General features: G+C 40.3%; 1 protein-coding gene and 1 non-coding gene across 2 annotated transcripts; one reads left to right on the top strand and one right to left on the bottom strand.

Annotated features, from left to right (window-relative positions):
• Window positions 1-29,405: 29,405 nt before the first annotated feature.
• LOC130934019 (uncharacterized) lies at window positions 29,406-29,942 on the bottom strand. The gene has a single exon (XM_057863607.1). It carries the CDS (start codon window positions 29,940-29,942, stop codon window positions 29,406-29,408), a length of 537 nt encoding a protein of 178 aa, XP_057719590.1.
• A 30,415-nt stretch (window positions 29,943-60,357) lies between these two features.
• LOC130937234 (small nucleolar RNA R71) lies at window positions 60,358-60,465 on the top strand. Its single transcript, XR_009068461.1, has one exon. It is a non-coding gene; the product is annotated as a small nucleolar RNA R71 (small nucleolar RNA).
• Window positions 60,466-72,089: the final 11,624 nt, after the last annotated feature.

Raw genomic sequence — 72,089 nt, 5'->3', positions numbered from 1 at the left:
CAACAACTTACAAAACCGACCCCCATACCCCCAAAACCAATCATATGCCCAACAAAATCAAGGAAGAAATCACCAAACATACCAACCACCACATCAACGACCACCACCCAATCAATCACAAGCACCTCAAATCACATACCCCTCCACTTCCTCCAATCAAGATGATGCACTCCAGACTATCCTCCAAGGCCAAAAAGAGTTCCAAACCACACTTGCTTCCGGTCTTACCGGTCTTACATCTACACTACAAGCTCTTCTTGCACGCATGGATCCACCATCCAACCATACTCCTCACCCCCCAAATCCAAGTGCCATTCCCTCTCAACCTCAACCCAATCCCAAGGGAGGCATTAATGCCATCACCTTGAGATCCAGAACTCAATTAAAAGAGAAGAAGGCAAAGGACCCAAGTCCAATCATAATCACCCAAGAGGAAGAAGGAGTAGAGATAGAAGAGATAGAAGAAGAGGAGGCACCACAAGTCACAGTTGAGGATGAAGAAACTCAACCAACAAGTGAGGCCCCTAAGAATAAGAGAACCGTGGAGGAAGAAATTGCTCAACCAATCCCATTTCTGACAGTTGCAAAGAAAGCTAGGAAGCGCATGGAACTTGACCCCAAAATGATAGAAATGTTCAAGAAAGTTGAGGTAACCATTCCCCTCTTTGATGTTATCCATCAACTACCTAAATATGCAAAACTTCTTAAAGATTTATGCATGAATAAGGATAGAATTCTTGAATTAGAGACTATTCCATTGGGGAGTTCTATTTTCACTTTAATGGGAGCATTGCCCGAGAAGTGTGATGATCCGGGCCCATGCATGGTTACTTGCACCGTAAATGGAGTTCAATTTCTAGATTGTTGAGCTAAATCGAAATTAAGATTGGGATTTCATAAAGTAAAATTGGCAGGAAACATAAATTGCAAGAAATTAGATGATAGAAATTAAATTGCGGGAAATTAAATGAGAGAAGCTTAAATTGCAAGAAATTAAATAGGAATGGGGATTAAGCATGAAATTAAAGAAGCAGAATATAAAGAGAATGGGTAAGATCAGAGTAGGGGGATTCATTGGGTTTTAGAAGATATTGAATTCTCCGGATCAAATCATTTTCATCTCTTCCTCAATCAATGCATTCATTGACATTTCTTGGCAATCTTAGATGAATGGATCCCAATGTCTTGGCTCACCAATCTCTCTAAGCATGAACAATTGCCCAATGTCTTGATTTAACTGCTCATGGGAAGAGATGAAGTTCGGTCACTGATTATGCCACACAAATTCATAGATCAAAGTATTGGTAGGATTAAATGTCATAATATCCATCCAACCACCAATCTAATCCAATGTGAGAAAGAAATTCTAGCATGAATTCTTCATTCCTCTCTCAACGATCCGAAGAATTCCAATTATGGATAGCTTCTTGATGAGTCTATATTTTTCGACATATTTTAGCTTGATTTGGATAGATTTCATCACATAAACATACACTTAAGCACCCAAATAGCAAACTTTTGTGTTTGATCCCAATTTGATCCTAAATGTGAAAACATGCAATTTTGTGCTTGAAATGAGCAATTTAATTTCACTTTAATGTCCTTCAATGTCGTGATATGGTTTGTGAGTGATTTCAGGCCTTGAAAGCAAGAATGGATGGCCAAAAGTGGAAGAAAGCATGTATAAGGGAGAAAACATGAAGAAAACAAGGAAAAGCACACACAGCGAAGTGTGCGTGCGGACAAGCGAGTATTTCTATGTGTGCGTGCGCACAAGCACCTGTGCATACGCACAGGTCAAAGTGTGCAGACGCACACATCTGTGCGTCCACATAGGTCCCTGCACGTGACTACATTAATGAAACATGTGTTGCACGAATTTGGAGGTCTCTTGGCCCATTTTGGAAGGCTTGAAGGCTGAAATGAAAGGCTATATAAGGGGAACAACAACACATTTGAAGGCAATAGGTTTTAGCTCATTTAGATAGTTTAATTTCATAGTATTAGGAGTAGGAGTAGGAGTGGTGTAGCATTGCTCTCTTAGGGTTTTATTTTCATCTTCATTGTAGAATTTTATAGCAAGCTTTAATCTTGGATGTTGATCAACTCTTTTGTAAGTACTTGTTCTGAGGGTTAACTTGATGAATGAATTTTTGACGGGTTAGAATTTCACAAATGAAATCTCGTTGCAAGTATAGTTTCTAAACCAACAATCATCCTTTCATACAAAAGATTGTTTGTCACAAGTACAAACCCCTAAAATTAATAACCGAAGTATTCAAACCTCGGGTCGTTCTCCCTAAGAATTGTAATAAAGTGTTTTGTTATTGGTTATGAGGTATATTTTGGGGTTTTGAGATGAGAGACAAGAATTGTAAATGGCAAGAAAATTCAAGTAACAAAAAGGTCTAGGCAAGGGTTGGTGGTCAAAGATCTCTATCCTAGTCACTAACCACAACTTGAGAATTGGCAAGGATCAATCCCATTAAGTCATCCTATAACTAGTAGTAAAAGAAAGTCAAATGAGCTATATCAATCCTAGTCCATAAGTCCTAACTCTCCACTAATTCAATTAGTGAGAACTAGAGTCAGTGGATCCCAATCATCAATTACTTGGACATTAGTAACTCAAGAGTTCCTAAGTTACCTTTCCAAGCCAAGAGCACTAAAATCTACTCTAAAATCCAACCAAGCATTTTATCAAACACTTGGAAGGCACAAAAGGAAAGCATAGTAAATCAACAACAAGAATGAATTCTAACAACAACTAATTGCGAAGAATTAACAACAACAATTAAAGAAAACAATATCTACATGAATTACCTCAAATTGCATTAAAGAAAAATAGAAGAAGGAAGAGTGCATAAACAACAAAGTAAACAAGTACAAGAATGAAATACAAAATTAGAGAGAGGAAGAGTAGAGGAACAAGAAATTGCAAAGGAAAAGTAAATCTAAGCATGAATTAAACCTAGATCTAAGAAAAGATTAAGTCTAGAGAGAAGTGAGAGCTTCTCTCTATAAAAGCTAACTCTAACTACTTCTAAAACTAAACTATGACTAATGATCAAAAGTATGTTCATTCCCCTTCAATCCTTGGCTTAAATAGCATCATAAATGAGTTGGATTGGGCCCACAAGGCTTCTAAAATCGCTGGCCACGAGTTGCATTTTAAAAAGTCACGTGCAAAATCGGCGAATACATGTACAGTGCACGTACGCACCTCTATACATGATGAAACTATGGCAAATCTTATATCATTTTGAAGCCCCAGATGTTAGCTTTCTAACACAGCTGGAACCGACTCATTTGGATCTTTGTAGCTCAAGTTATGATCGAATAAGTGCAAAGAGGTCGGCTTGACAACTTTTGCGATTCCTTCATTTCTTCATGAGTTCTCCATTTTTACATGCTTTTTCTTCACTCCCTCAATTCCAATTTTTGCCTCCTAAACCTGAAATCACTTAACAAACATATCAAGGCATCTAATGGAAATCAAGGTGGATTAAATTTAGCTATTCTAAGACCCAAAAAGCATGTTTTCACTCTTAAGCACAATTAAAAGAGAATTTACAAAACCATGCTATTTTAGTGAATAAATGGGAGATAAGTTGACAAAACCCTCTAAATTCAACACAAGATAAACCCTAAAAATGGGTTTTATCAACCTCTCCACACTTAAACCATAGCATGTCCTCATGCTAAACTAAGAATGAAATAAGGGGTATGACATTTATTCAATGCAACCTATCTATATGCATCTTATCTAAATGAATGAATCTAAATGCAAAATGATTCTACCTACTTGCTTGAAGGTAAATCAATCTCCAAGAACATATATGCATAAGTAGGGCTAAGGTTATATGACGATTCATGAATCCTACTAATTCAAATATAAAAATGAAGTTTAAATAGACTTGCAAGAAGAACGCTCATGAAAGTCGGGAATCAAGGAATTGAGCATCGAACCCTCACCGGAAGTGTTTGCACTCTAGTCGCTCAAGTGTATAAGGTCGATTCTCTCAATTCTCCCCTAATCATGCTTTCCAATATTTGTTTTTCATCGAACAATCAACAATTATTTAATGCATGCATACATTCATCATGAGGTCTTTTCATAGGTTATAATGGAGCTAGGGTCAAGGTAGGATTGTATATGGTTAAGTGGACTAGAATTTGAATCTTTAATTAACCTAGACTTTCCCACCTAGCCTATACAACAAACTGTACAACTAAAAGCTAACCTAACTACCCATTCTTCACTTTTTCACATACTCATGTATTTCCTTTTCATTTCACAACACTTATGCATTGACTCTTATTGGATTTTACTTTGGGACATTTTATCCCCTTTTTATTGTTTTTCTTCTTTTTCTTTCTTTTTTATTTTTTTCTTTTCCATACTTACTTTTTTTTCTTTTTCCTTTGTTTTTCTCATTTGTTTTCTTTCAAGAATATCAATGCATATGGTTTTATATTTAATTAATACATGAGTATGTACCCAATTCCCAAATATAGAGATACAAAACAAAATCACACCCTTTTTCCCAACCAATGTCCCAAGTTTTTCCACTCTTGAATGATACTTACACACATTAGCCTAAACTGATCAAAGATCCAAATTAAGGACATTTATTATTTTTTGCTATAAGGCTTGTAATTTGCTAAATTAAAGAACAAGTGGGTTAAGCGTAGGCTCAAAGTTGGCTAACAATGGAAGATAAAAGGTAGGCTATTTGGGTAAGTGAGCTAATGAATTAATGGCCTCAATCATATATATAAGTGCATGAATACAAGGAATAATGGACATATAGAATTAAAGAAATCAAAGATCACAATCATAGAAAGAGAATAATACACACAAGAAGGAAAATAGGTGGTTATAAGATGTAACCACATCATTAGGCTCAAATCTCACAAGGCTGTGTGTTCTTAGCTCAAAAACCATGTTCCGAAATAAATTCTTTCAAGCAAGTTCAACAAAAAATTTTATTTAAATTGGTAGGGTGCCCTAAAACAGTTTCTCGGAAAAGAAATCATCACCCTTACCAAGTAGTCCTAATAAGAAAGAAGTGGGAAAAATGTGTACAAATTCTAACTAACATGCAACCTATCATGCAAATGCAACAACTAGCTAATGTTGGTGTTGAAAAAGGAAATTGTTACCCATGGAGATTGGTCGGACGACCTCCCCACACTTGAAGATTGCACCATCCTCGGTGCATGCAAAGGAGAGCAAGGTTGACGGGTTGCTACAATTGATGAGTTTCCTCAAAAGATTGTGCGGATGACTTGTTTGTCGCTCCATTAAGAAACTTTCCTTTTCTTCTTTCTTTCGGTGGCCAACCTAAACGGGAAGAAAATTAAGCCTACAATAAATATATCAAAGCAAATAAAATGTAGGAGAGGGCTAATGCCAAGTAAGAGTATGGTTCTCTACTACATGGTAGCTACAACATGTTAGTGAGAAAATAATATGAGAAAGGGTGGGTGACGAAAGACAATATGAGGTCATATCAATGCACAAAGAATGCAAGAATCATCAAAGGTTGAGCATTGACTTAAAAGTTTCATTACCCATCAATATCAAACAAGTCAAGAGGCACCAAAATAATGCAAGAAATTCTCAACAATTGAGTAGGAAAATGCAACACCATTATTAAAATGAGAAACTCAAAAAAAAATAAAGTAAAAACAAGCTACAAAAACAAAATTGAAATGGAAAGAATAGAAGTATGCAAATGCAATAAACAAAAGAAAATTTAAGATGAGGAAAAAACGTCTTTTTTTTACCGACGCGGACGCATCATGCACGCCTACGCATCGATGCGCTGATTGGCAGAAGGGTGCGCGGAAGAGCCAGGTGCGCCTTCGCGTAGATGGAGGTGTGGGCATGGGCGCGGGCGCGTACAGTGCACGTCCGCGTGCATGGTGTTGGGCTAAAGGCATAATGCTGGCCCGGAGTTAGCATAACTCTCGGGTAATTGGCCTGAAAACTGCGTCAGCGGACGCGTATGCGGCATGTGCGCGGGCGCACGCATTGCGGATTATGCCATTGGTGCGCATGCGCGTAGTGCGCATACACGTGCCTGAGGTTGTGCCAGGAGCTTAATGTTTGCGCAGGGGTGGCCCAACTCTCTGGGAAATGTATGGGGGTTGCATCTGCGTATGGACGCGCACGCGTACAGCATGCGTCCTTGCATCTTTTTTTTTTCAGAAATACTATAAATAGCTAAAAATCTCCTTAACACTACCTGCAACGCACAACCAACTACAAATGCAAAAATACAAAAATCTTTTTGGCCATGGAAGAGTTTTCAAATATGAGCAAGGAAAACTTGCATCACAAGCAACTACCTACAATGGTAACTCAAATCAGTTATTATTCAAGGCTACAAGAAAGTGGAAATAGTTTACCATGGTGGGGTGTCTCCCACCTAGCACTTTTATTTATTGTCCTTAAGTTAGACTTATGGGGAGCTCCTTTCAAGGTGGCTTGTGCATAAACTCTTTTTGGAACTCCCACCAATGCATGGTTCTCCAATAAGCTCCATCATTCAAAATTAATAGCTCCAAGCTTTGATGGAGTTCTTCACAAACCATGGGCTCCCAAAGTTGATCCTCGTGTATTCCCGGATCCCATATTTTGTTTCGACACCCATTTTCAAATTGATAATCGTCATTCCAATTGGGTGGCATGACCTTAGAATTCTCAAAGAAGCCTCCAAAGAACTTCCTAGACCCTTGCAATTTGGTTCTACACCAACTCTTGCTATGAAGCTTTGAACATGTCACCACAATTAACCTTGATTTACAATGCCAACCACTAACCATCTCCTTTTTTCTCTTAAAGCCACAAATTTGTCTATGTTGACCATCTGCCTCAAGCAAACCATATTCAAGGGGAATAATAAAGCTTAAGTATAAGGAATTTACCCACTTGAATGAATGAATGGATAGTAGTGGCTTGGGGAGAGGTATCTCCAAAGTGCTAGCAAGCTTTACTCCCTTGCATTCTTCCTTGGTTACCTCCACCTCTTGACAAACTTCTTCAATTTTAATCCTTTGTTCATCAATTTTATCTAACTCTTCTCCATTACTCAAGTCATAAATGGGAAGATGAGAGAAATCTACCTCCACGTCGTTTTCCATCTTGTCGAGAGGAGGTTCTTTAAGTTCAAAGGATTCACCACCAAGAAAGTTTGATGCATGATCTTCATCACCAAGGGGACTCAATTCATGCTTCATTCTTTCCAAGTCTTCATGTGGGATATGCCTTGGAGGTTGTGCACATTCCTCCTCAACATCAAATTCAATCTTCTGGAGGGGTTTTCTTCAACGTTAGATTTCCATGGCGATTCCGCATCTCCTAGGTCTTCAACCACTTCTTCATTTTCTTTAATAAGCATAGGTTCCTCCAATTGCTCTAATATAAAGTGACATTCCTCCTTCTCCACTGGAGTTTCCAATCTCTCCTTCATGCTGTGCTCTTTGTCGGGTTCTCCACATGAAGCCATGGGAGTTCCTTGAGTGTTCAAGCATTGGGAGGCTAATTGATTTGTTACCGCATCCAAGGCGACCATGAAATTTTGCACATCCCTTTTCATATCTTCTTGCCCTTGAACAATAACACCAAGGATGTCATCTATTGGAAGTTGGAGTGGATGGAATGGTTCATCATTTTGGGACAAGGGTTCATAATAGGAAGGTAGTTCATCATAGTGAGGATGTGGTGGTTCTATGTACTCCATTTGTTCTACTTGTTGCACAACACACTCCAATCTATTGTTCTCAAGTTGAGATTCTACAATCCCCTTCATATTTCCCTCTTTGGTTGCTCCTCCACAACCATTCTTAGACATATGGTATGAGTCCCATGCATCTAACTTTTCACGAACGGTTGCCTGAAGCCGATCCATTGCTTTCTTGAAAGATGGACATGGATATTCTTCCATGGAGGGTGGTGGTGGAAGGTAGAATTCATCTTGTGGTTGAAATTTTTCACACATTGGAAGTGGTTCATCTTGGTTATAGTATGGAGGAGGTGGTTCTTAGAAGTATTGAGGTTGCAATGATGGCGGTTCTATGTATGGCTCATACGGTTCAAAAGGTGGTTGGTATGGTGGATATGGATTAGAATCATATGGAGGTGTTTGGTGAGAGGGGGCTTGTGAGTATGGTTGAGGGCTATGTTGAAGACATGGCTCACAGGCATATGGTGGTGGTTCTTGAAAGTCACAAGGAGATTCACCATAGCCATCGGATTGACATGCATCATAAAATGGCTCTTCTTCATAGTGCATTGGTGGAAGTTGTTGCCAAGATGATTGGTCATATGCATGTGGCTCCTCCCACTTTTGAGTATCCCATCCTTAATGCATCTCTTCATTGTAACTTCCATTACCTACAACATAGTTGTAATCACACTCATAGCCAAAGTGAGAATTCATAATGGAAAGAAAAAATAAAAAAAAAAACAAAATCTAATGGAAAACAAGAGAAACAAAATTCTATAACTAGCAAATAAAGCAAAAGCAAGATATTCACACTATTCACATATATACAATAACAAATAACATAACACCATTGCAATTCCCCGGCAACGGTGCCATTTTGATGTTTGGATTTTTGACGGTCTAGAATTTCACAAATAAAATCTCGTTGCAATATAGTTTCTAAACCAACAATAATCCTTTCATACAAAAATTTGTTTGTCACAAGTAACAAACCCCTAAAATTAATAACTGAAGTATTCAAACCTCGGGTCGTTCCCCCTAGGAATTGCAATAAAGTGTCTTGTTATTGGTTATGGAGTATGTTTTGGGGTTTTGATAAGAGACATGAAAGATAATTGGCAAGGAAGTAAACTAATGGCTAAAAAGGTCTTGGCAAGGGTTGGTAGTCAAGGATCTCTATCCTAATCACTAACCACAACTTGAGAATTGGCAAGGATCAATCTCATTATATCATCCTCTAACTAGTAAAGGAAAGTCAAATGAGCTATATCAATCCTAGACCATAAGTCCTAACTCTCTACCAATTCAACTGATGAGAACTAGAGTCAATGGCTCCCAATCATCAATTACTTAGACATTAGTAAATCAAGAGTTCCTAAGTTACCTCTCCAAGCCAAGAGCATAAAATTCTACTATAACATCCTTCCAAGCATTTCATCAATCACTTGGAAGTCATAAAAGAAAAGCATAGTAAAATTGCAAGGAAAGTAAATCTATACTACTCAATTGCAAGTAATTAAACAACAACAAATCAAATGAACAATAAAAGGAACATGAAAACACAAATTGCATTAAAGAAAAATAGAAGAACAAAAGTGCCTCAACATAAAAGTAGAGAATTACAAGAATTAAATGCTAAACTAGAGACAAGAGATGTAGAAGAAGAAGAATTACAAAAGAAAAAGTGAATCAAAGCATGAAATTAACCTAGATATAAGAATTCCTAATCTAGATCTAACCTAATCCTAATTATAGAGAGAAGAGAGAGCTCTCTCCAGAAACTAACTTTCCCTCCAAAACTTAAACTAAAACTAACTATGACTAAAGATGCAAAAGCATGTTTATTCCCCTTCAATCCTTGGTTTAAATGGCATCATAAATGAGTTGAATTGGGTCCACAAGGCTTCTAAAGTCGCTGGCCACAAGTTGCATTTTAAAAAGTCACGTGCAGCATTGGCGTGTACGCATACAGTGCCCGTACGCACCCCTATACGTGATGCAACTATGGCAAATCTTATATCATTTTCGAAGCCCCGGATGTTAGCTTTCCAACGCAACTAGAACCGCGTAATTTAGATCTCTATAGCTCATGTTATGATCGATTAAGTGCGAAGAAGTCGGCTTGACAGCTTTTGCGATTCCTTCATTTCTTCATGAGTTCTCCATTTTTACATGCTTTTTCTTCATTCCCTCAATTCCAATCTTTGCCTCCTAAACCTGATATCACTTAACAAACATATCAAGGCATCTAATGGAAATTAAAGTGGATTAAATTTAGCTATTCTAAGACCCAAAAAGCATGTTTTCACTTTTAAGCACAATTAAAGGAGAATTTACAAAACCATGCTATTTTAGTGAATAAATGGGAGACAAGTTGACAACACCCTCTAAATTCAACACAAGATAAACCCTAAAAATGGGGTTTATCATACCTGAAACTGTAGGTCGATCTTGGACGAGATCTTCTGTACTAGTCGGAGCTGTTATGTCCGACTTGATGATGGTGGCCGGAGTCGCCTTGTCCGACTTGTTGGACTTGGTGGTGATGCTGATCCTTCATCACCGGAGTGTTGTGGTACCTGCAAGGGACTCCGATGCTTAAGTTAGCAAGGTTATTAAGCAGGTTTTAAGTAGAATTAGAGTATGAGTTATACTTGGGTGCTCCAGTGTATTTATAATATTGTAGAGTGATCTTTTGATGGAGATAAGATAATTATCTTATCTTATCTTTGAGTGAAGTCATCTTATTTTTAAGGGAACCGCCCTTATCTTTCAAGGCTTGGACTACCTTTAGATTTGGGTCATGTTCCTTTGTTTGGGCCTATGTAGCGGTTTGGCCGAGCACTTTTATGAAGAGGTCGGATAATCCTCGTCTGAACAGGTCAGTCGACTTGTCTTCAGTTAGCTCGGGTCGTACAGCTCGATCCAGGACATGAACAGTGCCCCTGCTTGAGCTCGATCTTTTTTAAGGTTGAGTCCTTTAGACTTCAATCCTTTTCGGAGAAGCCGAGCTCGAGCATTTTTGTTGGCTAAGTCTTCTTGAATGTGAAGCATTTTCCTTCCCCTTTTTTATTTTGAAATGTGAGTTTCTTGCCTTGGGAATGTGCGAGGGTTTTTAAAGCCCATTAACTCCTCTTTTGTCGTTTCCCTCTTTTCATTTTTGAATTGCAAAAAAGACTCTGCTTTTAATTTTTTCTCTTGTTTCCCGAAACTCCGTCTTTCATCCTTCTGTTTTTACATTTTTTGGTTCACGTGCGGTCCTTCACCTTTGCTTGCTATGGTCTTCCCTTCATATTTTCGTACTTCTCCTTGCATTCGGAGGTCATTGTTGGTGCTTCGTTCTTTTGTTCAAAAGGTTATTGTCTTGACACGGCCTTATTGTTGCTTCCATTTCTCTGCGTTCGTCGTCTCCTCCTCTTTGCAGGTTGGTTTTCTTTTTGTTTCTTTCTTTTATTTCTTTCATCGTTCTTCTTCATGCTTGTATTGTTCAGTTTTTGGCAAAGTTGTGATTTTGTTTGGAAGCTTTGAACCCTTTCGTATCGTCGTGGTTGATTGTTGCTGTAATGCATATTTTTCGGGGTTTCTTCGACTTATATATGCTCCTTGGTATATTCCCTATTTGATGCTTTTTAGGGTTTTTGCATGTTATCACTGCTTCTTGAAGGGACTTTTTATGGCTTATGAACTGCTTGATTCTCAAAAAGGACTGTGCCTTTGGTGATTTTTATCTGTTGTGATGTTGACAGTTTCCTTAGTAGTGTTGTTGAAAGATGGCTACTTTTGATGACTTTCTTCTCAGAGTGTTATTTGTGTGAAAAATAAGGTTATTTTTCTTGCTGAGATAGATAATGTCCTTATTCTGTTACTGCCCCCAAAGGATGCCCCTGGACATTGGGTTGTGTCCTGGGGTTTCCTTTTGCTATTGCTGCTGCCCTGTGTGCCTTAGGTCGAGTCATATCAGTTTTGTTATGCCCGAGCTGTTTATTTAGTAATCCCTCTCTCTTTTTCTTTGCTGTAGGACTAGTTGACCATGTCTTCTCGCAAAAATATTGTCCAGACGTCTTCCATGGTCCCCGAGGGTATGTCTGACTGGCTGGACTCCCTCGTCCTGATGTGTGTTTCCATAGTTAATTCTGAGTTCTGCATAGAGCTTAGAAAACATCACCGAATCTGTAGTAGCAGAGATCAGGAGAAGAACTACGAGTTGGTAGTGCCGAATTCTGACGAGAGGGTTTGCTTTCCTTCTCTCACCCGGGGGGAATGCCGCTTTTTTTATCCTTACGATTACTTTTTTAGCCAGATGAATATTACCCTGCCTTTTACCTCTTTCGAGACTGACTTGCTGTGGTCATGTAATGTAGCTCCATCCCAGCTCCATCCTAACTCATGGGGCTTTGTTAAGATTTTTCAATTGCTTTGCCAAGAGTTGGATGTCAAACCTTCTCAAACTCTTTTTCTTTATCTTTTCGTTTTGACTAAGCCCGGGAACTCCTCGAAAAAGAAAGCTTCCTGGATTTCCTTTCGATCTGCTCAGGGACATAAAGTGTTTGCTATGTATCATGAGTTCTTTAGAGACTTTAAGAATTACTTTTTTAAGGTCCAAGCTGTTGAGGGAGCTCGACCATTTTTCTTAGAGTCGAATAATGAACTTGCCTTCCCCTTCTGTTGGCAAAAGAATGTTGTGGTGTCTCGATACTCGTAGGAGATGCTTGATGGGGTTGAGCAGGTGGTGCACGAAATTGCAATCACACTTTTGCAACCCCGCACAACTAACCAGCAAGTGCACTGGGTCGTCCAAGTAATACCTTACGTGAGTAAGGGTCGATCCCACGGAGATTGTTGGCCTGAAGCAAGCTATGGTTATCTTGTAAATCTTAGTCAGGATGTCAGAAATTATCAGGGTTGATTGTGAAAAGCAAAAGAACATGAAATAAGTACTTGTTATGCAGTAATGGAGAATAGGTTGAGGTTTTGGAGATGCTCCATCTTCTGAATCTCTGCTTTCCTACTATCTTCTTCATCAAACACGCAAGGCTCCTTCCATGGCAAGCTGTATGTAGGGTTTCACCGTTGTTAATGGCTACCTCCCATCCTCTCAGTGGAAATGTTCAACGCACCCTATCACGGCACGGCTATCCATCTGTCGGTTCTCAATCAGGCCGGAATAGAATCCAATGATTCTTTTGCGTCTGTCACTAACGCCCTGCCCTCAGGAGTTTGAAGTTCGTCACAGTCATTCAATCATTGAATCCTACTCAGAATACCACAGACAAGGTTTAGACCTTCCGGATTCTCTTGAATGCCGCCATCAATTCTAGCTTATACCACGAAGATTCTGATTAAAGAATCCAAGAGATATCTACTCAATCTAAAGTAGAACGGAGGTGGTTGTCAGGCACGCGTTCATAGTTGAGAATATGATGAGTGTCACGGGTCATCACATTCATCCGGGTTAAGAGCAAGTGATATCTTAGAACGGAAGCAAGCATGATTGAATAAGAAACAGTAGTAATTGCATTAATCCATCAAGACACAGCAGAGCTCCTCACCCCCAACCATGGGGTTTAGAGACTCATGTTGTAAGAAGTACAAAAAGAAACGTGTAAAGTGTCATGAGGTACAGATACAATGTCAAAAGATCCTATTAATAGTGAACTAGTAACCTAGGGTATACAGGAATGAGTAAATGACGTAAAAATCCACTTCTGGGTCCACTTAGTGTGTGCTTGGGCTGAGCATTGAAGCTTTCATGTGTAGAGACCTTTTCTGGAGTTAAACGCCAGCTTTCATGCCAGTTTGGGCGTTTAACTCCAATTTTTGTGCCAGTTCCAGCGTTAAACGCTGGAAATTCTGAGGCTGATTTGCAACGCCGGTTTGGGCCATCAAACCTCGGACAAAGTATGGACTATTATACATTGCTGGAAAGCCCAGAATGTCTACTTTCCAACGCCATTGAGAGCGCGCCAATTGGGCTTCTGTAGCTCCAGAAAATCCACTTCGAGTGCAGGGAGGTCAGAATCCAACAACATCTGCAGTCCTTTTCAGCCTCTAAATCAGATTTTTGCTCAGATCCCTCAATTTCAGCCAGAAAATACCTGAAATCACAGAAAAACACACAAACTCATAGTAAAGTCCAGGAAAGTGAATTTTAACTAAAAACTAATAAAAATATACTAAAAACTAACTAAATCATACTAAAAACATATTAAAAACAATGCCAAAAAGCGTATAAATTATCCGCTCATCACAACACCAAACTTAAATTGTTGCTTGTCCCCAAGCAACTGAAAATCAAAATAGAATAAAAAGAAGAGAATGTACTATAGACTCCAAAATATCAAAGAAACATAGTTCCAATTAGATGAGCGGGACCAGTAGCTTTTTGCTTCCGAACAGTTTTGGCATCTCACTTTATCCTTTGAAGTTCAGAATGATTGGCATCTTTAGGAACTCAGAACTCAGATAGTGTTATTGATTCTCCTAGTTAAGTATAATGATTCTTGAACATAGCTAGTGTATGAGTCTTGGCTGTGGCCCAAAGCACTCTGTCTTCCAGTATTACCACCGGATACATACATGCCACAGACACATAATTGGGTGAACCTTTTCAGATTGTGACCCATCTTTGCTAGAGTCCCCAATTAGAGGTGTCCAAGGTTCTTAAGCACACTCTTTTTGCCTTGGTTCACAACTTTATTTCTTTCTTTTTTTTTTGTATTCACTGCTTTTTCTAGCTTCAAGAATCAATCTGATGATTTTTTAGATCCTCAATAACAGTTCTCTTTTTCCCTCATTCTTTCAAGAGCCAACAATTTTAACATTCTCAAAACAACAAATTTAAAAGACATATGCACTGTTCAAGCATTCATTCAGAAAACAAAAAGTATTGTCACCACATCAAACTCATTCAACTAGTTTCAAGGATAAATTCGAAATCCTGTACTTCTTGTTCTTCTGTGATTAAAGCATTTTTCATTTAAGAGAGGTGATGGATTCATAGGACATTCATAGCTTTAAGACATGAATTCTAAATTTTATTAATTATGAATTAAGAACAAGACTCAAAAATAGATATAAGATGAGACTAAAAATAGAAAACAAAAATTTAAATAGGCTCCTAATGATAGAGGTTTTTCACAGAGTTAGGACTCAACAACCTTGATTTTGAGAAGTGGATGCTCCCTCAAATTGAGGGGAGAACTTTTGGCGTTTCAGTTTTTGAAGTTCACGCCCCTGCTTCTCTTGTTCCTTCAGCAATTTGCAGAGCATGTAGTTCTGATTCTGCTGTTCTTCCTTAAGTTGCTCCATAGTCTCTTGCAACTTGGTGATAAATGCTTCTAGGCTGGCCCAGTAGCCAATTTCAGGAAATTCAAGGAGGAACTCCTGCGCCCTCCTTTTGATAGAGTTGTCTTGCATTTGTCCTTCCATTGACTTCTTGGTGATTGGATGTTCAATGGGTATGAATTCATCTACTCCCATCTTTACAGAGTGATGGTGCGGAAAACGATCCGACACAAAACTCACCGGCAAGTGCACCGGGTCGCATCAAGTAATAATAACTCACAGGAGTGAGGTCGATCCCACAGGGATTGAAGGATTGAGCAATTTTAGTTTAGTGGTTAATTTAGTCAAGCAAATCAAGATTTGGTTGAGTGATTTGTGATTTTCAGAATTTAAATTGCATGGAAAGTAAAGGGAATGTGTAAATTGCATGAAATTAAAGAGGGCAAGAATTTAAAGTGCTGACTCTTAAAGAACAAGAAATTAAATGGCGGAAACTTAGAACGCAAGAAATGTAAATTGCAAAATCTTAAAATGCAAGAATTGTAAATGGCGTGAATTGTAAAGGGAATTGGGAGTTGGATTTGCAGAAATTAAACAAGGAAAAGTAAATTGCAACAAATAGAGAAAGTAAAAGATGACTTGGATTCAATCGGATCTAAAACAGAAAAGTAAATGAGCATGGAAACATTAAACAGGAAGTGGTAAATGGGAAATCCGGATCTCAGGACCCAAGAGACTAGAAAACCAAGTCTAGATCTCAATGCCTTCCTAGATCCAACAAGAACAATTGCAAGGGAATTGTAAATTGCAAGGAAATTAGATGAAGAAGCAAGTAACAGAAATGGGAATTTAATTGCAGTGAAAATAAACAAGATCCAAGGTGAGATTGAAACAGAATTTCTTCAATTCTCCCCCTTAAGATCCGAAGCAAAGAAAGTAAAGAGTGCTTGGCAAGAACAAGGAAGAAGAGAGATCAATTCTCCTCCCCAATTCTCTTGAATTAAAACAACAATGCTAGAATGTAAAAGTGAGCTCCCAATATGCCTAACCGAAAAGAAAAACTCTAGGAAAACTAAAAAGGGAAGCTCCCTTTTAAGAACTTGAATTCTATCCTATTTATACACTTTCTTCAAATGATCTTCAAGCCTTGAGTTGGGCCTTTGCTCTTGGTGGAATTGGGTTGAAAGAGGCCTTGGTTGATTGCTCTTGGAGTTTGGAGAGGAACCAAAGTGAACCAATTGAACCGGGTTTGAGTTTTGTAAAAGTTGGAGTAAAAGTTTGAGCAAAAGTTAGGGGTCTAACTTTTGCTCCAACTTTTCATATCAGCTAGCATAATTTGCTGATACCAACGTTGGTGCAAAAGTTAGGGGTCTAACTTTTGCTCCAACGTTGGCCCTTCCTAGTGCACCTTATGGCGCCAACGTTAGCCCAAAAGTTAGGGGGCTAACGTTGGCGCAAACTTTTGCCCCTTCCTTGAATCTTCATGTGCCAACGTTAGCCCAAAAGTTAGGGGGCTAACGTTGGCGCAAACGTGGGTGGCCCTGGGAAGTTTTTTTCATGCCAACGTTAGCCCAAAAGTTAGGGGGCTAACGTTGGCGCAAACGTGAGTGGCCCTGCGAAGAATTTTCAATTTCTCACGTTAGCCTAAAAGTTAGGGGTCTAACTTTGAGGCTAACTTTTCACCCAAAAGTTTGTGCAAAAGTTTGAGGGCTAACTTCAAGTCCAACTTTTTGCTTCCTGGTTCAATTTTACTTATTTCATTGTCCTCTCTTTGCTCCTAGCCATTCCTTCTTGCTTCAACCTTTCTTCAAGCTTTCTTTGTAACAACCCCGATTTTCGAGTACGCGAGATCTTTTCTGAAGACACGGATTTCTCCGAAAGATCAGTAAAGGGAAGACATATTATATATCATCAAGCATCTCAATCCTCATTGTCATTATGACATCTTTAAGCCAAAACCTCTTTTGAGGCAAGCTCGACAACGCGGCCACGGAGAACCTAGTTTTTGAACCGTATCGGTTAGGAGTTTTGATTCTAGTTTTCGTAAATAGGCTCAGTTTGATGAACCGGACTCGATTCATGAGAGAAGAAAGATAATAGTATAATATTATCATTATATTAGTATTAGAAGTTGCTTGAAATATATTATAAGGTTACCTGGTCTGTTTTAGTTAAAAACAGGAAATCGGTTTAACCGGGTTCACAGTTTACTGGTGCAGCTTAGCACCAGCACTCTCTGATGAATTTAGCAATGCTAAGGGCTCATCATACATGTTTTATTCTCATAATAAATATGTTACTAGTGTCATTTATGCTAGTAGCTCATAAATAATTTTTAGAGATGTTTTTACAAGTGTTCCGATCCACCTAGTTTTAGTAGTTATACACCAGAGATATTTTAATATTATTTTAATCCACCTCTAAGCCAACCAATCACAACTCACCCTACACCCCCAAAACCCCCAAGGCTGCCTCATTTGCTCATTGTGGCCGAAAATCACCAAGAGAAAAAGGAGAGAAAGTTCTTGGTTCATAAATCTTCAAAGCTTGATTTCTTCTGAACTAAAACTCAAATCAAAACTCCGATTTCACCAAAATGATCCTCTCTTCTTCCTCTACATAACCATGTGACTTATCAAGGCTGGAAATAAGGTGAGATGGCTGTTCCTTTCCCTCTTCAATTCGGTTTTCAAGGAAAACCATGTAAACATGTGTTTTCTTGATGTTTTTCCTTAGGAATCATGCTTAACTTGACTTGAGGGCCAAGAAACGTTAATTTCCAGCAAGTCTAAGGTGAGATATCTCTTCCTAACGTGCTGAGGGAGATTTGGTCAGTTGAGAGTTTGTGGATTTAAAGTTGTTCTTGATGTGTTTTAGGAGGAAAAAGTGCTTTAAGAACACTTCAAAGAGTAACCGGATTTGGAGCAGCAAATCAAGGTAGGGTGTCACGAAATTAATCTTGATTATTTGTGTTTGATATGTGTGAATGTTTTATTATTTGGTTGTGCTAAAAATTGGTTGCATATATGATTGATTCTTGGTGAAAATTTGGTGAAATTCTGATGAAATTTGATGAAATTTAAGCTTTAAAGTTCATGTTCTTGGGCAGCTGGGAAAAACGAAACCCTAAGCTTAAATTGAGGTTCAATTTGTGTTGAAATCATGTAGAAAATATGGGGTTTTAGTGGCTGCTAATTTATTATGAATTATAGTAAAAATCGGTTGCTGAAAAGACTGAAAAACGGGTAAAAACAGAGAAAGAATCTGAAGAATTTATGAAGAACATGAAGAACACTTTGAGTGTGATGAAGAACAATGAAGAACAGGCCTTAGATCTTAAAAAGGGCAAGGAAGTAAAATTTTTTGTGTTTTAGGGGTTGTTTGGTAATTTCTGAAAGTTAGGGTGGTAAAAGTAGAAATATTAAAACTTACGGGTGGTAAAAAGTGAATTTTAAAGGTTAAAGGTTAAAGTAAAGTTAATTTTCGAAAATATATTAATAAAATAATAAATAATAATAAAATATTAAATAATAATATTTAATTAAAAATAATATTTTAATAAAAATAATAAAATAATGCAGAAAATGCAGTTTTCTGTAAAAGCTTTAGAAAGACAACTTTAAGAGCAGAATCTCATAATTACCTTCATAAAACACTTAGGGAGTGGTAATAACATGTTAGTGAGGAAAAGATAAAGAAAAGATAAAGGTTGAAGAAAAGATAAAAGTCAAAGAAAAAGTCTGTAAAGTTTTAATGACAGAAAACAGACAGAGATTAGTGAACGAATTAGGGCAACTTAGATAGTACTTGAGTTGCGACTAGGGTTAGGTATTATATGAAAAGTTAAACTGTTTCAGTATAGACTTAATGAACCTATACTTGGGACAGGCTAACTATTCATACCGAAATTTACATAAGCTTCAACTATATATGTTAAGCAGAGAAAATCAGAGCAGAGTAGGGAAACACAGAGAACAGAATAATCAGAGTTGAGGAAAGAGATAAAGAGAATAAGAGTAATATATATATAAAGGAAATAGTAATCAGAGAAAAATAAAGAGATACAGAAAACAGAGTAATTAGAGCAGAGTAAAGAGATAAAGAGAAAGTTAAGAAAGGTTTAGGAATATGTGTCAAGGATTCAAAGGGAAAGAGGAAATGAAGATTGATTTGTGGATTTGTTGAGGTTGAGAAAGGATAACGAAAAACGATAAAAGGCGGGAATACCCCACGAACTGTTAGTTGTTTAACTACGGAGGACACCCATGAACTGATAATTGGTTGAATTCGGGAAGTACCCACGAACTGAATGATCATTAAACTCGGGGAAACCTATAAATTGTTATTTGATTTATATGCGGGAAAAACCCACGGACTGATAATCATTGATTACGGGAATAACCCATGAATTGTTGTATGTTGATCTCGGGTATAACCCACGAACTGAAGATCATTGTTTGCTGTGTATTGATCTCGGATATAACCCACGGACTGAAGATCACTATGTTATTGTGTAATGATCTCGGGGAATAACCCACGAACTGAAGATCTCTGTTTTATTGTTGTGAATTGATCTCGGGGACGCCCACGAACTGAGGATCACTATTTCCCCTTGTGCGTATATTATGGGGTCGGGCTTTGCGCCGACTGCCGGTAGTCACGAAGGAGTGGTATTCTTACCACCGAGACATATGCACTAAGGACACAAAGGGAAGCCATATCTGGGACTTGTTCCTAGGTAATGTCGGGATGCAGGGTGTAAACCGACACGTGAGCTCATGGCCTGCATAGGACAGACATGCATCATACTTGGTTGTGCATTTCCTCTGTTATGATTGTTGAGTAAATGTATGCTTTGTTTGTTTGTATTCTATTCTTTGTATTTGTGTTGTATTTTCTTGTATTCTTTTGTTTGTGTCTTGCTTTCTGTTGTCTCTATTTTTTTTAATTTATCTATCTTCTGTTTACTGCTCATCTATATTCTGTTATTCATCTGCCAAACAATATAGAATTAATGAACTTAACTAATAACCCCGACCCTACTAAGAACTCCCCAGTTCTTACCCCTTCTCTCTCCCTTTCCCCTCCAGATGGAAGCATGAGTACCCTTCCGTAGTTCGCTGATGACCGTTCGTAAAGAGAATTCCGCTCTAGGTAGTCTTCTGAGTCTAGGGTGAATCTCTTTATCTATGTATATGTATATACTGTGAGACCAGCCAACGTCTGCACCCCGTTCGTATGCGCACTTTAACCTGAATCCTGTGTACGAGACTCCCGTTGAGTGGCTACTTGATGAGGTACCAAAGGGACGTCCTATGGCAATGTCTGATCGTGCAGAGGAATAGCAGATGTTGTCCTACCTTTGGTGACGTTCACTTGACTTGAGTTTTGAAGACTTAGAACGTACTTTCCCTCGCTTTAGTAGTTTAGAGGGACTAGGCGAGTATAGAGTCTAGGCTAGCCTAGGCGCCAGCTTAGGGACTTCTTGAACAGGTCAGGGCCTAGGATATTGTATGTATATATATGTATATAGTTATTATTTAGCTATATCTAGGGATGTTTTAACCAACAGTCTATGTTCTAATAAAGCTGGATCACGGAATGTTATCAACTTCTTGAGATGTATTTATGTGTGGTTGTTTATAACTGTTTTATCTATTATTATTTGTGAATTGCTTATGAATGATTCTGTTTATTAATCCAAATGTTTTTTTTAAAAAAAAAGTACCTCGTAAAATAACTACGCTTTTAACAACGAATCAGGCTCATATAATAAATAATAGATAATAATTAGGTAGACAAATTGGTAGCGCTCAGTTTCTAGTATGATCATGACGTACCAAAAATTGGGTCGTTACAATTTGGTATCAGAGCAGTTCGTTCCCAGTAGAGCCTGGGGAGTGGACTGACTATGCTTCAATGCATACTCTGCTTGTGTGTCTCATGCCGTTAGGGTATCTTTAAGATACATTTGGCATGAATGTCTATGAGTGCTCATTTTGGGAATGTTCGTACTTAACTTGAGATATTAAGACTGATCACCTTAATGTTGATTGTTTGGTGCGGATAAGACCTCAATGACTGTGAATAGGCATGGTTTAATTGAGCTCCGAACGATGAATCAACGTGAGCCACAGCTATCTTTATAGCTGTTATGATCTTAATGGCTATGGATGTGTGAGATTTGGATGCTATCAGCAATGGACCGATCTCTTCGTTAGGATGGCTTGAAAGAAATAGACCGCTTGAAGAAGGATTCTTGCACGTGGCTGAAATTTTGAGGGCAAAATTTTCTTTATGGAGGGTAGAATGTAACAACCCCGATTTTCGAGTACGCGAGATCTTTTCTGAAGACACGGATTTCTCCGGAAGATCAGTAAAGGGAAGACATATTATATATCATCAAGCATCTCAATCCTCATTGTCATTATGACATCTTTAAGCCAAAACCTCTTTTGAGGCAAGCTCGACAACGCGGCCACGGAGAACCTAGTTTTTGAACCGTATCGGTTAGGAGTTTTGATTCTAGTTTTCGTAAATAGGCTCAGTTTGATGAACTGGACTCGATTCATGAGAGAAGAAAGATAATAGTATAATATTATCATTATATTAGTATTAGAAGTTGCTTGAAATATATTATAAGGTTACCTGGTCTGTTTTAGTTAAAAACAGGAAATCGGTTTAACCGGGTTCACAGTTTACTGGTGCAGCTTAGCACCAGCACTCTCTGATGAATTTAGCAATGCTAAGGGCTCATCATACATGTTTTATTCTCATAATAAATATGTTACTAGTGTCATTTATGCTAGTAGCTCATAAAATAATTTTTAGAGATGTTTTTACAAGTGTTCCGATCCACCTAGTTTTAGTAGTTATACACCAGAGATATTTTAATATTATTTTAATCCACCTCTAAGCCAACCAATCACAACTCACCCTACACCCCCAAAACCCCCAAGGCTGCCTCATTTGCTCATTGTGGCCGAAAATCACCAAGAGAAAAAGGAGAGAAAGTTCTTGGTTCATAAATCTTCAAAGCTTGATTTCTTCTGAACTAAAACTCAAATCAAAACTCTGATTTCACCAAAATGATCCTCTCTTCTTCCTCTACATAACCATGTGACTTATCAAGGCTGGAAATAAGGTGAGATGGCTGTTCCTTTCCCTCTTCAATTCGGTTTTCAAGGAAAACCATGTAAACATGTGTTTTCTTGATGTTTTTCCTTAGGAATCATGCTTAACTTGACTTGAGGGCCAAGAAACGTTAATTTCCAGCAAGTCTAAGGTGAGATATCTCTTCCTAACGTGCTGAGGGAGATTTGGTCAGTTGAGAGTTTGTGGATTTAAAGTTGTTCTTGATGTGTTTTAGGAGGAAAAAGTGCTTTAAGAACACTTCAAAGAGTAACCGGATTTGGAGCAGCAAATCAAGGTAGGGTGTCACGAAATTAATCTTGATTATTTGTGTTTGATATGTGTGAATGTTTTATTATTTGGTTGTGCTAAAAATTGGTTGCATATATGATTGATTCTTGGTGAAAATTTGGTGAAATTCTGATGAAATTTGATGAAACCTAAGCTTAAATTGAGGTTCAATTTGTGTTGAAATCATGTAGAAAATATGGGGTTTTAGTGGCTGCTAATTTATTATGAATTATAGTAAAAATCGGTTGCTGAAAAGACTGAAAAACGGGTAAAAACAGAGAAAGAATCTGAAGAATTTATGAAGAACATGAAGAACACTTTGAGTGTGATGAAGAACAATGAAGAACAGGCCTTAGATCTTAAAAAGGGCAAGGAAGTAAAATTTTTTGTGTTTTAGGGGTTGTTTGGTAATTTCTGAAAGTTAGGGTGGTAAAAGTAGAAATATTAAAACTTACGGGTGGTAAAAAGTGAATTTTAAAGGTTAAAGGTTAAAGTAAAGTTAATTTTAGAAAATATTAATAAAAAATAATAATAATAAAATATTAAATAATAATATTTAATTAAAAATAATATTTTAATAAAATAATAAAATAATGCAGAAAATGCAGTTTTCTGTAAAAGCTTTAGAAAGACAACTTTAAGAGCAGAATCTCATAATTACCTTCATAAAACACTTAGGGAGTGGTAATAACATGTTAGTGAGGAAAAGATAAAGAAAAGATAAAGGTTGAAGAAAAGATAAAAGTCAAAGAAAAAGTCTGTAAAGTTTTAATGACAGAAAACAGACAGAGATTAGTGAACGAATTAGGGCAACTTAGATAGTACTTGAGTTGCGACTAGGGTTAGGTATTATATGAAAAGTTAAACTGTTTCAGTATAGACTTAATGAACCTATACTTGGGACAGGCTAACTATTCATACCGAAATTTACATAAGCTTCAACTATATATGTTAAGCAGAGAAAATCAGAGCAGAGTAGGGAAACACAGAGAACAGAATAATCAGAGTTGAGGAAAGAGATAAAGAGAATAAGAGTAATATATATATAAAGGAAATAGTAATCAGAGAAAAATAAAGAGATACAGAAAACAGAGTAATTAGAGCAGAGTAAAGAGATAAAGAGAAAGTTAAGAAAGGTTTAGGAATATGTGTCAAGGATTCAAAGGGAAAGAGGAAATGAAGATTGATTTGTGGATTTGTTGAGGTTGAGAAAGGATAACGAAAAACGATAAAAGGCGGGAATACCCCACGAACTGTTAGTTGTTTAACTACGGAGGACACCCATGAACTGATAATTGGTTGAATTCGGGAAGTACCCACGAACTGAATGATCATTAAACTCGGGGAAACCTATAAATTGTTATTTGATTTATATGCGGGAAAAACCCACGGACTGATAATCATTGATTATGGGAATAACCCATGAATTGTTGTATGTTGATCTCGGGTATAACCCACGAACTGAAGATCATTGTTTGCTGTGTATTGATCTCGGATATAACCCACGGACTGAAGATCACTATGTTATTGTGTAATGATCTCGGGGAATAACCCACGAACTGAAGATCTCTGTTTTATTGTTGTGAATTGATCTCGGGGACGCCCACGAACTGAGGATCACTGTTTCCCCTTGTGCGTATATTATGGGGTCGGGCTTTGCGCCGACTGCCGGTAGTCACGAAGGAGTGGTATTCTTACCACCGACACATATGCACTAAGGACACAAAGGGAAGCCATATCTGGGACTTGTTCCTAGGTAATGTCGGGATGCAGGGTGTAAACCGACACGTGAGCTCATGGCCTGCATAGGACAGACATGCATCATACTTGGTTGTGCATTTCCTCTGTTATGATTGTTGAGTAAATGTATGCTTTGTTTGTTTGTATTCTATTCTTTGTATTTGTGTTGTATTTTCTTGTATTCTTTTGTTTGTGTCTTGCTTTCTGTTGTCTCTATTTTTTTTAATTTATCTATCTTCTGTTTACTGCTCATCTATATTCTGTTATTCATCTGCCAAACAATATAGAATTAATGAACTTAACTAATAACCCCGACCCTACTAAGAACTCCCCAGTTCTTACCCCTTCTCTCTCCCTTTCCCCTCCAGATGGAAGCATGAGTACCCTTCCGTAGTTCGCTGATGACCGTTCGTAAAGAGAATTCCGCTCTAGGTAGTCTTCTGAGTCTAGGGTGAATCTCTTTATCTATGTATATGTATATACTGTGAGACCAGCCAACGTCTGCACCCCGTTCGTATGCGCACTTTAACCTGAATCCTGTGTACGAGACTCCCGTTGAGTGGCTACTTGATGAGGTACCAAAGGGACGTCCTATGGCAATGTCTGATCGTGTAGAGGAATAGCAGATGATGTCCTACCTTTGGTGACGTTCACTTGACTTGAGTTTTGAAGACTTAGAACGTACTTTCCCTCGCTTTAGTAGTTTAGAGGGACTAGGCGAGTATAGAGTCTAGGCTAGCCTAGGCGCCAGCTTAGGGACTTCTTGAACAGGTCAGGGCCTAGGATATTGTATGTATATATATGTATATAGTTATTATTTAGCTATATCAAGGGATGTTTTAACTAACAGTCTATGTTCTAATAAAGCTGGATCACGGAATGTTATCAACTTCTTGAGATGTATTTATGTGTGGTTGTTTATAACTGTTTTATCTATTATTATTTGTGAATTGCTTATGAATGATTCTGTTTATTAATCCAAATGTTTTTTTTTTAAAAAAAAAAAGTACCTCGTAAAATAACTACGCTTTTAACAACGAATCAGGCTCATATAATAAATAATAGATAATAATTAGGTAGACAAATTGGTAGTGCTCAGTTTCTAGTATGATCATGACGTACCAAAAATTGGGTCGTTACATTCTTCACCTATCATTAATCAACCAAACACATCAAAGCTATGCTCAAAATCATGAGATATTCAATCTATCATAATATGCAACAATTATAGCATAAAACCTCATGAATTTGCATTAATTTATCTATGGTTGATTCAATCAAAGGAAGCATGAAAATCTACCCAAATTGGCTTGCTTAGACCTCAAGAAAGTGCATAATTCAATTGAAAACAAAAGAAAAAGACTAGTGAAACTAGGCTAAGATGACTTGTCATCACAACACCAAACTTAAAGCTTGCTTGTCCCCAAGCAAGAAATGAATTATTAAGAAGAAAGAATGAAACGGAAGAGGATGTTCATGCTAGCAGAATATTATTGGTAGTTCATGGGGTTTTGTGTGGATATGCATCTACTCACTTCTTACTAACTCTTAGGCTTAGAAAGTCTCCTTCAAGCTTCAAGTACCATACTGCTATGACCTCTCATTATTTCCTTTATCCTTGGCTATTACTTTGTTCTGAGGCTTTATTTGAGTGTCATGTGTAGCAAGTTCATTTTCTTTTCTGTATACTTGACACATTATTCACCATGGACACTTGGCTCACATTCCTTCTTAAAATATTGATGCCCAGCACCTCTTTGGGTTACTAAATGCCTTGTAGTTAGGTTGCTCTTGATGGTGGATTTTCAGCTGATGATCCCGGATTAGTTAATCCAAGTCACCAAGTGTTGAAGCACTCCAAAGAGCTTACTAATCCAAGCAGATCCTAGTACAAAGACACCACAGGCATATATTTTAAAGTTCAAGCTATTGGTGTCCAGCCTTGTTTCTTTTTGTTTCTCTTTTTTTTCTGCCACTTTTCGGCTATTTCTCTTCTTCCTTTCGTTTTGTTTTTCTTTCTAACCAAGGATCTTTATTTAATTGAAATCCATAGACAGTAGGCCACTCTATTCTTAGAAGGAGACATCCTAGCTCTTTATTCACTAAAATTGAGCTTTTAACTATCACACACATACCACCACTTACTTTTATCATACTTCTATCTAACAGAGAACTATCTCACTTCCTTCAAACATTTCTTTTATTGAATTAAAGATGCAGGGGACATAACATGCTTTTAGTCAAGTGGAAGTACACACACAAGCACAAACTTAAACTAGCTTACTTATTTTAAGATAAACAAACATAATGCAAAGACTATTAATTAAAATAACTTCTTAAAGATGCAAAGACACTTCAAACAGATAGAATGCATGTTTTTTTTTTGTAGTGATGATTAAGGAGCAAGTCCACCTATCATTTGTCATGCTTTTTCTTTCTTCTTTCATATACTTGGTTGCTGGAATTCCCTGTGTCCATGTTTGTTGGCTGTTGACCCCGCCAGAACCCAGCTTTATTCATCGCTTCCTCTACTCTATCTTCAAGGCTCATAGCTTTGTTTACTTCTACCTCACTTTTATTTTTGAAAAACTCATCAAAGGTTGGGAATGCTGGATCCATGTTGTGCAGATGTTCTCCAATATAGTTCAGTTTGATTTGACTATTAATGTTGTAATCGGCTTGGACTTCATATCTTGCATCTTGGAGGGTTGTAAACTCATTGAGAGCCATCATGGTTTCGGCCTGCATTTGTGCTAACTTCCCAAATGCTTCATGAGATTGAAAGGCATGCTCTTCTTGCATCGCAAGGAATTTTGACTCAAACTCATTTTGTTGGTTCATCATTTTCAGCTGCCATTCTTTTTGCTCTTGTTGATGCTTCAAGTATTATGAATGGTACTCTTCTTGCCTTTCTTGAATTCTTGTGTATTGGTGTGACAATCTTCCAATTGCTTCTTGCATTTGAGTCATATCCATATTACCATGTGGGAAAAAGTGCGGCTGTTCCTCCTCTTCTTGTGGTTCTTCTTCTAGGTGTAGCTCATCTTCTTCCATTGGTTCTTCTCTTTGCCTTCTTCCATGTGGTCTTCGGCCTTGATGTGCTTCGGGAGTCATTGTCATTCTTTCAATGGTTATGGGCATGCCTTGGCTTAACCACATTGGATTCTCATCTTCCATTGGTACTTTAGCCTTCACACACAACCTCCAAATGGTACTTGGGTAGTATAACCAAGACCCGGCCGAATTCTTCTCAGCAAGCCGTTGGATATCTTTTGCAAGGATTTCATGAACTTTGATCTCTCCTCCCACAATGATGCAATGCAACATCACAGCTCTCTCCCTGTTAACTTCTGAGGTGTTCACTGTGCCCAGAATTGATCTTTTCATCAACTCATACCATCCTTTTGCTTCCGGGGTGAGGTTACATCTCTTCAAATACTTATATTTGTTCTTGCCATCTCCTTCCCACTCGGAGTTCTCCATACAAATATCTATAGCAATCTCATCATAATCCTGATCTTCATTCAATCTTTGTTGGTATCCCGGTTCACTAAAGCGGACTGACTTTAGCCCCAAGACTTTCTTGATTGCATCCGAACTAAAGTCTACTTCCACTCCCCGCACATAGCTCTTGTATGTTGGGGGCTCACGCATGACAAGCCTTGGGATATTAGCATAAAAGTCTCTTATAATATTGGCATTGATTCGGGTGGCTGGTGATGCAAGTTCCTCCCACCTCCTCTTTTGAATTTTATTCTTCATTTCTTGGCATCCATCATCCGGCAATAAGAATGGAATTTCAGGATAGATCTTTTTATCGTTCATCCACTCCATTTGCATTTGATGGTATGAAGATTTGAATCTCCATCGGTCATATTCAGGGGTGCTCTCCTCCACTATAGGCTCTTTTCCTTTTCTTCGTTTGGTTCTTGAAGAAGAGGCCATGATCACTTGATCGATTGAGCCTTTAGAAGGAGTGAAGAGTGTTGGAGATTTTGATGTGTGTATGGAGCAAGAGAAAGTTCGAGGCTGAGCTTATTATGTTGAGAAGTGATGAAGGGAATGAAGTTTAAAAGGTTTGAGTGCAAGGATTCGGTCATGTGCATGGCTTGAAGGTGGTATGTTATTTAAATGAACAATGAAAGGCTAGGATGCAATTAGATACTATGTGAATCAAAAGTGTGCATGTAAGGATGAATGAAGACAAAGCTTGCTTCCCCAAATTGTCTTTGCCGTGATCATCTCATGGAGTGGCAGATTCTCTTTTTGATGTGATGAGATTTTGTCCTCATGCTATGCTTTCCTTTGTCTTGTCTCTTTCATTGAAGATTCTTTGACTACCTAATCATCACAACAAGACAACATACATTAGCTTATCCAACCGTGGCTAGAGTGTTTCTTTAATTAACATTATACTAATCATCAATCCCTATATTCTATTAAACCGTGACTTTCCTTGGAGGACACCAAACTTAATGTTTGGTCAATAAGAAATTTGTGCCCCTTCCTCCAATTAGTGAAATCTCAATGTCACACTTAGTTAAATGTTTATAAGAATTGTTTTCATCATACTTTTTTTTTCCTTTTTTTTCATGAAGAATCAATTGCGTCCCTAAATCGGTGCATCAAAGTTTGATGAACACCAAACTTGTTTCTTGTCAAAGGGTACATCACAATTGATGCCTTCATTACCGAAAAAGAATTTTTTCATTTATAAGATTTTGGAGAATAACAATTGTATGATTATTGATGCATGAATTTCCAATTTTCATGAACCTATGTGTACACCAAACTTAGTGTTTGGCCATATGCTTTGTTAAGATACTTTAAGCATGTAAAACAGAATTATTTGTACATTGGTTTAGTGTGCTTGAAGGCACACCAAACTTAGAATTCCCAGCATATGTTTCAAAACAGTGCATGCAGTCAATGGACATGTTCATGAAAAGAGACAAGAATTCATGCTCAAATGATCATAACTTATTGAATTTAAAATGACATAAATCTTAAATCATGGGTTGCCTCCCATGGAGCGCTCTTTTATTGTCATTAGCTTGACATTGAAGCTTTCTTTTATGGTGGTTGGTGCTTGTAGAGCCTCAATTTGTCTCCCCTGACTGTGATCCTCTTCTTTGTTCTCTGGTGCTCAATTTCCGCATGCTCTAATGAGAGTATGTTGCTGACAGTGTAGTAGTCCTCAGTTTGTTGGTTTGTCCCCAACTGTTAATATATCAGTTGCACTTTGTCACCTTTGGAAAGCCCCTCTGTTGGGATCTTCCTGTTCTTCCAACCCCTTTTTGTTTTGTTTCTGCGTTTCATCTTTCCTTTTGTTGACCTTTCTTTTCTGGCCGTAGGTTTCCCTTGGGGACCTCTCTTCTCAGTGGCTAATACTCCAATATCCTCTTGGGCTCCTTCACCAGTCTGCACAACTCTTATCTTTGGGATGTTGCTGTGACTCTCCTTGTCATTTTCTTCCTTCAACTGTGATTCTCCCTTGTCACTTTTCATATAGTCTTTCTTCTCCTTGCTAAATTGTGCCTCTGGTAATACCTTTAAAGTGACACTCTGATCATGCATCTTGAGAGTTAATTCCCCTTCCTCTACATCTATGATAGCTCTAGCAGTGGCCAAGAATGGCCTTCCCAGTATAACCGAGTCACCATCATCCTCATTTGAATCCAGAACCACAAAATCAGCAGGGTATATAAAACTATCCACCTTGACCAAAAGATTTTCAATTACGCCCCTGGGGTATACCATTGACTTACCTACCAGCTCCAGAGATATTTGTATTGGTTTGACCTCCTCTATATGCAGCTTTGTCACCAGGGAAGATGGTATCAAATTAATACTTGCTCCGAGATCGCACATTGCTTTAGTGATGGTCAAATTCCCAATGGTGCAAGGCAACAAGAAGCTCCCTGGGTCCTCAAGCTTAGGAGGAAGCCCTTTTTGAATCGAGGCCTTGCATTCTTCAGTGAGTAATACGGTTTCCCTCTCAAGCCAACTTCTTTTCTTGTTGATAAGCTCCTTTAAAAATTTGGCATACAAAGGCATTTGCTCAAGTGCTTCAGCTAAGGGGATATTGATTTCCAGCTTCTTGAAGGTCTCAAGGAACTTGTGGAAATGCTGGTCCTTAACTTCCTTGTTGAACCTCTGGGGATAAGGCAGTCGAGTTGTGATGCTTTTCCCTACTTGCTGTTGACTTTGTTGGTTGCCCTTCTCTTTAAGTTTTTCAGTGCTTTTGTTTGGCATCACCTCTTGATCCTTGGCTTCATCTGCCTTTGTTTGCTTTTTGTCCTCTGTTGGTTCTTTGATGCTTTCTGCTTGCTTCTTTGTAGTGTCATTGTTGCTCATCAATGTTCTCCCACTCCTTAATTGTATTGCCTTGCATTCCTCCTTGGGATTTGGGATTGTGTCACTGGGCAGTGAGCTTGAAGGTCTCTCAACAGAAATTTGCTTGGAGATTTGCCCGATTTGCCTCTCTAGGCTCTTCATGGAAGCCTCATGGTTTTTGATTGTCATTTCCTGGTATTTCATCATTTTGTCCATCAAGGTCTCCAGGTTTGTGAGTCTTTGGGATTCAGGTGGTGCTTGTGGTGGGTTGTGAGCTGTGGGTAGTGGATGGTGGGCATTTTGGTTAATGGGTTGGTTATTGGATTGGTACTGGTTGAGGTTGGGGTAGTTGTTTTGAGGTTTTCTGTAAGTGTTTTGGTTGGTTTGATGCTGGTTGTAATTTTGGTTGTTTCTTGGGTTGTTTTGGTTTGAGTTCCTCTGCCATAGTTGTTGGTTTTGGTTGTGAGTGTCTCCCCATCTGAGGTTGGGGTGATTCTTCCATGAGGGGTTGTAAGTATCACCATAAACTTCATTTGGACTAGAATGCATGTACTAGACTTGTTCTTGCTGTTGCTCTTCTTGAATTTCTTTGTTTTGCCCCCATGTGGTTGATGGTTGGCTAGTGTTAACTGCCGCAACTTGGAGGCTATCAATCCTCTTGGTCATTTGCTCAAATTGTTGTTGAATTTGCTGCTGCATCATCTTGTTTTTGAGCCAGGATTGAATCCACTCCTTCTAGCTCCATTACTCCTCTTCTTTGTGATGGTTGGCGGTTTCTTTGATGAGCAAAGAAATATTGGTTGTTAACCACCATATCGATGAGTTCTTGAGCCTCCTCTGCAGTTTTCATGAGTTGCAAGGAACCTCTAGCTGAGTGATCCAAAGCCTCCTGGGATTTCAATGTTAAGCCTTCATAGAAGTTTTGTAGCTTCTCCCATTCATTAAACATGGCAGGGGGGCATTTTCTGACTAGAGCCTTGTACCTCTCCCATGCCTCATAAATGGGTTCAGCCTCCATTTGTGTGAATGTTTGTACCTCAGCCTTCAGCCTTATAACCCTCTGAGGTGGATAAAACTTGGCAAGGAACTTGGTTACCAAATCATCCCAGTTGTTGATGCTGTCCCTTGGAAACGATTCCAACCATTGAGTGGCCTTGTCCCTGAGAGAAAATGGGAATAGCATCAGTTTGTAACTGTCAGGAGGCACACCATTAGTTTTGACAGTGTTACATATCCTCAAGAAGGTGGATAAGTGTTGGTGCGGGTCCTCAAGTGATCCTCCACCAAAAGAACAATTGTTCTGAACCAAAGTGATGAGTTGTGGCTTAAGTTCAAAATTGTTTGCATTGACATTTGGAGCCAAAATGCTGCTTCCACAATGTCTAGGATTTGCAAAGGTATAGGATGCCAAAACTCTCCTCTGGGGTGGATTGTTATTGTTGTTTTCTGCTCCACCAAGTGGATTGGTTGAATGTTCCTCCATATCTTGGAATTCTTCTTCGGATTCCTCTTCTCCAACAATATTTTTCCCTCTTTTAGCTCTTCTTAGCCTCCTAAGAGTTCTTTCGTCTTGTTCCTGAAAATTGGGTGTGGTTCTTCTTGTACCTGACATACAAGCAGAGCAAAAGAAACACACTCAGCTAGTGACACTTCAATCTAATGCTTGATTGAAGTTTAAGTTAGTTTAGGCAAAAAATCAAACAGTTAGTGGGTTAGCTAAAAATAAAGAAAAAGTGCTTGATCTAAACTACCACCTCACTTAATCATTGTCAATCTAATCAATCCCCGGCAACGGCGCCAAAAACTTGATGGTGCGGAAAATGATCCGACACAAAACTCACCGGCAAGTGCACCGGGTCGCATCAAGTAATAATAACTCACGGGAGTGAGGTCGATCCCACAGGGATTAAAGGATTGAGCAATTTTAGTTTAGTGGTTAATTTAGTCAAGCAAATCAAGATTTGGTTGAGTGATTTGTGATTTTCAGAATTTAAATTGCATGGAAAGTAAAGGGAATGTGTAAATTGCATGAAATTAAAGAGGGCAAGAATTTAAAGTGCTGACTCTTAAAGAACAAGAAATTAAATGGCGGAAACTTAGAACGCAAGAAATGTAAATTGCAAAATCTTAAAATGCAAGAATTGTAAATGGCGTGAATTGTAAAGGGAATTGGGAGTTGGATTTGCAGAAATTAAACAAGGAAAAGTAAATTGCAACAAATAGAGAAAGTAGAAGATGACTTGGATTCAATCGGATCTAAAACAGAAAAGTAAATGAGCATGGAAACATTAAACAGGAAGTGGTAAATGGGAAATCCGAATCTCAGGACCCAAGAGACTAGAAAACCAAGTCTAGATCTCAATGCCTTCCTAGATCCAACAAGAACAATTGCAAGGGAATTGTAAATTGCAAGGAAATTAGATGAAGAAGCAAGTAACAGAAATGGGAATTTAATTGCAGTGAAAATAAACAAGATCCAAGGTGAGATTGAAACAGAATTTCTTCAATTCTCCCCCTTAAGATCCGAAGCAAAGAAAGTAAAGAGTGCTTGGCAAGAACAAGGAAGAAGAGAGATCAATTCTCCTCCCCAATTCTCTTGAATTAAAACAACAATGCTAGAATGTAAAAGTGAGCTCCCAATATGCCTAACCGAAAAGAAAAACTCTAGGAAAACTAAAAAGGGAAGCTCCCTTTTAAGAACTTGAATTCTATCCTATTTATACACTTTCTTCAAATGATCTTCAAGCCTTGAGTTGGGCCTTTGCTCTTGGTGGAATTGGGTTGAAAGAGGCCTTGGTTGATTGCTCTTGGAGTTTGGAGAGGAACCAAAGTGAACCAATTGAACCGGGTTTGAGTTTTGTAAAAGTTGGAGTAAAAGTTTGAGCAAAAGTTAGGGGTCTAACTTTTGCTCCAACTTTTCATATCAGCTAGCATAATTTGCTGATACCAACGTTGGTGCAAAAGTTAGGGGTCTAACTTTTGCTCCAACGTTGGCCCTTCCTAGTGCACCTTATGGCGCCAACGTTAGCCCAAAAGTTAGGGGGCTAACGTTGGCACAAACTTTTGCCCCTTCCTTGAATCTTCATGTGCCAACGTTAGCCCAAAAGTTAGGGGGCTAACATTGGCGCAAACGTGGGTGGCCCTGGGAAGTTTTTTTCATGCCAATGTTAGCCCAAAAGTTAAGGGGCTAACGTTGGCGCAAACGTGAGTGGCCCTGGGAAGAATTTTCAATTTCTCACGTTAGCCTAAAAGTTAGGGGTCTAACTTTGAGGCTAACTTTTCACCCAAAAGTTTGTGCAAAAGTTTGACGGCTAACTTCAAGTCCAACTTTTTGCTTCCTAGTTCAATTTCACTTATTTCATTGTCCTCTCTTTGCTCCTAGCCATTCCTTCTTGCTTCAACCTTTCTTCAAGCTTTCTTCACCTATCATTAATCAACCAAACACATCAAAGCTATGCTCAAAATCATGAGATATTCAATCTATCATAATATGCAACAATTATAGCATAAAACCTCATGAATTTGCATTAATTTATCTATGGTTGATTCAATCAAAGGAAGCATGAAAATCTACCTAAATTGGCTTGCTTAGACCTCAAGAAAGTGCATAATTCAATTGAAAACAAAAGAAAAAGACTAGTGAAACTAGGCTAAGATGACTTGTCATCACAGAGCAATGAGATCAAGCTTGGGTAAGCCAGTTTGGCTTCAGTGGAATTCTTATTTGCAATTGTGTAGATCTCACAAGCAATCACATGATGAACCTCCACTTCTTTTCCAAGCATAATGCAATGAATCATCACTACTCTCTTGATAGTGACCTCAGAATGGTTGCTAGTGGGTAATATGGAACGCCCAATAAAGTCTAGCCAACCTCTTGCAATTGGTTTGAGGTCTCCCCTCTTGAGTTGGTTTGGGACACCCTTTGAATTGGTTATCCACTTAGTTCCAGGGAGGCATATGTCCTCTAGAACTTGATCCAATCCTTTATCTGCTCTCACCATTCTCCTATTAAAGGATTCAGGATCATCTTGCAGTTGAGGTAATTTGAAGATTTCTCTTATTTGTCCAGATGGAAGTACATAACTTTCCCTCTGACCATGGTTCTGTAAGTATGGTAAGCGGTTCCAGTCATTCTCTGCTTATCTGTTAGCCACAGATTTGAGTAGAATTCCTGAACCATATTCCTTCCAACCTTTATCTCAGGATTGGTTAGAACTTCCCATCCTCTGTTTCGGATTTGCTCTTGGATCCCCGGATATTCATCTTCTTTCAGATCAAATTTTACTTCCGGGATCACTGACCTCAGACCCATTATTTTGTGATAATGGTCTTCATGTTCTTTGGTTAAGAACTTCTCTTGATTCCAAAGATTCTTTGGATTATTCTCTTTCTTTCCTCTTAAATTGGTTTGTTTTCTCTTAGGAGCCATGATCTTGATGAATCTTGGCTTTAGTGATCACGGAAAAGCACACCAAACTTAGAGGTTGCTTGTCCTCAAGCAAAAGAAAGGAAGGAGGAGAGAGAGGAGGAGAGCAAATTCGAATGGTGTGGGGGAATGGTGAGGCCGAACGTGTTTTTATAAGGGGGGGAAGGAGATTTCGAAAGAAATTGAAAGGAGATTTGAGAAGATATGGAGAGAATTTGAGAGAAGGGTAAGTTTTTGAACAAGATTTGGGATGATTTGAGAGAGATTGAAGAATGATTTTAATTTTTTGAGGATTTGAAAGTGAATGATGAAAGGTTGAGATGGGTTCATGTGGAAAAGTATGGGTAAGAAAAGGAAAGTTTGAAAAAAATTTGATTGGAAAACAAAATCTTGGTCCCCCACCTTTCTGGCGTTAAACGCCCAGAATGGCATCCATTCTGGCATTTAACGCCCATTTGTTGCCCATTGTGGGCGTTTAACGCCCAGCCAGGTGCCCTGGCTGGCGTTAAACGCCAGAATTCCCTTTATCACTGGACGTTTTGCTAAACGCCCAGGATGCTGCACACCTGGCGTTAAACGCCCAGAATGGTGCCCATTCTGGCGTTTAACGCCCAAAATGGCACCTTTACTGGCGTTAAATGCCCAGAATGGTGCCCATTCTGGCGTTTAACGCCCAAAATGCCCCTTACTGGCGTTTTTTCGCCAGTAAGCTCTTTTTCTCTACTTTTTGCGCTGAATCCTTCTGTAACTCTGTGAATTCCTTCATTTTTGATACTTGCCTTTGTAAAAACAAAACATATAACCTGCTAATGACTGGGTTGCCTCCCAGCAAGCGCTTCTTTACTGTCTTTAGCTGGACCTTTACTGAGAATCACTCAAGTCTCAGTTTTGAGCATTCCTGCTGAAAATTGCCTTCAAGATAATGCTTGATTCTTTGCCCATTAACAATGAACTTTTTGTCAGAATCAATATCCTGAAGTTCAACATATCCATATGGTGACACTCCTGTAATCACATACGGACCCCTCCACCAGGATTTAAGTTTTCCTGGAAACAGTCTGAGCCTAGAGTTGAAGAGCATAACTTTTTGTCCTAGCTCAAAGACTCTGGTTGACAACTTCTTGTCATGCCACTTCTTTGCCTTTTCCTTATAAATTTTTGCATTTTCAAAGGCATTGAGTCTGAACTCCTCTAGCTCATTTAACTGGAGCAATCTTTTTTCACCAGCTAACTGAGCATCCATATTTAGGAATCTGGTTGCCCAGTAGGCTTTATGTTCCAGTTCCACGGGCAGATGACAGGCCTTCCCATACACCAGTTGGTATGGAGAGGTTCCTATAGGAGTCTTGAATGCTGTTCTGTATGCCCACAGAGCATCATCCAAACTCTTTACCCAATCCTTTCTTCGGGCTATCACAGTCCGTTCTAGGATTCTTTTTAGTTCTCTGTTAGAGACTTCAGCTTGCCCATTTGTCTGTGGATGATACGGAGTTGCCACTTTGTGGCTAATTCCATATCTGACCATAGCAGAGTATAGCTGTCTATTGCAGAAATGAGTGTCCCCGTCACTGATTAGTACTCTGGGAACACCAAACCTGCTGAAGATGTGTTTCTGGAGGAATTTCAGCACGGTCTTGGTATCATTAGTGGGTGTAGCAATTGCTTCTACCCACTTAGATACATAGTCCACTGCCACCAGAATGTAAGTGTTTGAGTATGATGGTAGGAATGGACCCATGAAGTCAATTCCCCATACATCAAACAATTCTATCTCTAATATCCCTTGTTGAGGCATGGCATATCCGTGAGGCAAGTTACCAGCTCTTTGGCAACTGTCACAGTTACGCACAAACTCTCGGGAATCTTTATAGAGAGTAGGCCAGTAGAAGCCACATTGGAGGACTTTAGTGGCTGTTTGTTCACTTCCAAAATGTCCTCCATACTGTGATCCATGGCAATGCCATAGGATCCTTTGTGCTTCTTCTCTGGGTACACATCTGCGGATCATTCCGTCTGCACATCTCTTAAAGAGATATGGCTCATCACATAGGTAGTACTTGGCATCTGAAATTAATTTCTTTCTTTGCACTCTGCTGTACTCCTGGGGTTTGAACCTCACAGCTTTATAGTTTGCAATATCTGCAAACCATGGAGCTTCCTGAATGGCAAAGAGTTGCTCATCTGGGAAAGTCTCAGAGATCTCAGTAGAAGGGAGGGACGTCCCAGCTACTGGTTCTATTCGGGACAGATGATCAGCTACTTGGTTCTCTGTCCCTTTTCTGTCTCTTATTTCTATATCAAACTCTTGCAGAAGCAACACCCATCTTATAAGCCTGGGTTTTGAATCCTGCTTTGTGAGTAAGTATTTAAGAGCAGCATGGTCAGTGTACACAATCACCTTTGATCCCACTTGATAAGATCTAAACTTGTAAATGGCATAGACCACTACAAGTAATTCTTTTTATGTGGTTGTGTAATTCTTCTGTGCATCATTTAGAACACGGCTGGCATAATAAATGACGTGCAGAAGCTTGTTATGCCTCTGTCCCAACACTGCACCAATGGCATGGTCACTCGCATCACACATTAATTCAAATGGCAATGTCCAATCTGGTGCAGAGATGACTGGTGCTGTGACCAGCTTAGCTTTCAGGGTCTCAAACGCCTGCTGACACTGTGTGTCAAACACAAATAGCGTGTCAGCAGCTAGCAGGTTACTCAAAGGTTTTGCAATTTTCGAAAAATCCTTTATGAACCTTCTGTAGAATCCTGCATGCCCCAGAAAGCTTCTGATTGCCTTAACATTGGCAGGTGGTGGTAATTTTTCAATTACCTCTACCTTTGCCTTATCCACCTCTATTCCCCTACTTGAAATTTTGTGCCCAAGGACAATTCCTTCAGTCACCATAAAGTGACATTTCTCCCAGTTTAAAACCAGGTTAGTCTCTTGGCACCTTTTCAGGACAAGTGCTAGGTGATTAAGACAGGAGCTGAATGAGTCTCCATATACTGAGAAATCATCCATGAAGACTTCCAGGAATTTCTCCACCATATCAGAGAAGATGGATAACATGCATCTCTGAAAGGTTGCAGGAGCATTACATAAACCAAAAGGCATCCTCCTCTAGGCAAACACGCCAGAAGGGCAAGTAAATGCTGTTTTCTCTTGGTCCTGAGGATCTACTGCAATTTGGTTGTAACCTGAATAGCCATCCAAAAAGCAGTAATAATCATGACCAGCTAGTCTTTCTAGCATTTGGTCTATGAATGGTAAAGGAAAATGATCCTTTCTGGTGGCTGTATTGAGCCTTCTGTAGTCAATACACATACGCCACCCTGTGACTGTTCTTGTAGGAACCAGTTCATTTTTTTCATTATGAACCACTGTCATGCCTCCCTTTTTGGGGACAACTTGGACAGGGCTCACCCAGGGGCTATCAGAAATAGGATAAATAATCCCAGCCTCTAGTAATTTAGTGACCTCTTTCTGCACCACCTCCTTCATGGCTGGATTAGCCTCCTCTGTGGTTGGACCACTGGTTTGGCATTATCCTCCAACAGGATCTTGTGCATGCATCTAGCTGGGCTAATGCCTTAAGATCACTTATGGACCACCCAAGAGCTGTCTTGTGTGTCCTTAGCACTTGAATCAGTGCTTCCTCTTCCTGTGGATTCAAAGCAGAGCTTATAATCACTGGAAAAGTGTCACCCTCTCCCAGAAATGCATACTTCAGGGATGGTGGTAGTGGTTTGAGTTCAGGTTTGGGAGGCTTATCCTCCTCTGAGGAATTTTCGAAAATTCCTTTGTTTCCTGTGGTTCTTCTTGATCAGGTTGAGCATCCTTGAAGATGTCTTCAAGCTCTGATTCTAGGCTTTCAGTCATATTGATCTCTTCCACCAAAGAGTCAATAATGTCAGCGCCCATGCAGTCATTTGGTGTCTGGATGCTGCATAGCTTTCACAGCATTCAACTTGAACTCATCCTCATTGACTCTCAGGGTTACTTCCCCTTTTTGTACATCAATGAGAGTTCGTCCAGTTGCTAGGAAAGGTCTTCCTAGAATGAGAGTTGCACTCTTGTGCTCCTCCATTTCCAGCACCACAAAGTCAGTTGGAAAGGCAAATGGCCCAACCTTGACAATCATATCCTCTATTATGCCTGATGGATGTTTAATGGAGCCATCAGCAAGTTGGAGGCATATCCGGGTTGGTTTGACTTCTCCAGTCAACCCAAGCTTTCTTGTAGTGGATGCAGGTATTAGATTGATGCTTGCTCCAAGATCACATAGGGCTGTCTTGGTGCAAGGGCCTTCTAATGTGCATGGTATCATAAAGCTTCCTGGATCTTGAAGCTTTTCTGGTAAGCTTTTCAGAATGACTGCACTGCATTCTTCAGTGAGAAATACTTTTTCAGTTTCTCTCCAATCCTTCTTATGACTTAAGATCTCTTTCATGAACTTAGCATAAGAAGGTATTTGCTCAAGTGCCTCTGCAAACGGAATCTTTATTTCAAGAGTCCTTAGATAATCTGCAAAGCAGGCAAATTGCTTATCCTGCTCCGCTTGGCAGAGTTTCTGAGGATAAGGCATCTTGGCTTTATATTCTTCAACCTTAGTTGCTGCAGGCTTGTTCCTTACAGAAGTGGTTGAAGAATCCTTTTTAGAGGGATTACTGTCAGCACTCTCAAGTGTCTGATCCTCCCTTGGCGTCTGAACGCCAGGATTGGGTGGAAAATGGGCGTTAAACGCCAACTTTTCCCCCTTTTCTGGCGTTTGAACGCCAGAACTGGGTAGGGAATGGGCGTTTAACGCCAGCTTTCCCTCCCTTCCTAGCGTTTGAACGCCACTAGCATTCCTCTCTGGGCTCTTACTGTCCTCAGAAGGATTTTGAACAGTGGTTTGGTTATCCTCTGTCAATTGTTCCTTATTTGACTTTTTACTCTTTTGAGTGGTGTTGTTCAGTGTCTTCCCACTCCTCAGTTGAACTGCTTGACACTCTTCTGTTATCTGTTTAGATATCTGCTGTTTTGCTTGATTCAACTGCAGTTCTATGTTCCTGTTAGCAACTTTAGTTTCATGGAGCATCTCTTTAAATTCTGCTAACTGTTCTGTCATCAGGAGCAATTGTTGATTAAGCTCAATCATCTGTTCTTGAGGATTAGGATCAGTGACTACTGCCATGACTTCCTCTTTTGGAGAGAACTCATTGCTAGAGTATAAATATTGGTTTCTAGCAACAGTGTCTATAAGCTCTTGAGCCTCTTCAATTGTCTTCCTCATGTGTATAGATCCATCAGCTGAGTGGTCTAAAGACATCTGAGCTTTTTCTATAAGCCCATAGTAGAAGATGTCTAACTGTACCCACTCTGAAAACATTTCAGAGGGGCATTTTCTTAACATACCTCTATACCTCTCCCAGGCATTATAAAGGGATTCATTATCCTCTTGTTTAAAGCCTTGGATGTCCAGCCTTAGCTGTGTCATCCTCTTTGGAGGGTAAAAATGGTTCAGGAATTTGTCTGATAACTGTTTCCATGTCTTTATGCTTGCTGTAGGTTGGTTATTCAACCACCTTTTAGCTTGATCTTTTACAGCAAATGGAAACAGTAATAGTCTGTAGACATCCTGATCCACCTCTTTATCATGTACTGTGTCAGCAATTTGTAAGAACTGTGCCAGAAACTCAGTAGGTTCTTCCTGTGGAAGGCCGGAATACTGGCAATTTTGCTGTACTATGATAATGAGTTGAGGATTTAGCTCAAAGCTACTTGCTTTGATGGGAGGTGTACAGATGCTACTCCCATATGCAGCTGTAATGGGGTTGGCATATGACCCCAGAGTCCTTCTGGACTGATCAATCCCACTTAGGTCCATAATGGATAAAGGGAAATGATATGGATTGCAAATAGATAAATTTTGTTTTTTTTTTTTGAATTATTCGAAAAAGATAAAATAAAATAAAACAAAAGAAAAATAAAATAAAAATTCAAAAATTAAAAGAAAATAAGATTAAAGCAAATTGAAAACTGAATCAATTAGTTAATTGAAAAGATTTTGAGATTAGCAATTAGAAAGATATGATTGAGAAAAATTTTATGAAAAAGATTTGATTTTTGAAATGAAGAAAGAGAAAAACACAAAATGACACCAAACTTAAAATTTTTAGAAAATCAAACACAATTTTTCGAAAATTTTAACGGAAAAACACAAAGAGGACACCAAACTTAGAATTTTTACGGATCAAAAGGGACTAAAGACATGCAAATTCTAAAATTAGAAGAAAAACAAAAGCATGCAATTGACACCAAACTTAAAATATGAAACTAGACTCAACTAAAAGACTCTAAACCAACAAAAATAAAACAGTCCTAATCTAAGCAACAAGATAAGCCGTCAGTTGTCCAAACTCGAACAATCCCCAGCAACGGCGCCAAAAACTTGGTGCACGAAATTGCAATCACACTTTTGCAACCCCGCACAACTAACCAGCAAGTGCACTGGGTCGTCCAAGTAATACCTTACGTGAGTAAGGATCGATCCCACGGAGATTGTTGGCTTGAAGCAAGCTATGGTTATCTTGTAAATCTTAGTCAGGATGTCAGAAATTATCAGGGTTGATTGTGAAAAGCAAAAGAACATGAAATAAGTACTTGTTATGCAGTAATGGAGAATAGGTTGAGGTTTTGGAGATGCTCCATCTTCTGAATCTCTGCTTTCCTACTATCTTCTTCATCAAACACGCAAGGCTCCTTCCATGGCAAGCTGTATGTAGGGTTTCACCGTTGTCAATGGCTACCTCCCATCCTCTCAGTGGAAATGTTCAACGCACCCTGTCACGGCACGGCTATCCATCTGTCGGTTCTCAATCAGGCCGGAATAGAATCCAATGATTCTTTTGCGTCTGTCACTAACGCCCCGCCCTCAGGAGTTTGAAGTTCGTCACAGTCATTCAATCATTGAATCCTACTCAGAATACCACAGACAAGGTTTAGACCTTCCGGATTCTCTTGAATGCCGCCATCAATTCTAGCTTATACCACGAAGATTCTGATTAAAGAATCCAAGAGATATCTACTCAATCTAAAGTAGAACGGAGGTGGTTGTCAGGCACGCGTTCATAGTTGAGAATATGATGAGTGTCACGGGTCATCACATTCATCCGGGTTAAGAGCAAGTGATATCTTAGAACGGAAGCAAGCATGATTGAATAAGAAACAGTAGTAATTGCATTAATCCATCAAGACACAGCAGAGCTCCTCACCCCCAACAATGGGGTTTAGAGACTCATGCTGTAAGAAGTACACAAAGAAACGTGTAAAGTGTCATGAGGTACAGATACAATGTCAAAAGATCCTATTAATAGTGAACTAGTAACCTAGGGTATACAGGAATGAGTAAATGACGTAAAAATCCACTTCTGGGTCCACTTAGTCTGTGCTTGGGCTGAGCTTTGAAGCTTTCATGTGTAGAGACCTTTTCTGGAGTTAAACGCCAGCTTTCATGCCAGTTTGGGCGTTTAACTCCAATTTTTGTGCCAGTTCCAGCGTTAAACGCTGGAAATTCTGAGGCTGATTTGCAACGCCGGTTTGGGCCATCAAACCTCGGACAAAGTATGGACTATTATACATTGCTGGAAAGCCCAGAATGTCTACTTTCCAACGCCGTTGAGATCGCGCCAATTGGGCTTCTGTAGCTCCAGAAAATCCACTTCGAGTGCAGGGAGGTCAGAATCCAACAGCATCTGCAGTCCTTTTCAGCCTCTAAATCAGATTTTTGCTCAGATCCCTCAATTTCAGCCAGAAAATACCTGAAATCATAGAAAAACACACAAACTCATAGTAAAGTCCAGGAAAGTGAATTTTAACTAAAAACTAATAAAAATATACTAAAAACTAACTAAATCATACTAAAAACATACTAAAAACAATGCCAAAAAGTGTATAAATTATCCGCTCATCAGCAGGCTTTTGTGAATGTGTTGGAAAATATTTGGGGACAACCTCCTCATCTCGATACAAAGAAATTCCTCGCGGATCGCTCCCATCCCTGGGCTGAGCTGGGTAGTGGCCGACTTCCTTTGTATCTGTTGTGCTTGTTTATTTCATTGAGTTTTAGTCCTTTCTTTTTCGATTTATAACTTGGTCTGTATTTTTTCAGAGATGGTTAAAAACAATGACTCCTTGAAGGCCTTCAAAAAGGCGAGGAAGGCGACCGCTGCCCAGAACATCTCGGCTAAGGCTGCAGGGGAGGGATCTTCTCAAGTTCCTCCTAAGAAGCCGATCTTGAGCTTTGCCGGGCCGAGGAGGATGATTCCAACTCCTCAAGTCCATTTGGTTTATCCTCCCCATACCTTTGCTACTACTTCCTCTCCTGCTTTGGCCCTTCTCAAAAAGACGGAGGACTATTGAGCCTTTTAACTTGGATGCCCCTGACTTTGATGTTGTTGGGTTTGTTGATTAGCAAATTGCTCCTTATGGTGTCATGCCTTTGAATGATGTATCCATCCTTCGCCATTTGGATTTCATTACCCGAAGTAGCATTAAGATGGCGCATATGGGGGCGGCCTTATTCCGGACTGCTCAAGATATTTCATTGCATGAAACAAAGGCTTTCATGGATAAGGCCACGTTTGAGTGTGATAGGATCAAGGGGTTGAAGGAGGAGCTTGAAGTGAAGGTGGCAAAGTTAGAAAAAGAGTTGGAGGGCGAGAAGACTTGGGCTACTGCTGCGGTGCCTTATGCGAATTTGGCTGAGGAGATGGCACTGAAGCATAAGGAGAGCTGGTGCACGAAATTGTGATCATCAATAGCGCCATCAACATGGTACGCTCAATTGCAATCTCAACTCTTTATCACAACTTCGCACAACTAACCAGCAAGTGCACTGGGTCGTCCAAGTAATAAACCTTACGCGAGTAAGGGTCGATCCTACAGAGATTGTTGGTATGAAGCAAGCTATGGTCATCTTGTAAATCTCAGTCAGGCAGATTCAAATGGTTATGGATGATTTATGAATAAAGCATAAAATAAAGTTAGAGATACTTATGTAATTTATTGGTGAGAATTTCAGATAAGCGTATGGAGATGCTTTGTCCCTTTCGTCTCTCTGCTTTCCTACTGTCTTCATCCAATCCTTCTTACTCCTTTCCATGGCAAGCTGTATATTGGGCATCACCATTGTCAATGGCTACAGTCCCGTCCTCTCAGTGAAAATGTTCAACGCGCTCTGTCACAGCATGGCTATTTAGCTGTCGGTTCTCGATCATGTCGGAATAGAATCCATTGATTCTTTTGCGTCTGTCACTAACGCCCCACAATCGCGTGTTTGAAGCTCGTCACAGTCATTCAATCCTTGAATCCTACTCAGAATACCACAGACAAGGTTTAGACCTTCCGGATTCTCTTGAATGCCGCCATCAATTCTAGGTTATATCACGAAGATTCTGATTAAGGAATCCAAGAGATAAACATTCAAGCCTTGTTTGCTTGTAGAACGGGAGTGGTTGTCAGGCACGCGTTCATAAGTGAGAATGATGATGAGCGTCACATAATCATCACATTCATCATGTTCTTGGGTGCGAATGAATATCTTAGAACAAGAATAAGCTGAATTGAATAGAAGAACAATAGTAATTGCATTAATACTCGAGGTACAGCAGAGCTCCACACCTTAATCTATGGTGTGTACAAACTCCACCGTTGAAAATACATAAGAACAAGGTCTAGGCATGGCTGTGAGGCCAGCCCCCAAAACGTGATCAGAAGATTCAAAGATCTCAAGATGAAAATACAATAGCAAAAGGTCCTATTTGTAGAGAACTAGTAGCTTAGGGTTTACAAAGATGAGTAAATTACATAAAAATCCACTTCCGGGCCCACTTGGTGTGTGCTTGGGCTGAGCATTGAAGCTTCTATGTGTAGAGACTTTTCTTGGAGTTAAACGCCAGCTTTTGTGCCAGTTTGGGCGTTTAACTCCCATTCTTGTGCCAGTTCCGGCGTTTAACGCCGGGCAGTCTTGAGCTGATTTGGAACGCCGGTTTGGGCCATTAAATCTCGGGCAAAGTATTGACTATTATATATTACTGGAAAGCCCAGGATGTCCACTTTCCAACGCAATTGAGAGCGCGCCAATTGGGTTTCTGTAGCTCTAGAAAATTTACTTCGAGTGTAGGGAGGTCAGAATCCAACAGCATCTGCAGTCCTTTTCAGCCTCTGAATCAGATTTTTGCTCAGGTCCCTCAATTTCAGCCAGAAAATACCTGAAATCATAGAAAAACACACAAACTCATAGTAAAGTCCAGAAAAGTGAATTTTAACAAAAAACTAATAAAAATATAATAAAAACTAACTAAAGCATACTAAAAACATACTGAAAACAATGCCAAAAAGCGTATAAATTATCCGCTCATCACAACACCAAACTTAAATTGTTGGTTGTCCCCAAGCAACTAAAAATCAAATAAGATAAAAAGAAGAGAATATGCAATGAATTCCAAAAACATCTATGAAGATCAGTATTAATTAGATGAGCGGGGCTTTTAGCTTTTTGCCTCTCAACAGTTTTGGCACCTCACTCTATCCTTTGAAATTCAGAATGATTGGCTTCTATGGGAACTTAGAATCCAGATAGTGTTATTGATTCTCTTAGTTAAGTATGATGATTCTTGAACACAGCTACTTTATGAGTCTTGGCTGTGGCCCAAAGCATTCTGTCTTCCAGTATTACCACCGGATACATACATGCCACAGACACATAATTGGGTGAACCTTTTCAGATTGTGACTCAGCTTTGCTAGAGTCCCCAATTAGAGGTGTCCATGGTTCTTGTTCATACCCTGGGTCAAGCTGTCCGACCCGGGATGTTTAGCGACAAGCCGACCGACCTCTTCAGGCCAAATGCCCGACCTCTTCTCAAAGAGCTCGGCTAAATGCCCGACCTCTTCTCAAAGAGCTCGGCTAAATGCCCGACCTCTTCTCAAAGAGCTCGGCTAAATGCCCGACCTCTTCTCAAAGAGCTCGGCTAAATGCCCGACCTCTTCTCAAAGAGCTCGGCCAACTCGCCAAAGGAGCCCAAAGCAGGCCCAAAACGAAGGAACGCAGCCCAATCTAAAGGCAGCCAAAGCCCAGAAAGATAAAGGCGGTTCCGTTGAAGATAAGCTGACCTCACCCAAAGATAAGATAAAGATAAGATAAGATAACTAACTTATCTTATCTAAGAAGGTCACTTCTCACCATTATAAATACACTGGAGCACCCAGGTATAACTCATACTCTGATTCTACACATTATCTGCTTGGACCCATGCTAACTTAAGCATCGGAGTGTCATTGCAGGTACAACCACCAACCACTCTGCATATCAAGCTCGGGTCCCTGAACCCCCACCTCGGGCATCTCCAGACGACCGAGCTACACGTTTCAGGTAACCCCCGGAACATTGGCGCCGTTGCCGGGGACCCTGGAAGTCATCCCATCACCATGGCGGACAACCATGACAACGACCATGATTCAGATCTAGAGGATAGAACACCGCACAAAGACGCGGATACTACACCAAAAAGATACTCTTCAGCCCACCAAAGGCGAGAATTCGCCAAAAGAGGAGGCTGTGGAGGCACTTCAAAATCGCTTAAAGCAACTCGAAAAAAAAGGTGGAACATCAACAAGAAGCTGAGAGAGACCTACGAAGGGAAGTTAGGTGATGCCACGAGTTAAAGGACAAGCTCCTAAAACTCGAAGCAGATCTCAAGGCCAAAACAACTCGATCCGGTCACGAAGACAGCCCCTACAAAGATCAAGACCCATTCACCAAAGATATCATGAAAGCTAAAGTCCCAAAGGACTTCAAGGCTCCCGACATGATCCCGTACGGCGGCACATTGGATCCAAGCCATCATCTCAGTAATTTCAGAAGAATGTACCTCACCGACACATCGGACGCCATTCGATGCAAAGTATTCCCGACTACTCTAACGAAGACAGCAATATGGTGCTTCGACAGTTTGTCTCCAAGATCCATCACAAGTTTGACGACCTTGTTAAGAAGATTCCTCGCCAGGTTCTCCATCCAGAAGGATAAAGCCAAACACACTTCAAGCTTGCTGGGAATTAAAAAAGGAGATCAGAAAAGCCTTCACAGCTACATGGAAAGATTCAACAACGCATGCCTTGACATACAAAGTCTTCCAACAAAAGCGGCCATCATGGGACTCATCAATGACCTAAGAGAAGGACCTCTCAGCCACTCAATATCCAAGAAGCACCCAACATCTCTGAACGAGGTACAGGAACGGGAACAGAAATACATCAACATGGAAGAGAACTCTCGACTAGGAGAAAGCTAAAAAACCGAATTCTCCTAACCCACCACGGAAGAGGTCGGGCGAGTTAAGGTCCACCTCACACCAAAGAGGTCGGACAAGTTGAAGGTCCACCTCACACCAAAGAGGTCGGGCGAGTTGAAGGTCCACCTCACACCAAAGAGGTCGGACGAGTTGAAGGTCCACCTCACACGGAAGAGGTCGGGCGAGTTAAGGTCCACCTCACACCAAAGAGGTCGGACAAGTTGAAGGTCCATCTCACACCGAAGATGTCGGGCGAATTGAAGGTCCACCTCACACCAAAGAAGGTCGGACAAGTTGAAGGTCCACCTCACAACCAAGAGGTCGGATGAGTTAAACATCTACCTCACCCCAAAGAGGTCGGACGAGTTGAACGTCCACCTCACACCAAGGAGGTCAGACGAGTTGAAAAGGACAACGGAGTACGAACAAGCCTTCCGAGATTTCAAAATTCTTGGGGCAACCACCCATCCTTTCCAGACCACAGGAAAGTGAAGAACTCATTATACCTCACCGTGGGAAGTCAGGCAATAGCCTCAGCACTAGTCAGAGAAGACGAAAGTGGGAAATAACCCGTCTACTTCATCAGCAAAGCTTTACAAGGGACTGAACTAACCTATCAACAGATAGAAAAAGTTCGCCTACACCCTCATACTCACCTCTCGACGACTCCACCCATACTTTCAAGCTCACACTATCAGAGTTCCAACCAACCAGCCAATAAAGGGCATCCTGCAGGAAACAAACTTAGCTGGAAGAATCCTACAAAGGACAGCTCGGATAATTCGGGAGACCTTGGACAAAACCAGAGAACATCTCGGACAATTCGGGGGACTCTGGACAAAAACAGAAAATAGCTCGGACAAATCGGGGAAAATGAAGTCCGACACATAGAATGCCCGAGCTTATACATTTTCAAAACCAGCCAGCACCAACAGCTCGGACAATTCGGGGATATGAGGTCCGACACATACCTTGAGAGCAGAATGCCCGAGCTGATGCATTTTCAAAACTAGCCAACCAAGGGGCAATAACAGAAGCCTCATCCGAGCTACATTACAAGACCACAACAAATCGGTCTCGAAGGCGGTATAAGGGATGTACTCAGGGTCAGCTACAGTAACACGCATTTAAACTATGAAATCCAGCTAATCAGACACGCTGTCCGGGATCTTAGTAGACATCTCAAAGACATAGGTCGACTATGGAAGTACTACCAAACAACTCGGGCAAATAAGGAAACAACTCGGACAATAACAGTAAAACATAAAGTGACAGACGTGGCAGTAAAAGGGAAACCCCAGGACTCACACAAAAGTCCAAGGGCACCCTTTGGAGGCAACAACAGAGCAAAAACCCAAATACAAAGTCAAAGCATTACATCAAAAAGCATGCCAACTTCCACATTGCCCCACCAGAGGAGCTCATCAGTGTAACATCACCTTGGCCGTTCGCAAAGAGGGGACTCGACCTCCTTGGACTATTTTTCCAAGGATCGGGACAAGTCAAGTTCCTCATTTTAGGGGTGGATTACTTCACAAAATGGATTGAGGCAGAGCCCCTAGCTAATGCCACTGCTCAAAGAAGTCAGAAATTCTTCTACAAGAACATTATTACAAGGTTTGGGGTTTCTTACTCCATCACCACAAACAATGACACTCAATTCACGGACACAGGTTTCAAGAAAAAAGTGGCTAACTTGAAAATAAAGCACCAATTAACATCCGTAGAACACCCACAAGCCAATGGACAAGCAGAAGCTGCCAACAAAGTCATACTAGCTAGGTTAAAACGGAGACTAAAGGACACAAAGGGAGCTTGGGCTGAAGAGCTCCCACAAGTCCTATGGGCATATCGGACAACTCCACACTTCACCACGGGGGAATCACCCTTCCGATTGATTTACGAAATGGAGGCAATGATCCCAGTAGAGATCGAAGAAGGATCTCCCAAGAATGATCTTCTACAATGAAGGGGTCAACTCCCAAATCCAAAGGAAAGAACTCGACCTACTTCCAAAAGTCCGAGAGAGAGCTCCGATCAAGGAAGAGGCGTTAAAAACGTCGAATGGCCTCAAGATACAATCAGAAGACAGTACAGCGAAGCTTTGCCAACAACAACCTTATCCTAATCCGAAATGATATCGGAACAACTCAACCTGGAGAAGAAAAGCTAGCACCCAACTGGAAAGGACCATACCAAGTTGTTTAGAAGAACTGGGGAAAGGTTGCTACAGACTGCCCGAACTTGAAGGGCAAGAGCTACCAAGGTCATGGCATGCCTGCAATCTAAAAAAGGCGCCAGGCCGAGATCCAAAAAAATTGCCCGACCTAGAAAGGTAAAGTACTAACATGTACACACTCTTATTTATATTATTGTTTAAAAGATTGCAGATTCCCTAAAAAGTTTCCTACCAAGACGCCCGACTACGGCAGGTCGGCAAGGTGAAACACCAAAATCATCGCCCGATCACGACAAAATCGGCAAAGATGAACACAGAATAATGTAAGAAGTTATCGAAAGTGATCCAAAAAAAAAGAACCTGACGAGGTCTTACGGATTGCTAAAATAGTAACTTAAAGACTGGCCGACGTTGAGAAGTCGGACCAAGTCAACCCAAGTTATCAGCAAATCCCTGGAAAGAGACCTGGCAAAGGTCCAAGAAAGAGGATTATGAAATAACTTAGAAGAGATCGACATGACGAAGTCGGTCTCCTACAATAATAAAGTTATAGAAGTAATCCCTGAAAGAGACCTGACAAAGGTCCAAGAAAGAGGATTATGAAATAACTTAGAAGAGATCGACATGACGAAGTCGGTCTCCTACAATAATAAAGTTATAGAAGTAATCCCTGAAAGAGACCTGACAAAGGTCCAAGAAAGAGGGTTACGAAATAACTTAGAAGAGATCGACATAAAGAAGTCGGTCTCCTACAACGGACAAGTTATAAAAGTAATCCCTGAAAGAGATCTGACAAAGGTCCAAGAAAGAGGATTACAAAAATAACTTGGAGAAGGGACTGACGTAAAGAAGTCATCCCATAAACAAAAAGTTATAAAAAGTAATCCCTGAAAGAGACCTGACAGAGGTCCAATAAAGAGGATTACTAGAAATAACTTAGAAGCGACCGACATGAAAAAGTCGGCCCAAAGCTACAGCTTGGAACAACAAGAAGAAGTCGGACCAACGAAAGCTACAGCTCGTCGACACGAGAAATTGGACCAACGAAAAGCGTGCGCTAAAAGGGACATAGCTTTGCCCAAAAAGCCACGGCTCCATGACAAGGCTATCAAAATTGTTCAGACCAACTAAAAAGGTTCTACCAAAGAACACTAAAAAGTCGTCGGACAAGTTAGCCCCAAGGACCACCTCAACCAAGCAGAAAGTGGACAAAACCAGCAGTGATCCAAAGAGGTCGGACAACAAAATACCGACACTCTACAAAGATCCACAAAGGGGACAAAGACATCTCGCAACGGCCAGAGGAATGCCAGGAATGCTTTGCTAAAAGGTACGAAGTCTTGAAAAAGACACTACTTAAAAGGCAAAAGCACAAATCAAACGGCGCTAAAAAGTCATCCAAACAGACTATAAAAGGTTTCCCATCAGGAACTATACCTAAAAAGTTGTTGGATTATGACTAAAAAGCCCGAACAGTGAAGACAAACAAATCGGAAGAAGGCTGAAAAGACCTCTCAACAAAAAAAGGCAATGCCAAACTCGCACAAGATAAAACTACTCAAGATCAACCAAAGTCAGGATGCTTGAGTACGACTTCCCCCAAAGAGAGCACGATCTCACAGAAAGATCGAACTCAAGCAGGGGCAAAGTCGTACAGGTCGACGTCAGCTAAGAAGAGGCGCAAGTACAATCTCAAAAAAGAACAAGCCAAAAGGTTAAACCTTAAGGCTCAAAAGTGCTTAGCTAAAAGGGATACAACTCCACTCAAAGAAGGCACAATCTCAAATAGGGCTACGAACGTCACCCGAGACTAAAAAAGGTTCTACATAAAGAACACTAAAAAAGTCATTGGACAAATCACTAAAAGTCCGGATATTAAGCCGCAAGGACAACTTCGCCAAAGCAGAGGGTTGTCAACACAAACTTAAAGCAAGGCGTGATCCAGAAGGCAAGGGTAGAAAACCCACGCTACCACTCAAAAGAGGTTGGACTGTGAAGTACCAAACCTCTAGAAAATCTGCAAAAGATTGCAAATCAATGAAGAAACAAGCAAGACAGATACTTGAGCACTACTTCCAAAGAGATCCAAACTCTAAAAAGCACGATCTCATGGAAAGATCGAACTCAAGCAGGGGCACTGTTCATACCCTGGGTCAAGCTGTCCGACCCGGGATGTTTAGCGACAAGCCGACCGACCTCTTCAGGCCAAATGCCCGACCTCTTCTCAAAGAGCTCGGCTAAATGCCCGACCTCTTCTCAAAGAGCTCGGCTAAATGCCCGACCTCTTCTCAAAGAGCTCGGCTAAATGCCCGACCTCTTCTCAAAGAGCTCGGCTAAATGCCCGACCTCTTCTCAAAGAGCTCGGCCAACTCGCCAAAGGAGCCCAAAGCAGGCCCAAAACGAAGGAACGCAGCCCAATCTAAAGGCAGCCAAAGCCCAGAAAGATAAAGGCGGTTCCGTTGAAGATAAGCTGACCTCACCCAAAGATAAGATAAAGATAAGATAAGATAACTAACTTATCTTATCTAAGAAGGTCACTTCTCACCATTATAAATACACTGGAGCACCCAGGTATAACTCATACTCTGATTCTACACATTATCTGCTTGGACCCATGCTAACTTAAGCATCGGAGTGTCATTGCAGGTACAACCACCAACCACTCTGCATATCAAGCTCGGGTCCCTGAACCCCCACCTCGGGCATCTCCAGACGACCGAGCTACACGTTTCAGGTAACCCCCGGAACAGTTCTTAAGCACACTCTTTTTGCCTTGGATCACAACTTCATTGTTTTTTTCTTTTTTTTTGTATTCACTGCTTTTTCTTGCTTCAAGAATCATTTTTATGATTTTTCAGATCCTCAGTAACATGTCTCCTTTTTCATCATTCTTTCAAGAGCCAACATTTATGAACAACAAATTCAAAAGACTTATGCATTGTTTAAGCATACATTCAGAAGTCAAAACCACATCAAAATAATTAATCTGTTATAAAATTCAAAATTCATGCAATTCTTCTCTTTTTCAATTAAGAACATTTTTCATTTAAGAAAGGTGATAGATTCAAAGGACATTCATAACTTTAAGGCATAGACACTAAGACACTAATGATCATAAGACACAAACATAGATAAACATAAGCATGATTTTTCGAAAAACAAAAAAATAAAGAACAAGGAGATTAAAGAACAGGTCCACCTTAGTGATGGCGGCTTGTTCTTCCTCTTGAAGATCTTATGGAGTGCTTGAGCTCCTCAATGTCTCTTCCTTGCCTTTGTTTCTCTTCTCTCATGATTCTTTGATCTTCTCTAATTTCATGGAGGAGAATGGAATGTTCTTGGTGCTCCACCCTTAGTTGTCCCATGTTGGAACTCAATTCTCCTAGGGAGGTGTTGATTTGCTCCCAATAGTTTTGTGGAGGAAAGTGCATCCCTTGAGGTATCTCAGGGATTTCATGATGAGTGGGATCTCTTGTTTGCTCCATCCTTTTCTTAGTGATGGGCATGTCCTCATCAATGAGGATGTCTCCCTCTATGTCAATTCCAACTGAATAACAGAGGTGACAAATGAGATGAGGGAAGGCTAACCTTGCCAAGACAGAGGACTTGTCCGCCACCTTATAAAGTTCTTGGGCTATAACCTCATGAACTTCTACTTCCTCTCCAATCATGATGCTATGAATCATGATAGCCCGGTCTATAGTAACTTCAGACCGGTTGCTAGTGGGAATGATTGAGCGTTGGATAAACTCCAACCATCCCCTAGCCACGGGCTTGAGGTCATGTGATGCCAGGGCATCTAGGCCAGTTTCACTGACCTTTTCTTTACTATTTTAGGGTAGTTTCATGCATTTTCCTAGTAAACAAGGCATGTTTTGGGTGAAAATACACTTGCACCTTCATTCAAGCAACTATTGTAAATTTTGCATGATTTCATGAGATTTTTGCCAGAATTACATGATATTTTAATGATGCATAATCTCATGTTTTTGGCTAGAAGTCTGAGGTATTTCCCGTTAGGGACAAACTGATCATTCCGTGGAAGCATGGCCTTGGTGTCCCCAGCTCTGTAGGAGACTCCGGCTGCTGAGACAATATCGGAGACCAAGGCGGGAAAAGGTAAATTGCCCGCAATTTGTACGTGTCCCATAGCATTCCGGATATGGCGTGAGAGATTCAGAGGTTGGTCTGTAAGGATGAACCATAGCAGAACGGCCATGTCTGCAGTGAAGAAGGACTCGTGAGTGCTCGGAAAGACGTAATGGGACATGATCTGCGCCCATACGCGAGCCTCCAAAGTAAGTGCTGAAGCCAAGATTCCCTTAGGGCGGGTACGGTGGTATCCGTAGATCCAACGGCTGCCAGGTAAAGCGATAACTCCGAGAACGGAGTCCCAGTCAAATTAGTACCTCTGGCACTTAAGTGCGGCTTCTTGGAAGGCGTCCATTCCTTTTGGAATAGGGGGAAGACTCAGAGCTTGCTGAATAACCTCTTCTGTAATGGGGACATGTTTCTGCCGGACATAAACAGATTACAGGGTTGGCATGTAGAAGTTAGAGTAGAACTCAACCACCCAAGAAAGATTGACCTGTCTCGGCTGTCTCCGAAGGAAACCCCATTGTCTTCGTTCAATTTGCGGCTCAACAAAGGAAGCAATATTGGACGGGAGGATAAGAAGGTATTCATTGTTACAGTTCCTCTCTGCAAGGATAGGGAACATCTGCTCACAGTAACGATTGGGATATCGCGCAGTGTCCTTTGCTGGAAAGGCTTTCTCCTTTTCATCAACTTTTATTATCCTCTTAACTCTCTTTGTTGAGGGCTTGACTGCGGTTGAAGGGGGCTCTGCCACTAATGCTCTTTTAGTTCCTTTTCTTGCAGGGGGTTTAGGATTTGCTTTCTCCTTTCCTTTCTTGGTGGCCATCCTGAAAAAGGGAGGAGAAAGTAAATTAAGTTCAAATAGATAAATAGCAAGAAAAAAGATGGTGTGGGTAATAAACAGTGCACGGTAAAAATGAATAAACTAAACACATGGTCTAGACAACATGTGAAAAGATAAAGAAAGGAAATAGGATATGTGCACAAAAAGGGAAGTAGATGCAAGATGATTATTGGCATGCTGGCAAGGGCATGAGTAGCATAGATCAAGCACCACTTCGTAACAAAGTAATAATTTGTATTGGCAATTAGATTCGATTAATAAAATAGTAAAGGAATGTTATGAAAAACATGCATGGAATAGTATGGTAGGATAATGTAGAAAAGTGCATGATGCCATACGGGCCTTTTCACAAACACATAGCATGCATGGTAAATAAGGCATAGAAAGTATTAAAGTAAACATGCAAGCAATCCTTTAGTGAGAATAAGATATAAGTGCCAAACAATATAGAATAAACCACAAGCAAATAATGAGGAATGATGACTCAAATAATATGCTAGCACCATGGAAAAAGGAAAGAATAATAAATAAAATAACTTTAAAGAAATAAAAAAAAGAAAAGAAAATAACATCTAAAATAAGAAGAATGATAAAAAAGGGAGGAAGAAAAGAAAACCTTGTTAATGGAGGTGAGCGAAGAAGAGTGTGAAGGGTGTGGTAGAAGGGGGAAAGGGAGAAGGGAGAAATAAGGGGGGGGAAGAAAAATTAGGATTTGGAGGAGAGAAAGATAAGATAATGTGGCAGTTCTGGTGGGGCTGTGCGGCGCAAGCGGCGCGGCTGGTGCACGAAATTGTGATCACTACAACTTCGCACAACTAACCAGCAAGTGCACTGGGTCGTCCAAGTAATACCTTACGTGAGTAAGGGTCGATCCCACGGAGATTGTTGGTATGAAGCAAGCTATGGTCACCTTGTAAATCTTAGTCAGGCAAACTCAAATGTATAATGGTGATGAACGCATATAATATAAAGATAAAGATAGAGATACTTATGTAATTCATTGGTAGGAACTTCAGATAAGCGCATGAAGATGCCTTCCCTTCCGTCTCTCTGCTTTCCTACTGTCTTCATCCAATCCTTCTTACTCCTTTCCATGGCAAGCTTATGCAAGGGTTTCACCGTTGTCAGTGGCTACTTCCCATCCTCTCATTGGAAATGTTCAACGCACCCTGTCACGGCACGGCTATCCATCTGTCGGTTCTCAATCAGGCCGGAATAGAATCCAGTGATTCTTTTGCGTCTGTCACTAACGCCCCGCCCTCAGGAGTTTGAAGCACGTCACAGTCATTCAATCATTGAATCCTACTCAGAATACCACAGACAAGGTTAGACCTTCCGGATTCTCTTGAATGCCGCCATCAGTTCTCGCCTATACCACGAAGATTCCGGTTAAAGAATCCAAGAGATATTCACTAGAGCCTTGGTTGCTTGTAGAACAAAAGTGGTTGTCAGTCACCTTGTTCATGAGTGAGAATGATGATGAGTGTCACGGATCATCACCTTCATCAAGTTGAGGAACAAGTGATATCTTGGACAAAGAACAAGCGGAATTGAATAGAAGAACAATAGTAATTGAATTAATACTCGAGGTACAGCAGAGCTCCACACCTTAATCTATGGGTGTAGAAACTCCACCGTTGAAAATACATAAGAACAAAAGTGATCATTGGTTTCGGCCCCAGAGAGGGAACCAGAAGAACCAAGATGAAAATACAATAGTAAAAGGTCCTATATATAGAAAACTAGTAGTCTAGGGTGTACAGAGATGAGTAAATGACATAAAAATCCACTTCCGGGCCCACTTGGTGTGTGCTTGGGCTGAGCAATGAAGCATTTTCGTGTAGAGACTCTTCTTGGAGTTAAACGCCAGCTTTTATGCCAGTTTGGGCGTTTAACTCCCATTTAGGTGCCAGTTCCGGCGTTTAACGCTGGAATTTCTTGAGGTGACTTTGAATGCCGGAAAGCCCAGGATGTCTACTTTCCAACGCCGTTGAGAGCGCGCCAATTGGGCTTCTGTAGCTCCAGAAAATCCACTTCGAGTGCAAGGAGGTCAGAATCCAACAGCATCTGCAGTCCTTTTGAGTCTCTGGATCAGATTTTTGCTCAGGTCCCTCAATTTCAGCCAGAAAATACCTGAAATCACAGAAAAACACACAAACTCATAGTAAAGTCCAGAAAAGTAAATTTTAACTAAAAACTAATAAAAATATACTAAGAACTCAACTAAAACTACCAAAAACATACTAAAAACAATGCCAAAAAGCGTACAAATTATCCGCTCATCACAACACCAAACTTAAAATGTTGCTTGTCCTCAAGAAACTGAAAATCAAATAAGATAAAAAGAAGATAATATACTATAGACTCCAAATTATCAATGAAACTTAGCTCCAAATTAGATGAGCGGGACTAGTAGCTTTTTGCCTCCGAACAGTTTTGGCATCTCACTTTATCCTCTGAGGTTCAGAATGATTGGCTTCTTTAGGAACTCAGAATCCAGATAGTGTTATTGATTCTCTTAGTTAAGTATGATGATTCTTGAACACAGCTACTTTATGAGTCTTGGCCGTGGCCCAAAGCACTCTGTCTTCCAGTATTACCACCGGATACATACATGCCACAGACACATAATTGGGTGAACCTTTTCAGATTGTGACTCAGCTTTGCTAGAGTCCCCAATTAGAGGTGTCCAGGGTTCTTAAGCACACTCTTATTGCCTTGGATCACAACTTTATTTCTTTCTTTTTCTTTCTTTTTCCCTTTTTTTCGTTTTTCTCCTTCTTTTTCTCTTTTTTTTTTTTGTATTCACTACTTTTTCTTGCTTCAAGAATCATTTTTATGATTTTTCAGATCCTCAGTAACATGTCTCCTTTTTCATCATTCTTTCAAGAGCCAACAATTTTAACATTCATGAACCACAAATTCAAAAGACATATGCACTGTTTAAGCATACATTCAGAAAACAACAAGTATTGTCACCACATCAAACTAATTAAGCTAGTTTTAAAGATGAATTTGAAATCCTGTACTTCTTGTTCTTTTGTGATAAAAACAGTTTTCATTTAAGAAAGGTGATGGATTCATATTCATAGCTTTAAGGCATAGACACTAAGACACTAATGATCATAAGACACAAACATGGATAAACATAAAGCACTAAAATTCGAAAAACAGAAAAATAAAGAACAAGTAGATTAAAGAACGGGTCCACCTTAGTGATGGCGGCTCTTTCTTTCTCTTGAAGATCCTATGGAGTGCTTGAGCTCCTCAATGTCTCTTCCTTGTCTTTGTTGCTCCTCTCTCATGATCCTTTGATCTTCTCCAATTTCATGGAGGAGGATGGCATGTTCTTGGTGCTCCACCCTTAGTTGTCCCATGTTGGAACTTAATTTTCCTAGGGAGGTGTTAATTTGCTCCCAGTAGTCTTGTGGAGGAAAGTGCATCCCTTGAGGTATCTCAGGGATTTCTTGATGAGAGGGGTCTCTTGTTTGCTCCATCTTCTTCTTAGTGATGGGCTTGAGGTTATGCCTTCTCAGTTGAACCGGCTTTGGATGCCATAAATGGTTATGGAAAAACAAAAAGCAATGCTTTTACCACACCAAACTTAAAAGGTTTGCTCGTCCTCGAGCAAAAGAAGAAAGAAGAGAGTAGAAGAAGAAGAAATGGAGGAGAGGGAGATGGCTTTGTGGTTAGCCAAAAGGGGAAGAAGTAGTGGTTTGAATTTGGATGGTGAGGTAAGTGGGGTTTTATGGAGGTGAGTGGTGAAGAGAGAGATGGGATTTGATAGGTGAGGGGTTTGTGGGGATCCTGTGGGGTCCACAGATCCTTAGGTGTCAAGGAAAAGTCATCCCTGCACCAAATGGCATCAAAAATCACGTTTTGAGCCAATTCTGGCGTTAAACGCAGGGCTGGTGCCCATTTCTGGCGTTTAACGCCAGGTTCTTGCCCTTTCCTGGCGTTTAACGCCAGTCTGGTGCCCCTTTCTGGCGTTAAACGCCCAGAATGGTGCCAGACTGGGCGTTAAACGCCCAACTGCTAGCCTCACTAAACGCCAGTGAGTTCTTCCTCCAGGGTGTGCTGTTTTTCTTCCTGTTTTTCATTCTGTTTTTGCTTTTTCAATTGATTTTGTGACTTCTCATGATCATCAACCTACAAAAGACATAAAATAACAAAAGAAAATATATAAAATATAATCATTGGGTTGCCTCCCAACAAGCACTTTTTTAATGTCAGTAGCTTGACAGAGGGCTCTCATGGAGCCTCACAGATACTCAGAGCAATATTGGAACCTCCCAACACCAAACTTAGAGTTTGAATGTGGGGGTTCAACACCAAACTTTGAGTTTGGTTGTGGCCTCCCAACACCAAACTTAGAGTTTGACTGTGGGGGCTCTGTTTGTCTCTGATTTGAGAGAAGCTCTTCATGCTTCCTCTCCATGATGATAGAGGGATATCCTTGAGCCTTAAACACCAAGGATTCTTCATTCACTTGAATGATCAACTCTTCTCCATCAACATCAATCACAGCCTTTGCTGTGGCTAGGAAGGGTCTGCCAAGGATGATAGTTTCATCCATGCACTTCCCAGTCTCTAGGACTATGAAATCAGTAGGGATGTAATGGTCTTCAACCTTTACCAAAACATTCTCTACAAGTCCATGAGCTTGTTTTCTTGAGTTGTCTGCCATCTCTAGTGAGATTCTTGCAGCTTGTATCTCAAAGATCCCTAGCTTCTCCATTACAGAGAGAGGCATGAGGTTTACACTTGACCCTAAGTCACACAGAGCCTTCTTGAAGGTCATGGTGCCTATGGTACAAGGTATGGAAAACTTCCCAGGATCTTGTCTCTTTTGAGGTAATTTCTGCCTAGACAAGTCATCCAGTTCTTTGGTGAGCAAAGGAGGTTCATCCTCCCAAGTCTCATTTCCAAATAACTTGTCATTTAGCTTCATGATTGCTCCAAGGTATTTAGCAACTTGCTCTTCAGTGACATACTCATCCTCTTCAGAGGAAGAATACTCATCAGAGCTCATGAAAGGCAGAAGTAAGTCCAATGGAATCTCTATGGTCTCATTTTGAGCCTCAGATTCCCATGGTTCTTCATTAGAAAACTCAGAGGAGGTTGGTGCACGCCCATTGAGGTCTTCCTCAGTGGCGTCCACCTCCTCTCTTTCCTCTCCATATTCGGCCATGGTTATGGCTTTGCACTCTCCTTTTGGATTTTCTTCTGTATTACTTGGGAGAGTACTAGGAGGGAGTTCAGTAACTTTCTTGCTCAGCTGTCCCACTTGTGCCTCTAAATTCCTAATGGAGGACCTTGTTTCAGTCATGAAACTTTGAGTGGTTTTGATTAGATCAGAGACCATGGTTGCTAAGTCAGAGGGGTTCTGCTTAGAATTCTCTGTCTCTTGCTGAGAAGATGATGGAAAAGGCTTGTTATTGCTAAACCTGTTTCTTCCACCATTATTATTATTGAAACCTTGTTGAGGTCTCTCTTGATTCTTCCATGAGAAATTTGGGTGATTTCTCCATGAAGAATTATAGGTGTTTCCATAGGGTTCTCCTAGGTAATTCACCTCTTCCATTGAAGGGTTTTCAGGATCATAAGCTTCTTCCTCAGATGAAGCTTCCTTAGTACTGCCAGGTGCATTTTGCATTCCAGACAGACTTTGAGAAATCAAATTGACTTGTTGAGTCAATATTTTGTTCTGAGCCAGAATGGCATTCAGAGCATCAATCTCAAGAACTCCTTTCTTCTGATTTGTCCCATTGTTCACAGGATTCCTTTCAGAAGTGTACATGAATTGGTTATTTGCAACCATTTCAATTAGCTCTTGAGCTTCTGTAGGCGTCTTCTTCAAATGAAGAGATCCTCCAGCAGAGCTATCCAAAGACATCTTGGACAGTTCAGAGACCATCATAGAAAATACCTATGATGCTCCATTCAGAAAGCATGTCAGAAGGACATTTTCTGATTAATTGTTTGTATCTTTCCCAAGCTTCATAGAGGGATTCTCCATCCTTCTGTCTGAAGGTTTGGACTTCCACTCTAAGCTTACTCAGTTTTTGAGGTGGAAAGAACTTTGCCAAGAAGGCATTGACTAGCTTTTCCCAAGAGTCCAGGCTTTCTTTAGGTTGAGAATCCAACCATATTCTAGCTCTGTCTCTTACAGCAAAAGGGAATAGCATGAGTCTGTAGACCTCAGGGTCAACCCCATTAGTCTTGACTGTGTCACAGATTTGCAAGAATTCAGCTAAAAACTGATGAGGATCTTCCAATGGAAGTCCATGGAACTTGCAATTATGTTGCATTAGAGAAACTAATTGAGGCTTAAGCTCAAAGTTGTTTGCTCCAATGGCAGGGATAGAGATGCTTCTCCCATAGAAGTCGGGAGTAGGTGCAGTAAAGTCACCCAGCACCTTCCTTGCATTGTTGGCATTGTTGTTGTTTTCGGCTGCCATGGGTTCTTCTTCTTTGAATAATTCGGTCAGGTCCTCAACAGAGAGTTGTGCCTTAGCTTCTCTTAGCTTTCGCTTCAAGGTCCTTTCAGGTTCAGGGTCAGCTTCAACAAGAATGCCTTTGTCTTTGTTCCTGCTCATATGAAAGAGAAGAAAACAAGAAAATATGGAATCCTCTATGTCACAGTATAGAGATTCCTTGAGGTGTCAGAGGAAAAGAAAAATAGAAGGCAAAAGTAGAAAATTCGAACTTATCAAAGAAGATTGAGTTCGAATTTTGCATTAAGGGATAGTGTTAGTCCATAAATGGAAGGATGTGAAAAGAAGGGAAGTAATTTTTGAAAATTAAGTAAAAGATTTTGAAAACATTTTGGAAAACACTTAATTGATTTTCGAAAATAAGAGTGGAAAAGAAATCAAGTGATTTTTGAAAAAGATTTTGAAATTAGAAATAAAAAAGATTTGATTGAAAACTATTTTGAAAAAGATGTGATTAAGAAGATATGATTGGTTTTAAAAAGATGTGATTGAGAAGATATGATTTGAAAACAATTTTAAAAGATATGATTTGAAAACAATTTTAAAAGATATGATTTTAAAAATTAATGACTTGCCTAACAAGAAAAGATATGATTCAAACATTAAACCTCTCTCAACAGAAAAGGCAACAAACTTGAGATGTTTGATGCAATTGCATATTTGCTACATTAGTTAGTTAGTTTAGTTGGTTTTAGCTTACTTTCACTCATTTTCTCTAAATAAACAAGTCTTTTTATGAGTTTTGTTTCCATGCATGATGATATCAAGGAACATGTTAATTCTAGCCAAATTCATGCAAATGATTTAAGGAATGCATATATGAATGAGTATGAATGAATCTCATGAAATTTATTGCTTGAATTGGTAAGACTTTGAAGCTATTTCCCTTGTTGATGATAGGTGATGAAACAAGGAGGCATGGAAGCAAGAATGATGCAAGCTGGGCAAAGTTGGCGTTGCCAACTTGGAATCCACGTTGCCAACTCCACAACACAAGGCAAGCTTGGTCCTGGAGGCAACCAAGGCAAGGAGTTGGCGTTGCCAACTTGGGATTGGCGTTGCCAACACCACACACAACCACACCAAGCAAGCTTGGCAACCCTGGAAGCAAAGTTGGCGTTGCCAACTCTAGAATCAAGTTGCCAACGCCACACACAAGACTAAGCAACATCCAAGTTGCCAACGCCCATCACATGCAACATCCAAGTTGCCAACGCCAAGACTAGGCAACATTCAAGTTGCCAACGCCAGCTTCTATGGGCGTGTTCACTGGCAACGTGGGAAGCAATGCCTGGAGCTAGGAAAGGAGGCTCGAGCACGTTGCCAACTCAAGATGGGCGTTGCCAACGCCACACAACCAAGCAAACTTGGCCCTGGAAGCAAGGTTGGCGTTGCCAACTCTAGAACCAAGTTGCCAACGCCACACACACAAGACACAAGCAAGGAACTTGGCCCTGGAGGAGGACAAGAAGCAAAGTTGGCGTTGCCAACTTGAGAGTGGCGTTGCCAACGCCACACACAAGCAATTTTGGCACTAATATGGAAGCTCGAGCACGTTGTTTGAGCTAGGAAGCATTGGCGTGTTTGAGGACAACGCAGGCTAACAACGCCACACTATCAAGCTTGGCCCTGGAAGAAGCAAAGTTGGCGTTGCCAACTTGAATCTGGCGTTGCCAACGCCACACACAAGCAAGGCAAGCTTGGCCCTGGAAGAAGCAAAGTTGGCGTTGCCAACTTGAATCTGGCGTTGCCAACGCCACACACAAGCAAATTTTGGCACCAAGTCTTGGCGCACCAACCAGGCTGCCAAACGCCCAATGGCGCACCAACCAGGCTGCCAAACGCCCAATGGCGCACCAACCAAGTTCCAAACGCCCAAATGCTGCACCACTCACGTTGCCAACGCTAGATGGGCGTTGCCAACGCCAACTTACCAAAACAAGGCAGCCTGAACATGTCCTCTTCAATGGAAGATATCTTGAGCTACAGAGATCCAAATTGAGTGCTTCCAGTTGCATTGGAAAGCTGACATTCAGAGCTTTCCAACCATATATAATAGTCTATGATGGAGCACAAAATTGAAGCCAAACCAGAGTCATCTTTAGGCCCTAAAAACAAGAACATGAAATGAAATTCAAGGGAGCTAGAGATGATCCTTGGCTGTGGGATCGAGCACGTTGCCAACGTGCACAAAGGGGCGTGTTTTGCAACAACGCCAGCCTCAAGTCCTTGCCTTGGGAGAGTGATGCTCGAGCACGTTGCTAACTTGGGGTTGAGGGTGCGTTATTCACAACAACTTGGCAACAACTTGGCAGCTTGACCTTACCTTCTTTGAGGAACCATAACTTGAGCTAGGAAAGTCCAATTGAGGTGATTCCAGTGGCATTAGAAAATAGACATCAAGAGCTTTCCAATGATGTATAATAGTCCATATTGAAGCTGAAGGTTGACACTCAAATTCTGGGCTACAATTAGCATGAAAGTAAGGCCAAGAAGAGGAAAAGCAAGTTGTTGGCAACAACTTGGGCTAGCAACGCCCAAGTCTCATACTTCACTTCCAGGAAAATGTCAAGCACGTTGCCAACGTGCATTTGGCCTGGAGTTAGTGCTAATAACGCCAAGTCAATGGGCCAGAAACATGATGAATGAACTCTTCCATTCCAAGCCTAGCAACACTTCCAATTGAGCCAAGAATTCAACAATGAGGAAGCCCATATTGCTAACCCACTTGAAGATCTTTAGGACTAGTATAAATAGAGATTGAGTTTGTACTTTAGGGGGACTTTTACACTTTTACTTTTTACACTTTTGACACTTAGAATTTTAGACTCTCAGCACTTTACTTTTGAGAACTCTTGTGGTACTTCCGGGAGGATACCCGGAGAGCATTTTTCTTTGATTCTTATTGGAATTTTTCTTCTTCAATTTGAAGTTCTAAGCATTTCATTCTTCTTCTTCTTCTTCTTTTACATTCAGTTTAATTCTTGTTGATGGCAATTGTTGTTGAAATTGGAGCAATGACTCACTAAACCCCACCTTCATTAGGGGGAGGAGCTCTGTTTGTTGGAATGGATTGATGAACCCATCTTTCCTCCTCAATTCTAGTGGTTGATCTAAAGAGGGAACTCTTGATCTTCACAGATTCAACCACCATCGAGAGAGGGGTTAATCTATATGAATTATGTGGTGAATTTGAGGAATGAGCCACATAATTCAGTTTAGAGTTCATCCTTTCATGATTTCTTTAATCAATATACCTTGGTTAGTATGTGAGATGTAACTCTCCTTGGTTGAGATTATAGAAATTGTGTGGCTGGATAATATATGAGCTTCATCTCTTCTCATGAACAATTAGATCACGAGAGTGGCAATTGGTTATGTTGAGAGAGATTGAATCACCAAGAGATTGGGGTTCAATCACCCACTTGCCATAGATCTATACCCATGATTGAGAAGGATTTGACTAACATCAATTCATGAAAACTAACATCTCTGATCCCTAATGATCCTCTCCATCATTAATTCTCATTTCTTTTGTTCTTAGTGTTGAAAACCCATCACCCAATTCCCTTCTACATTCTTGCAATTTATTATTCTTGTCATTTACATTCTGTTCATTTACCTCTTGCCATTTACTCTTATGTTGTTTTAAATTTCTGCACTCTTTAATTTCTTGCAATTTACTTTTGATGTCATTTAAGTTTCTTGCACTTTAAGTTTCCGTCATTTACTTGCACTTTATTTCTTTATTCTAGTTCTTTACATTCTTGCCATTTAAATTCTTGCAATTATGTTCAAAAGTCACAATGCTCATAAAACCAAAACCATGTTTGCTTGACTAAATCTACCATTAACTAAAGTTGCTTAATCTTCCAATCTCCGTGGGATCGACCTCACTCTTTGTGAGTTTTATTACTTGATACGACCCGGTATACTTGCCGGTTATACGTGAATTCTAAGTTTTTACGTATCAATGTTCAATCAAATCATTAATTGTTAGTAAGTATCTTTGAAAAAGGAAAGAAATTGATTTTGAAAACATTTGATTGAAAAGATATGATTTGAAAAAGATTTGATTTTGAAAAACTTTGAAAACTTGAAAAAAAATTGATTTGAAAAACAAAATCTTCCCCCTTGTGCCATCCTGGCGTTAAACGCCCAGAATGGTGCACATTCTGGCGTTTAACGCCCAAACTACTACCCTTTTGGGCGTTAAACGCCCAGCCAGGCACCTTGACTGGCGTTTAAACGCCAGTCTGTCTTCTTCACTGGGCATTTTTGAATGCCCAGCTTTTTCTGTGTGATTCCTCTGCAGTATGTTCTGAATCTTCAATTCTCCGTATTATTGACTTGAAAAGACACAAATTAAAAATATTTTTGGATTTTTAATAATAAGGAATAATCAAAATGCAACTAAAATCAAATAATAATGCATGCAAGACACCAAACTTAGCAGTTTGTATACCATTGACACTAGCAAAATGAGAATGCATATAACAAAACACTCAAGTCAATAGAATTCAAAGATCAAAACAAGGAAATCATCAAGAACAACTTGAAGATCAATGAGGACACATGCATAAATTCGAAAAATGCAAGAAGAACAGAAACATGCAATTGACACCAAACTTAAATGAGACACTAGACTTAGACAAGAAATATTTTTGGTTTTTATGATTTTGTAATTTTTTTGTGCTTTTTCGAAAATTAAGTGAAAAGGAAAATAAAGGTATCAAAATTCTTAATGAGAATTCCAGGAATCATGCAATGTTAGTCTAAAGCTTTAGTCTAAAGGAATTAGACATGGCCGGCCTAGCTTCAGCAGGACATTGCATTCAAGAACTAAATTGATGAAAATCAATCAGTCTTTGGTGATGATAAGAACATCACCTTGAAACACTAGAATTCATCCTTAAAGAACTCTGAAAAAAAAATACCTAATCTAAGCAACAAGATGAACCGTCAGTTGTCCATACACAAAACAATCCCCGGCAACGGCGCCAAAAACTTGGTGCACGAAATTGTGATCACTACAACTTCGCACAACTAACCAGCAAGTGCACTGGGTCGTCCAAGTAATACCTTACGTGAGTAAGGGTCGATCCCACGGAGATTGTTGGTATGAAGCAAGCTATGGTCACCTTGTAAATCTTAGTCAGGCAAACTCAAATGTATAATGGTGATGAACGCATATAATATAAAGATAAAGATAGAGATACTTATGTAATTCATTGGTAGGAACTTCAGATAAGCGCATGAAGATGCCTTCCCTTCCGTCTCTCTGCTTTCCTACTGTCTTCATCCAATCCTTCTTACTCCTTTCCATGGCAAGCTTATGCAAGGGTTTCACCGTTGTCAGTGGCTACCTCCCATCCTCTCATTGGAAATGTTCAACGCACCCTGTCACGGCACGGCTATCCATCTGTCGGTTCTCAATCAGGCCGGAATAGAATCCAGTGATCCTTTTGCGTCTGTCACTAACGCCCCGCCCTCAGGAGTTTGAAGCACGTCACAGTCATTCAATCATTGAATCCTACTCAGAATACCACAGACAAGGTTAGACCTTCCGGATTCTCTTGAAAGCCGCCATCAGTTCTCACCTATACCACGAAGATTCCGGTTAAAGAATCCAAGAGATATTCACTAGAGCCTTGGTTGCTTGTAGAACAAAAGTGGTTGTCAGTCACCTTGTTCATGAGTGAGAATGATGATGAGTGTCACGAATCATCACCTTCATCAAGTTGAGGAACAAGTGATATCTTGGACAAAGAACAAGCGGAATTGAATAGAAGAACAATAGTAATTGAATTAATACTCGAGGTACAGCAGAGCTCCACACCTTAATCTATGGTGTGTAGAAACTCCACCGTTGAAAATACATAAGAACAAAAGTGATCATTGGTTTCGGCCCCAGAGAGGGAACCAGAAGAACCAAGATGAAAATACAATAGTAAAAGGTCCTATATATAGAAAACTAGTAGTCTAGGGTGTACAGAGATGAGTAAATGACATAAAAATCCACTTCCGGGCCCACTTAGTGTGTGCTTGGGCTGAGCAATGAAGCATTTTCGTGTAGAGACTCTTCTTGGAGTTAAACGCCAGCTTTTATGCCAGTTTGGGCGTTTAACTCCCATTTAGGTGCCAGTTCCGGCGTTTAACGCTGGAATTTCTTGAGGTGACTTTGAATGCCGGTTTGGGCCATCAAATCTTGGGCAAAGTATGGACTATCATATATTTCTGGAAAGCCCAGGATGTCTACTTTCCAACGCCGTTGAGAGCGCCCCAATTGGGCTTCTGTAGCTCCGGAAAATCCACTTCGAGTGCAGGGAGGTCAGAATCCAACAGCATCTGCAGTCCTTTTGAGTCTCTGGATCAGATTTTTGCTCAGGTCCCTCAATTTCAGCCAGAAAATACCTGAAATCACAGAAAAACACACAAACTCATAGTAAAGTCCAGAAAAGTGAATTTTAACTAAAAACTAATAAAAATATACTAAGAACTCAACTAAAACTACCAAAAACATACTAAAAACAATGCCAAAAAGCGTACAAATTATCCGCTCATCAGCGGCCGCGTGGGGCACGCATTCGCGTGGATGCGCTTTAGGGTATGGTCGCGCGATCGCATCAGGCACGCGGTCGCATGACTCATAGTAGGCTTCTGGCGCGAGTACAGCCTCGCGGCCGCACAACTCTCTGTTCAAATTAATTTATTTGCCAAAATAGGGTGACTCGATCGCATGGAGCACGCGATCGCGTGAGTGGGTCTTTAGGGAAATGTGACGCGGTCGGGTGGGTCACGCGGCTGCGTGTAGGATTGTGCGTTCAGCCCCAATCCAGCACCACTCTTGCACAACATTCGGGTGTGCACCCTATTACGTCGAAAATTCAGGGCACACGGCCACGTGGGGCACGCGGTCGCGTGGGAGGCCATGATTCCCATGCGACGTGAACGCGTCAGGGACGCGGTCGCGTGGGTTGATTCGTGCCAAAGGAACGCCTCCAGCCACGCTCCAGCGTGACTCTCTGTTCACTTTTATTTTTCTTCGCTCTCCAGGCGACGCGGACGCGTCGCTGATGCGATCGCGTCGCGTAGCGAATTTTTCTTTTTTTTTTTGGAAAATAAAAACATGTAAATGCAAATGCATGAAAGTACTAATAAAGAGAAGAGTTATTGAATAAGAAAAACTAAAAATAAAGAAAGGAACGATCATACCATGGTGGGTTGTCTCGCACTTAGCACTTTGCTTTAACGTCCGTAAGTTGGACGCACCCCTAGCTCAATCTTCTGCTATGTGGGGGTCTTCCAAGAGGAAGATCTCAAACTCCTTGTTTCCCTGCCTCTTCTCGCCATGGTATAGCTTCAGGCATTGTCCATTAACTTTAATGAGTTTAGAGCTTGAAGGATGGCTTAGGTGATAAACTCCGTATGGTTCTGCCTTCTCTACTCTATATGGACCTTCCCATCTTGATCTCAACTTGTCTGGCATGAGCCTTAGTCGAGATTTGTAAAGGAGGACTAAATCTCCAGGTTGGAACTCTTTCTTCTTGATGTTTTGATCATGTACAGCCTTCATCTTCTCCTTGTATATTCTTGAGTTCTCATAGGCTTCTAGGCGAAGGCTCTCCAATTCTTGCAGCTGCAACTTTCTTTCAGCTCCGGCTTTATCAATTCCCATGTTGCACTCCTTAACTGACCAAAAGGCTCTGTGTTCTACTTCAACTGGGAGATGACAAGCTTTTCCATAAACCAAGCAGAAATGACTCATCCCAATGGGTGTCTTATATGCTGTTCTATATGCCCAAAGTGCATCTTGTAGCCTGGTACTCCAGTCTTTTCTATGAGGCTTTACTATCTTTTGTAAGATACGCTTGATTTCTCTGTTTGACACCTCGGCTTGTCCATTAGTTTGGGGATGGTAAGCTGTTGCGACTTTATGGATTATCCAATGCTTTTTCATTAATCCTGTTACTCTCCTGTTACAGAAATGGGTGCCTTGATCGCTCACGATTGCTCGTGGTGATCCAAAGCGACATATAATATGGTTTCTCACAAAGAAAACAACAGTGTTAGCATCATCAGTACGGGTAGGAATTGCTTCTACCCATTTGGAAACATAATCCACATCTAACAATATATAAAAATAACCATTAGAATTTGGAAATGGACCCATGAAGTCAATGCCCCAAACATCAAAAATTTCACAGAAAAGCATAATTTGTTGAGGCATCTCATCCCTCCTGGATATATTACCAAATTTCTAGCATGGAAGACAAGATTTACAAAACTCAGCAGCGTTTCTAAAAAGAGTAGGCCACCAGAATCCACAGTCTAAGATCTTTCTAGCTATTCTTTGAGGGCCAAAATGTCCTCCACTCTTAGATGAGTGACAGGCCTCCAAAATGGACTGGAATTCTGATTGGGGTACACAACATCTAATTACCTGATCAGCACCACATCTCCACAAATATGGGTCATCCCATATATAATATTTAGACTCGCTTTTCAGCTTGTCCCTTTGATGCTTAGAAAAATGTGGGAGAAATGTGCGGCTAACTAGATAATTAGCTACAGGTGCGTACCAAGGTGCTACCTCAGATACTGCTTGCAGGTTATCAAATGGAAAATTATCATCTATAGGAGTAGAATCATCCTTAATGTGTTCAAGGCAACTCAAGTGGTCTGCCACTAGATTCTGATTGCCACTCTTATCATTTATTTCTAAATCAAATTCTTGTAAAAGCAGTATCCAACGTATGAGCCTTGGTTTGGACTCCTTTTTGGCTAATAGATACTTCAAAGTTGCATGGTCCGAATACACTACTACTCTAGTACCAAGTAGATAAGCTCGAAATTTATCCAGAGCAAAAACAATAGCAAGAAGCTCTTTCTCAGTAGTAGTATAATTGGACTGGGCAGCGTCTAAAGTTTTAGACGCATAAGCAATAACAAAAGGATCCTTACCTTCACGCTGAGCCAGCGCTGCTCCTATTGTATGGTTGGAAGCATCGCACATGATTTCAAATGGTTGGCTCCAGTCTCGTCCTCTCACAATTGGAGCTTGAGTCAGAGCAGTCTTTAGCTTATCAAACGCTTGTTTGCAATCATCACTGAACTCGAAATCAATATCCTTCTGCAGTAATCTGGATAAGGGAAGTGCTACCTTACTAAAGTCCTTAATAAATCCCCTGTAAAAACCTGCATGGCCAAGGAACGAACGGACTTCCCTCACAGAAGAGGGGTAAGGTAAACTAGAAATAACATTCACCTTTGCTGGGTCTACAGAAATGCCATTATTAGATACCACATGTCCTAATACAATCCCTTGTTTTACAATAAAGTGACATTTTTCAAAATTTAATACAAGGTTTGTATTAACACATCTATCTAATACTCTAGATAATCCATCTAAGCAAAGGCTAAAAGAATCACCATAAACGCTAAAATCTTCCATAAAAACATCCATACAATCCTCAATAAGCTCAGAGAAAAGACTCATCATGCACCTATGGAAGGTAGCTGGTGCATTGCACGAGCCAAAGGGCATTCTCTTATAAGCATACGTTCCGAAAGGACATGTAAAAGTGGTCTTTTCCTGATCCTCAGGGGCTATATGAATCTGGAAATAACCTGTGTAACCATCTAAAAAGCAATAATGTGATTTACCTGACAGGCGATCCAGCATTTGATCAATGAATGGAAATGGGTAGTGATCCTTACGGGTAGCTTGGTTGAGACGCCTGTAATCAATGCAGACTCTCCAAGCATTCTGAACTCTAGTTGCTATGAGCTCTCCATGCTCATTCTTCACTGTAGTGACTCCAGACTTCTTGGGCACCACTTGTACTGGACTTACCCATTCACTGTCTGAAATGGGATATATGATACCTGCTTCCAATAGTCTAGTCACCTCCTTTTTGACAACTTCCAAAATAGTGGGACTCAGTCTTCTCTAGGGTTGGCGGACAGGTCTTGCTCCTTCCTCTAAAAATATTATGTGCTCACATACCTGAGGGTCGATGCCTACGATGTCTACCAAACTCCATCCAATTGCTTTCTTGTGCTTCCTCAGTATATTAAGTAGCTGCTCTTCCTGTTCAGGAGTGAGATCCTGTGCAATAATAACTGGAAACTTCTGCCCTTCTTCAAGATAAGCGTATTTGAGATGTGGAGGGAGAGGTTTCAGCTCAGTCTTCTGGTCATGGGTAGGCTCTGGATTGTCTGGAGCTTGTGAAAATCCAGAAGTGTCCTTATCGTTAGCTAATAGAGTCCCCACACTTGGACTTTGTTCTGTGTACTTCTCTTCCCGTTCTTCCTGGTTAATTTCAGCTATAGTTTCATCTATGACATCACATTGGAAGATGGAATGATCTTTTGGAGGGTTGCTTGTGACTCCATTCAAATTGAAGATTGCTATTCGGCCATCTATTTCAAAGGAATATGTTCCGGAAAAGGCATCTAATCTGAATGTTGATGTCTTCAGGAATGGTATGCCAAGATTGATGATGGCTTATCTGAGTCATTATTGGGCATCTCCAAGATATAGAAATCAGTGAGAAATGTGAGCCCTTTAATGTTTACTAAAACATCTTCAGCAACTCCAGCTACTGTAATAATGCTTTTATCTGCCAACAAAAAACGAGCTGCCGACCTTTTCAAGGGAGGGAGCCTTAAAACATCATATACAGATAAAGGCATAATACTAACACATGCTCCCAAATCACACATGCAATCATAAATTACTACACCACTTATAGTACAACTAACTATACAAGGGCCTGGGTCACTACATTTTTCAGGTAAACTTCCCATTAAAGCAGATATGGAACTTCCTAAAGGGATAGTTTCTAATTCATTAATTTTGTCCTTATGTATACATAAATCTTTTAGAAACTTTGCATATTTAGGTACCTGTTGAATGACGTCAAAAAGGGGAACAGTTACCTCAACCTTTTTGAAGATTTCTACCATTTTGGTGTCAGGTTCCAATTGTTTCTTGGGCTTCCTTGCAAGTTGTGGAAATGGAATAGGAGTGGTATTTTCTGCAGTGTCTGCGCCTTTCGGTGCTTTGTCCTGTGGTTGAGCCTCTTCTCTCTCAGCTATGTCCAGTATGTCCTCTTCCTCTTCAACATCTTCTAATTCCACAACCTCTTCAGCTGAGACGTGTTCTGTGGGGCGTGGTT

Source organism: Arachis stenosperma, chromosome 6, assembly GCF_014773155.1.
Source record: "Arachis stenosperma cultivar V10309 chromosome 6, arast.V10309.gnm1.PFL2, whole genome shotgun sequence".
NCBI classification, from domain to species: domain Eukaryota; kingdom Viridiplantae; phylum Streptophyta; class Magnoliopsida; order Fabales; family Fabaceae; genus Arachis; species Arachis stenosperma.
Note: the sequence above shows the minus strand (reverse complement) of the source record. Positions and strands in the feature narration are given on the sequence as shown.

What these genes read in the sequence shown, in the direction of transcription:
- LOC130934019 (XM_057863607.1), bottom strand. Translation starts at nt 29,942, where the DNA reads ATGGTATACCCCAGGGGCGTAATTGAAAATCTTTTGGTCAAGGTGGAT.